The sequence below is a fragment of the Girardinichthys multiradiatus genome, chromosome X, assembly GCF_021462225.1.
Source record: "Girardinichthys multiradiatus isolate DD_20200921_A chromosome X, DD_fGirMul_XY1, whole genome shotgun sequence".
NCBI lineage: Eukaryota > Metazoa > Chordata > Actinopteri > Cyprinodontiformes > Goodeidae > Girardinichthys > Girardinichthys multiradiatus.
In genome coordinates, this window is record NC_061817.1 from 19,726,824 (window position 1) to 19,798,912 (window position 72,089).

At 40.4% G+C, this 72,089-nt stretch overlaps 4 protein-coding genes across 5 annotated transcripts in view; 1 reads left to right on the forward strand and 3 right to left on the reverse strand.

The window, feature by feature from the left end:
* The window catches only part of LOC124863179 (voltage-dependent calcium channel gamma-1 subunit-like), a 20,585-nt gene extending 9,350 nt beyond the window's left edge, over positions 1-11,235 (reverse strand). The window contains exon 1 of the mRNA XM_047357448.1: positions 10,525-11,235. Within this exon, the coding sequence (XP_047213404.1) occupies positions 10,525-10,765 (241 nt within the window). The 5' untranslated portion in view covers positions 10,766-11,235. The remainder of the gene's footprint in view (positions 1-10,524) is intronic.
* A 6,061-nt stretch (positions 11,236-17,296) lies between these two features.
* On the reverse strand, positions 17,297-54,573 carry LOC124863101 (voltage-dependent calcium channel gamma-4 subunit-like). The gene is made up of 4 exons (XM_047357348.1): positions 54,019-54,573; positions 33,271-33,354; positions 19,979-20,119; positions 17,297-19,676 (listed from the first exon to the last, which is right to left on the reverse strand). Exons 1-4 carry the CDS (start codon positions 54,239-54,241, stop codon positions 19,150-19,152), a joined length of 975 nt encoding a protein of 324 aa, XP_047213304.1. The 5' UTR covers positions 54,242-54,573; the 3' UTR covers positions 17,297-19,149.
* A 3,964-nt stretch (positions 54,574-58,537) lies between these two features.
* Positions 58,538-60,891, forward strand: LOC124863119. Its single transcript, XM_047357367.1, has 2 exons — positions 58,538-58,930; positions 59,179-60,891. Exons 1-2 carry the CDS (start codon positions 58,739-58,741, stop codon positions 60,889-60,891), a joined length of 1,905 nt encoding a protein of 634 aa, XP_047213323.1. The 5' UTR covers positions 58,538-58,738.
* Positions 60,892-63,049: 2,158 nt separating this feature from the next.
* The window catches only part of LOC124863521 (aminoacyl tRNA synthase complex-interacting multifunctional protein 2-like), a 9,487-nt gene continuing 447 nt past the window's right edge, over positions 63,050-72,089 (reverse strand). For both annotated transcript variants that reach the window (XM_047357929.1, XM_047357930.1), the window contains exons 2-4: positions 68,802-69,020; positions 68,287-68,521; positions 63,050-63,842 (exon numbers count right to left, since the gene is read on the reverse strand). In XM_047357929.1, coding sequence (XP_047213885.1) covers positions 63,454-63,842; positions 68,287-68,521; positions 68,802-69,020 — 843 coding nt within the window. In that variant the 3' untranslated portion in view covers positions 63,050-63,453. The remainder of the gene's footprint in view (positions 63,843-68,286; positions 68,522-68,801; positions 69,021-72,089) is intronic.

A 72,089-nucleotide genomic window follows, 5' to 3' on the forward strand; every position in this document is an offset into this window, starting at 1 on the left:
AAACTGGTTCAATGACCATGGTGTTACTGTCTTGATTGACCAGCAAACTGGCCTGACCTGAACCCCATAGAAAATCAGATGACCTGAAGCCCGCTATCAAAGCAACCTGGGCTTCCATTACACCTCAGCAGGACCATGGGTTAATCCGCTCCATACCACTACGCACTGATCCAGTAATTTATGCAAAACGAGGCCCACCAAGTACTGAGTACATAAAAATGAACAGACATTTCAGAAGCCTGATATTTTTGTTTAAAATATACTTTCTTATTGATCCTATCTAATATTAAAATTTTCTGAGACACTGAATTGTAGGTTTTCATAACCTGTCAGGCACTTATGGAGATTAAGAGCTCCATTTTACAGACTTCCTCAAAACCAGTAGACACAAAAGTGTCCCAACTCATATAATCATGCCAGTTTGACTATCTAATTTTTGGAAGAAATGTTTGAAATAACTCACATGGAATGTGCCTACAAGGAATTCTTGATTGATGCCCCAAACCAGGGAAAGGAGGTTACAATTCTCAAGGGTGTCGTGGATGATTTAAGTGTTTCCCCACTTGAACATGGCTGATTTCAATGAATGGGTCTTTAACAAGCTACTTAAGATATGGTGACAGTGCTGAGGGGATAATGAAGCAGGGATAAATCTAAAATATACAGGACACTGTTTTCCAAGGAATGGATTTTCCACAAAAGATCAGCAGTTACATCACTGTAATCTTCATCTTTTTAGACCATCACATGAGAAGCCCAATGGAAAAAACTGACATCCAGAGCTTGAACAAGTGGCTTATACTCAAAGATCAGAAGATCTTTCGAATGAAAAAAAAAATCCTTACTTTCTGGCCAGCCTGGCTTTTTCCTGCAAGTTACCTTTTTCTTTCTTTGAACAAGAACAAAATTCCCCAACTCCCTGTTTCATCTATCTGAGGAAGTCACTTACTCCTAACTTAAAGCTTTTAATCCAATCTCTATTGACTGACAAACCTTCAAACACTCAGCTCATAACCTCACGAGTTAAAAGACAAAAAGATGTCATCTGCAAAAAGAATCGATATATTTTCTTAGGTATTCCCACCTTGGTCAATCAATCCATCAATCAAACCAAGGTGGTGAACAGAATGAACGGCAAAATTTGATTTGGTGGTGTAGTCAAAAGACGGGGAAGGTTTATCAAACTGAACCTTTAAACAAATAGATGGTGTCCATTTTTACATGTATACTTTAAAAAGCGCCCTGCTAATACATAGGCAAACACCTCAATTTAACAACAAAAATAAAGCACATAAGCGGTACCCATCCAGCCCTCGTAATTACCGTAGATTTTTAAGTAACCAAGGTCACAGAATGTTTTTCCTGTTCTTAATACCCGAGAAAAATAGGCATGATCATGATTGTATATTTAAGTTACACTTTTTTTTTTCTTTTTGCTTTTCTGTGTATGTTTGAGAATCAAAACCACAGAAAGAAAAAGAGAGACGAAAGCCTCAAGCAGAGATAAATCACTGTAAAGAAGAGAAGGAAAGGAAGGAAAGAAATTTTTAGGACTCACAGTTTAACAATATTCAGACATTGTAGTTTATTTGGAAATATGGCTATTCTTTGTGCATTTTTAAGCCTTTTCTGGCCACTGGATCCTGTATTAAAAATTTGCTGCATGGTTAATTGTATAGGCAACAATAGTTTTTAAATAGCAAGGTCCTTACCATAAACTGTTACATTAGCCCATGCAAACAACTCCTAGGAATCCAAAACTTTAAGAATTCAAGTATTCTCAGTCAGTCTTTTTCTATTAAACCTCCTTTTCCACCAGTCAAGTAAAGGTACATTTCCCCGTCAGGTTGTTTGACATCAGTACTTTAGGGTATACAATTTTGGGGGAAATTTACTGCTTACAAATTATTTTGGCTCAAAATCACATACTGTGTCTTCCACACTTCTACATTTATAAAAGAAATAACTTGCACAACTACAGCAGATCCTTTTGGCTGTCTGATCACAGTATGTCCACCACCCCTTCCAAATCCCAGCAGTGTTTCTGTAACTTGCTATCATTTCAAAATAAATCATCAAATCATTTCTGACATCCATGTTGCCTGGATTCCAATTCACTCTGCACATATTTCTTCATGAAGAAGAATTAAGCATTCGCTGCATTTTGATTGCTGAGCCATCAGTATTTTGACCAGAGGGTTTCGATATCCTCCACAGCGGTGAAGAAATGATTCTGGAAAGGAGCAGGTTTTTTCTTCTCATCCATCTATGTGTCATCTTTAAAGGCATCTGGGAGAAGACGAATGTTGATGAAGACCTAAAGGCCAAGCAAGTGTTCCTTCTGTTCTACACTTGCCACCCTTCCTTGCTGAGATTAAACCCATAAAGCAGACAGGTGCTTTCTCTGCCTAGTGTTTGGTGTCTGCATATAGTGTGACTGTGTGTGTGTGTGTGTGTGTGTGTGTGTGTGTGTGTGTGTGTGTGTGTGTGTGTGTGCGTGTGTGTGTGTGTTCCTGTCTTGGCATCACAGTGAGAACCATTTTCCCAATTTCACCATCAAATTGAGGACCGTTTGTACCAAAGTGAGGACATTTTGCTGGTCCTCACGACCTATTTTGCTAATTGTTAGGTTTAGGACTAAGGTGTGAATTGACTTTAGGTTAAGGTTATGGTTAGGCATGCACTGGTAATGGTTAGGTTTAGGGTTATTGTCAGGGTTAGGGCATAGAAAGGGTTGAAAATGACTGAAAATCAATGGAAGTCAATGGGAGTCAACACATGGTCCTCACTACATATAGCAAAACAAGAGTGTGTGTGTGTGTGTGTGTGTGTGTGTGTGTGTGTGTGTGTGTATGTGTGTTTGTGTGTCCACGAGGCAACAGAGGAGCAGTTTAACCATGATGAGAAGGAATCACTAAAAGGGGTAACCTAGCAACAGGCTGCTGCCGGCTAGTTCTATCTGTTTACTCATGTAAAGGCATATATAAAGAGGACTGTGCATACATACGTCTGTGCATGTGCATGTAAGGTATGGATATGCTGGCACTCTAGAAAAGTGGAGGCAGGGTCACAGTGCAGCTGAGATGTACAGATATATTATTTTCATTAGTCTTTTCTAATTTGCTGTCTGCACCTTTGGGGCCAAGCTAATCTAAGCTAATATGTGTTTGGGTTCAGCTATATTGTTTTCTTTATTCTTTATGAAACCAATTTTCTGCCTAGCATACAAAAATAAGAAACAAATAGTTTGGATGTGCTTTAAATGACAAAAACACTTTATTTTATTGAGATTGATTAAGACTGAAAAATATCATAATTGCTAGCTGAGAGCAAAATGTTTTTTCCATAAACTGTGGCATAGTTAAAAATATCATTCCAGCTAGTACTTTTAAAAGGGATATCATTAGGGATATTATTTGAATAGGCACAACCATTGAGTCACAAAAGTACACTCTTGATCCTTGGGAGCAGCATTTCTTTTTTATGTTTTTTTTGTTTTGGAAACTGGGGGGGACATAAGGCTTGAAATGTTTTGCTCTGATGGCCGTGGAAGCATAGATTACAAAACTTTAAAGGCCAGTATACCTAACAAAAGATTATAGGGAGTTATTAACTATCCAATCTTAACAAATAAAATATGTTTTATTTGTGCGAATATTCAGTCTTACTCTTTTATAACCTTTTGTTGATGTTAAAACGACATGTTTACTGTGTCATACATGACATTTCGCTTTCTTTGGCTTTTTCTTGCCACTCGACTAAAAATCAAGAGATTTCTGGAGCTCCTCCAAAGTTACTATCGGCCTCTTGGCTGCTTCTCCAATTGGTGCTCTCCTTACAGTGTGTGTCAGTTTAGATGGTTGGGTTTGTGTTGGTAGCTTTATAGGTGTTCCATATTCTTTTTGTTTTCTAATGCTGGATTGAACAGTGTTCTTTGAGATGTTGACAGCTTGGAATATTGCTTTATAACATAAACCTGCTTTAAACTTCTCCACATCTACATCCCAGACCTAGCTTCTGTGTCCCTTGACCTTCATGATGTTGTTTTTTCATTGATGTTCTCTAACAAATGTCTGAGGCCTTCACAAAAGAAACTTTGGAAGTCAAATAGTTGCACAGATTTCCATGTAGGGGTATTAAAAAAAAGAGGACTAAATCTAAACCTACAGCATACCTACAGATTGTTATTTGTAAAATTAGAAGAAAACTATATATTATTTTCTGGCTACTTCACAATTTTGTCTTACTTTCTGTTGCCCTATCACATAAAATCTCAATCTAATATATTCCAATTTTTTGTTTTAATAAGATAAAACGCAAAAACATTCAAGGGGTTGTAGATGAATACCTTAGGAATTGAGCCCTCAAGCTAAGCCTGGAGCATATTACAACGCTGGGAGTGAAAAAACGCAAGGTACGCAGGTTTGGACCATGCTTAGTAACAGTCGAAAACTACAGACTAAGGGAGACCAAATATGGAGCGTGTGTGCTTGTAAAGAAAGACTGTCCTTAAAGTCAGAGCTATATGATGAAAAATGCCAGATATGTTATTGTATATGTGCTGACAGGAAGTCTATAAAAGAGGCTGTGTCTAAAGATCAACAGATTCCTTCATATTGGCGTACCAATCTGTAACTTTTGATGTGGGCCTGGTTGAAATAAAAATCCTCTTGTTCAACAAGTCTGTGTCAACAGAGTCCTTTCCTGAAGCTCTCATGCATTCGCAGTTGGCCTCATAGACAACAGGGTATAAATAATTTTACAAGGCAGTGTAATAATGTAATGTTTTTTTTTTTTTTCAGGACTTGCAGATAACAAATAAGTTAAAACAAAAAGAGTCAAGAGAAAAACTACATATTCGGTTACTAATTCATCTTCAACTGAAAAATGGCTGGAAGAAAAGATAAACAAAAGGCAAACATTCAGATTTGTTTTAGTAGTTTAATCGCTTACAGCATAAAAGTTAGAATACTTTCCATTAATTTCACTGTTTTTCTTTTCTTGGCTTCAGACTGACAATATCTCGTAAAACTTACTGGAAAAGGTTAAAAACAAATATGGTATGATTGCCCCTCCAAACAGTAAACATTTACTGAGAAGGAGAACATCTGGGTCCGTATCATCGACCTTGCAGTCTTGCTAATGGGGAGATTTAGTTCCAGAGGGAGGATGATTAAAGTAAAGTGTCGCCTGTCATTTTAGTTTCACCTCTTTCCATTAAACTCTCATCTTCTCTCTTTGATGTGGAGCTTCCGATTTACCATCTACCTTCTCCACATTTTCCACCAGCAACTCTGTTTCAGTTTGTTCCACATCATCTCACATTTGTTCTTTGTTATGTTTTTTATTTATCCTGTCCCTAAATTCTTGTAAGTTCTTGTATTTCTTTATTTTGCCTAAAGTCTGTGAGGTGGTTCTTACACAGAATGACTGACTGGTTCAGGGTCAGTGTGAAAAGCTTGCACAGTGGTGAATGAAGAGCTATTCCATCAGGAGCTCCGGTAAATGGGACACAACAACTCAACAGAAACCTCCCTTCCTGTGAAAGCCGACCTTTCATAATGACTGTCAAATGATGATGGTCTGGGTTATATATAGATACATATATATATATATATACATATATATTTAGAGAGTAATTCAAACTATAGCTGTAAGCATGTTGTGTTATTATAGGTGGAGTCCAGCCCCTCACCTGCTCTCTTGTTTGGTTTTCCACTCAAAGCACGCAGCCGACACACGAGAGAGGGAAATAAATGGGTGTAGAGAAGGTGAAAAGGCTCAAGGGCAAATTGGTGCTTCTGAGTGTAAGATCAAAGTGCTTTGGGTCGGAAAAAGAAAAGCAGAAACTAGAAATATTATATGTAAAGATGTATTCTAGGCACACTTTCTTTCCACTAAAGGAAAGAAAGAAGCTCTAAAACACATTTGATACTAAACCTGTCTCCGCTGCCTCTTCCAGCACGTATGCATATGAACATGCACATGCACCCAAAAGCTCCATTTATGCTCTTTATTTCCCAGCCGTGCTGCATGATGTGCTCCATAAAGGGTTTGTTTGATTTTTACAGCACTCAAGCTGTCATGCGTCACTTGCAGGAGGCTAATTTTGAAAGCCGTTTGGGTTCACAGTTTAGTTGCTGTTGTTACACAACCACTTATCAAAAGCAATGTAGATAGAGATGAGTGTTTGTGTACTGTCCTCTTCACGACTAACCCCCTCGTCTTTTAGGAAAATGTTAGTCCAATCACTATTGCGTGTGTGGGTATATGATTCATAAAGGATGTAATCTGTGAGAGCACACATCATTGGTCACAACACTGTGCTTTACTTGCAGTCAACACAGTAAACTGGGAAACATAAACTAAGCAACTGGCTTTAAACCAGTTTAACAAAATGTACATTAAAGTTCTGTGGGTCCGGAGAACAAAACAGACAAATGTACTGTATGATTTATAGATATAATGTGCTGTTGCTGTACTGTGTTACACATAATAGATATTGAATGTAACTAATAAGAACTGAACTAGTAGTTTTTGCAATTGCACAGTTTATTCCCACCATGACGTGATGATGTAATTTACATTTAATCTATTTCAGATCTTAATTTTTAACCAAAAAGGGAAAGTTAAGCCCAGAACTATTCACATCTATGGCAAATTTAGATTAAAAGTTCTTTTCATTCCAACAAGAGGTTAGTTTCTGATCCTAAATGGCAAACATTTGTCCAAAAGATAAAAAGACAAAGTTCAATCGATTTGACTTTGAAATGGAAAATCTTTTTTGATTTCAATTTCTAAAACATGGTATGTTAAAATCATTCATATATTTCATGTTTAAAAAAAATCTCTATTCAGTGTGAAATTATCAGTTCCAATTTTGATCATTTTAAGTATTTCAGATTTTGAGCTAGATATTATCAAATGTAGTCCAGACGCATTAATAACATTGTAATAGGCCTTCAGTTTGGTGTCGATTGAAAGCTCTGGACCAACTTTAGCATCACTAGCTACTAACGGTTAGTCAGTTGGGGTGTTCGTACCGTCAAAACGTTCGGATCCTGTCTATAACTTTATCACCAGATAGTCATTCTACCAAATACTTGAAATGTTTCCAACTCTGTCAACACGAACAGGCCAGTTTGATTTTTTTCGCATTTCATAATAAGAGTGTCAAACATGGAAACAGTATGTTAAGCTTAAAGCTATCACCTTCAGATCTGGGGATCATAATGATAGCTTGCATTTACTTCACTAGACAAAGTTACATGCTGACAACAACAGTATGGTTCTTCCTGAGACAGACTTTATTTTGATGATAAATATCGTGCCGTTTAAGTAAAATTAATGCAGTTTTTGTGTCCTTTTTTGTCCTTGAGAGATACATTCTCTAAATAGGGGAAACAGCAGACCTCCCCACTCTACATTTGTCAAAAACAAGTTTTATTTATTTTGTTGTTGTTGGTCTGAGCGCTAATTTTCTTTATCTCTTTGTTGCCACCATTCGAAATGGGAGTTTTATTGTTGCTAATGACACACACAGGCACAGTGGTCACAAAAATATTGCCAGCATGTGGGCGTCTGCAGAGAATTGTGGCAAAATTTGTGTGGCATAGACTTCTAAGCTGAGCAGACTGGAAAGTACGAAATCATCATTACCCTTCAGCTCAAATCCATGACTGTTCATGGATGGCAAAGAATAATTGTGGGCATTAGTTGCTCACAGTTTAACCACACTGTGAACATGCTTAATAATAATCAAGTACTGTGTATATACTCTGTATTGCAATGTATTTACCCACCAGCGTGATTCTTTCTTTAATGACAATGCCTTTAAAGTTCCTACTTGAAAGTAAATGAGCAAGTGAGCACTTTGTTCATTTACCTTTCCTTCCTACTCGATCCCTCTAAAACACGGCATAGAAAATGAGCAGCTTTTAAACCACACTCAAAGCATATTTGAGATTAAGGAAAGTGGAATAAAAGGTTAAACAAACATAAGGGAGACCACAGATTTTCTCATGGGAAAAAAATGGATTGCCAATCGATTCCGATAAGTAGACTGTATATATCAGATGAGATGTTTAAATGGATCCTCTAACAAAACTAAGTCCATAAAAGAAAACTCATAGAAATTTACTGAAGGTGAAGGCCCAGCTCTGACAGATCAACATGTAAAATGCATAATTCTTTTTCCATCACCACAATGATTTCTATAGTACTTTAAACTAAAATGATGAAGGATATAAAAATGCAACATAATCCAAAATGCATAGCACGCGCAAATCACAGCCCTGAAAATTTAGTATACAACCAAAAGTACAACCTTCCTATCAGGAAGATTTTCCACGTATTCCACGTAATCTGCTTTCATCCCAGTGGGAATTGAAAGGGGTAGCGAATAGCTCCAGAAAACAATTCACAATCCTGAAAAAGTTTTCCCGAAGTCAAAAGCAGCCATTTTGTTAGTTTCTGCTTCAAATTAGGAACTTCCCCAGTGTAAGGAAACCAATGACAATGATTTAACACTCTTGCCACTATAAAGAACTATCAACACTGGTAGCAAATGAGCTGTTTAGGTAAAATGAGCCTATAAATCCCTAAATAAAACCTTTAAGCTTGAAGCAATCTCAAAATTTTCATAGTTACTTGGAATAAAATTGACAGAAAGATAAGAAACTACTTTTACTCATCTACCACCCATGGGATAAACAATAGTTTACCTCCTTGTTCCAATCTGAATTTTGCAAATCCAAGTAGAGAATCTTTAAGAAATTATGTTGTTTCTTTAAAGAGCTTTCCTGTGTCTAAAACTCTGCATAACTGGTGCAGCCCACTGGAGTCATATAGGAACTAAATGAGCGTGAGCAAACCAGCAAACAACCTGATAAAATTTGAGCAGAGCACACAAACTACTTACCCAAGTTAAAAGTGAAAATACTCAAGGCAGAGAAAGCAATTATGAGTAATGGAAAGCTAAAATGAGAAGTATCAAGATCAGCGGTGCCATGTGAGGAAATTAACGTCCTAAAATGAAGCAGGAAACAAACTACAAGCAAAACCAAAGACCATGACATGTAAGTCTGCTTGGGGGTTTCTGTCTAATCACAAACCTGATGAGAAAAGCATATAAGAAAGGACTCGGGGCAATCTAGAAAGATTGTGCAAAAAATATTGGTCAAAGACTCTTTTCTGTATTCTCCAAAACTCTGAATTGTTAAAAGAGAAGGCAAGACAGAAAGTTTTTTAAGCTTATTGCACATGTTTACCAGGGAGTTCAGTGATATGCAGGGTGCTTTGTGATGACATCCTCGTAAACTGATTAATTTGTCAAACTGTGAGACTATCAGTTACAATTTCGGTCTTATATCCTATTTCTTATTTATTCCAAAATGCTCAGTATCTCTGTCTCAACAGAGGTATCCCTGCCTATGTACCACTTCTGCTCTCTTCTCTCAATTTCTTTCATTCCTCCTGAGTCTCTCAGGTGTACTCTAACTCATGAGCTGGGGCGGAAAGCCACACTTCATTAAGCCCTGTACTGATCCTGAGGTGCTGGAGAAGCCAGAGGCAAAGTCAAAGGGGCTTGTTCTGCCAGGAGAGAACCCTTGTAATTAAAGCTATGAAGCTAATTTAGATGAAAATATCTTTAAAGATACAAGTTGCAATAATTTCACTTTTTTTGTTACTTACTATATGCGATACCATCCAGTTATTCCAATCATCCAATAATTTAACCACAAAGTAATAAATGCTTTCCTTAAGAATTGCACTCTTGAAAGTTTCTCATATGATTTGAGCAAAGCTTGTAAAGAATCTGTTAAAAGGCAAGATAAGCAAGTTGAAATCTTACATTTTACCCTAAAGAGAGTCTGATTATGACATGACAAAAGATCCATGTAGTTTTATGCCAAACAGAAAGTCTTTGCGCTTCTTTAGCCGTAATGCGTCGAAGAGATGCTCATTCATTTCGGCTGCTCTACTGTGCTTAATTGGCAGATTCTTCAGCGAGTTCCTCTGTGGAAGATATAGATGGTTCATAGAGACGCTGGCCATAGTGACCTGTGAGGCGTTAAGTCCAACCACTTATTCATGTTTATGTTCTCGTGAACGTCTGCACACATGCCAGCAAATGTGCTGGCACATGGGAGGATAAAAGCAGAAGAAGGGGCAGATCCACAGATTAAAGAGGGTTTGCTGCTCCAAGGGTGAACTTGGCGTTGATACGACCCAAATAACTCTTTGATTTCCTCAGAAATTATCCTTTAATGTATTCTTAGCTGTTGAAGCAAATGTGGTTAGTAATATGAATCACTTTTGTTTATTAAAAATTAGTAACCGTAGATTATTAAAATGTACCCATTTAGTCATGTCTAGAAATGCAACACCACAGATTTTATGCCACAATAAATGATCATAATAACAATAAATACAACTTCATGATATGAACCTTAAGCACAAGGACTAAAAGATATTCACAGATGAAGTTTTAATTTAATGATTTCAGATCGGGATGCTCCATACCTCCAGGTAAGCTGATGGGGCCACATCCTTTGCCCTGAGGGTCTTCTTTCACCATGAAGATGCTCTTCTTGCAAAGCCTCCAGAGGCCAAAGTGGGCCGCCTCACATGTGGCGTTGAGCCTCTCCACCCGGGGGCTCAGGACAGCCCAGTGGTCGGTCACCACTGCAGCCAGCATCGCCGACATGCCCACCATGATCACCACAGATATGATCTTGACCTTTGTTGCCTGCTCTTCAAACATGTTGCTGCTCAAAGTTTGTGCGCACTAAGCCGTAGGGGTGTGCGGGTCCGTGCACGTGTTTGCCACCAGTTTGCGTCAGTTGTGCAAGTGATTGCGCAGACTGCAGTGGAAGGTGCTCCTGTTCTTCTTTGTCTTCAGTCCTTGACATCGAACATTGTCTCCGGATGTTTTGCTGCCTTCACCACACTGCTGATGTCTTCTTTTGTCTCTCCTGCTCTTCAAGGTTCTCTCTTTTTCATTCTCTGCCTTGTGCCTAGTGGTTGGTAAAAAGAGGCCAGATAACAGTGCCCTAGTTTCTGCCTCTCTTCCTCTCCCTCCCTGCTCGCCTTTGGTAAACTGAGGTAATTCACTTAAACGACAAAGATGTACCTGGATCTTTTTATGCCTAATACATCAATACTTTTTAACAACGCATTTGGGGACAGTGTTAGAGCAAGACTGGGCTCTTTGATTTAAAGTTTCAACATATTTTTTTAACTCTGAGTGTTTCCCTGCAGTTCTAACAACATCAAAGGCCATCTGATTAGGAACAACCCGCATTTTCTGACATCAATCTTCAATAAATCATCACTGTGCCAAACACTTATCAATCCATCTTGTATCTGGAACATTCTCTGTCACGTCTCTGTCGTACTCTTATTTAGTCCAATCTTGTTCAGTTGTCTCAAGCGCCATGTGCCATAGGACGTCTGGGGAGGAAGAGATTTCCTTTATTAGTTTCAGTCTGAAATGGCTGATCTACTTCACAGCCAATCAGTTGTCAAGATTTAAAATAATGGCCCCACCTGATGCCACCAGCTGATCCAGATTTTTATGACAGAAAAGGGGCTTTTACTTCACACCTGTAGAATCTGATATTTATTCAGTTTACATTGTTCAAAATTATGTGGAAAATTATATATGGGAAAATTATCTGCATATTTATACTCAACATTTATTAATTTAACTCGAGTATCATAAACGAAATGTCCTTTGAAAGTCTGAAATCATACAGGTAGCTGAGTTTTCAATTATTACCAGTCATCAGGGGTTTGTTACTAAGATTTTTTTAAACATGATAGATCTAAAGTGCACAATAAACATCTTTCCTGTAAATCTCCCTGCATAAATGGACAAGATTTTTATAGACCTCTGTGCCCCACTTTAGATGGGACTCTGGCCCATTTTCAGCTCTGTCACCGCTTACACAGCTCTGGGGGTTTTTTATACTTTAAACTTTGAGATATTTAAAGCAAAACATAAAGTCAAGAGGACACAAAATACAATCCTGGAATGCAGTGTCTTGCAAAAGCATTCATACCCCTTAAACTTCCCTGCAGTTTGGAATCTTACAGCCATAAACTGCAGTTTATTTTTATATGATCATATGTAATAGACCATTGTAAAGCGTGTATAAGAAAAGAAAAAGATAATTCATGGTTTTCAAGATTTATACACTAATATAAATCCGAAAAGTTTGGTGTGCATTTATATTAAGCCCCCTTTACTCTGACACTACTAAATAAAGCTCAATGCCTTCAAATTCACCCAATAAGCAAACAGTCCATTTGTGTGTAATTTACAGTCAGTATAAAAACATCTGTTCTGACAACGCCTCAAAGGCTTATTAGAGAACACTCATCCATTTTCCATCCCCGCTTCTTCAATATTGGGTCAAGGGGGAGCTGGTGCCTATCTCTAGTGGTCTACAGGTGAAAGATAGGGTACACCCTGGACGGGTCGCCAGTCCATCGCAGGGCAACACAGACACACACAGGACAAATAACCATGCACACACCCATTAACACACAATGGCAATTTTTAGAGAGTCCAATTAACCTAACAGTCAGGTTTTTGGAATGTGAGAGGAAGCCACAGTACCTGAAGAGAACGCATGCATGCATGGGGAGAACAAGCAAACTTCATGCAGAAAGACCCCAGACCTGGAGTCAAACCCAGGACCTTCTCACTGCAAGGCAACAGTGCTACCAACTGTGCTGCCTTGCAGCCTTATTAGAGAACATTAGTTAACAAACAGCATCATGAAAACGAAGGAACACAGCAGACAGGTCAATTAGTGGAGAGTTTTAAGCAGGGTGAGGTTATAAAATAATATTCGAAGCTTTGAACTATGAATATGAGACAGCTGCAAACATACAAAGGCATTGCCCTATGCATAAACTAAAACACTGGATAAGGAGAGCATTAATGCAAAGCACCCAAAATAATTTTGCAACTTCAGAGGAGCTGCACAGATCCTAAGCTCATGTAGAAGAATCTATTAATATAAGCTTTTAGTCATGGGTTATACAAATTTGGCCTTTGAATCCGCTTTCCTGTTTGCTGTGTGGTCTACATTTGTCCACGTAGGGAACACAACCATGCAAAAGACCAAGATTTAATGTTGCATGCAAAAATATTTTTTGTAGTACAAAATTAACCTTACACATCCCCCTGAACACACCATTCCTACAATGATGCATGGTGGGAGCATCTTCAGTCAGGACAGGGAAGCTGGTCAAAGCATTTCTTGGTTAGCTCTCTCAAGGCATCAACATTTAATCACCATATTTTAAGATAGATTGCTAAAGGTTATTATTTACATGAGTGACATGACATCCCCAACCATGAAACATGGTGGCATAAGCATCATGCTGTGGGGATATTTATATTTCAACAGGGAAGAAAATCCATCTGGCATGCACTTTATGAATATGGTATACGGGAGATTAGCAAGTAGTAAGCCATTTCTGAAAGCCAGCCAAATGAAGTCTTGTTTGCAATTTGCCACAAGCCATAGGGGACACTGCAAACGTGTGGAAAAAGGTGCTCTGGTCAGATGAAATTAGATTTAAAGCTGAATGCAGGGCAATGCATGAAGGGAAGGTATAAGACGCTGCAAAGGATTGAGACTGGAGTCAACAAGACAACCATAAGAAAACAGCCTGAGCTACAGTAGAATGGAATAATTTTGTGGTTTTATATTGACAAAATGTTTAAGACACATGTCTGCTTAGCAATCTGTAGTATGTGCCTTTTGTATGAGAAAAACACATTTTCTCGTATGTTCTTTAAACGGTGTGTCTGTGTAAAAGACTCCTAACAGTGTCAAAGTCTGAGAGATGATAAGAAATACCTGTGTTTATTATAACAACCTACCTGGTTTCATTTGCAGTAAAGCTGCTCTTCTTCCAAGGGCAGAGTCTTTTCCATGGCAGTATGAGTGAACACTTATCTCTAAGTGTGTAATAATAGTGTATTTTGGTGCTCTCCATCTTCCTAGATGACCTCCTAACCTATGTTATTTGTTGCTGGTCTCTCTGCGGCTGTCGAGAGACCAAACACCTCGCAGCTGTCTCCAAGCAACAAACGAGGTTGTGGATGGTGACACGCCACCCACAGCGCAGTGTATCATTCCAAAAGGGTCACCTAGTGTGAGCCGACTGGTAGGAGAAGCAGCTGTCTGCAACAATAGAAACACTTAATTTCTTCTGCAGGAATCGAGATGGGTCTAAACACAGATATACTTTAATTGTTGCTGCCAGCTTCCCTGTCACAATCTTTATCCCACCATAAAAAACAACCTTAATTGGTGGCTAAATTTACCCAAAGCTGACTAGATTGCATAGCCTTCAGAGGGACCCAACTGTGTTCATTCGCTAATGACAGGCAACATTGCTCTAGCTAAATTAGATTACCCGTGCCTAAAGGCCATTTCTATGAGGGTCGTGTCAGTCTCAAGTATAAAAAAACAGGATCAGTTACAGTGCATCTTCACCTCAGTGGGGCCATCCTCAACATTCCTTCTGTGCATGTAAGCGTTTCATCTATCCATCTAAATGAGGCTGAGGTGATGTGGGATGGTGAATTGTGAGTTAATGAGCAGACTGAAAAACAATTAAATTAGGTGAAAATTACAAGGGGATGATGTAGCCCCTTGATTGTGCTGCAACATCAGATGTTTATATCCGAGGATAATTTCCCAGGTTGGATTAACAGCTCGGATTTCTTTTTGATGAAAATGAAATCTCACCAGCGTGATCCCTCTTATTTTGTGGGGCGGTTTTTAATTTTGACATAAGGCACAATATTGAGTTATGTGGAAAATTTAGGACATAGTAAAACAGCCTGTATGTGTTTTTCTCTTATATTTGGACATGTTTAATATAAACTTTTACAGTACCAAGAAATTCAGATAATATACTCAATAAACAATACAAGTAGAATATAAAGTTGTTTTTTTTCTGTAAAATGTAATAAAAGGTTGATTTATTCCTACTTAAAACTGTTGAAATCACACAAATGTATCAAATCAACTGCACAATTAGAATGTTGTTAAATAGAATTTTGAGGGAGATCTGACTTGTTTAAAGTGCTAAACTGAATAATTTGGACGCCACAAAAGAGGACATGTTTGGCATAAAGCAAAGTCAGCATTCCAGGAAAATAACCGAATATCAGCTGTGAAGCACAAAGGTAGAAGTGTCCTGGTTTTGGGAGGCTTTGCTGCATTAGGACTTGCCATTTCACCATCATGGAATCCATCATGAATTCTAATGTGCTTCAGAGGATGTTTGCAACATGACAATGGCCCAAATCATCGCAGTAAATCCACTAAAGACTGGAAATAGAAAGTCCCAAGATGAGTTAATGCCAGAATCTTGAGTCCGCTGAGATTGTGCAGGGCGACTTAAAACTTATTCATCCAAGAAACACGTCAAATCTTTCCTAGATGAAATTGAGGAATGACGCAAACCTTCCTCAGACTGATGATAGAGACTGGAAGATGGCTACAAGAATCATCTCACTGAAGTTATTTTAGCCAATGTGGGAAGGGTGTCCTAACTTTTCCTCTGCTAGAAAACAGATTTTTGTGATTATGTTTTGTTTATTAAGTGTAACAATGTTTGTTTTTGTAAGTGTAAGTAAATAACGTTTTTTCCAAGGAGAAATAAAAAAATACAGTAAGAATAGACCTCAATATTTGAACTTTCTTAATAACGAACTGAATATTTAATGTTTTCACATGACTGTAGTTCTGTGCATGTGGTTCATTCTATGTTGTGCTGCTGTTGATTAGTTTTCTTTTCAGAGTTTATAGATTCTCTTTAAACGTACCAAGAAATAAGTTGTTTGGTCACCAAAATAATGGGTGGGATTGCCTCTGTGTGAAAGTAGGCAGCTATTCAGTTGAAAGAGGTCTGCCACTAGCGCCGACTGATTTCTTTCTTTGACAAACAATGCAAAGACTCCAATGTGGCAGAGGGTTGTAGCTTGTAAGGAGACAACAGCAATTTAATCTTGAGCAACAGAGAAGGCATTCAGAGTGGAGGAAAAGGTCAGCTGCAAACATCTGAACAAAGCACAGCAATCAGAAGTGTTCACTGACAAGACAAGCTTCACTTAGATGATTATTAACAGCTGCAACGTAAAAACACAAAATGTTGTTTTTATCAGAAGGCTGTTGTTCTCTGTTGGGTGCACTCATTCATTCATTTTTTTATACCTCGGGTGTGAGATCGGGGTGGTGAGAGGGTTCCCAGCCTGGTCAAGACATAGTGTAAAAAGCAGAGAGAAACAGACAACCTTGCGTGCAACCCCTCCCATCTAAGGTCCTATAATCCCATTGCTTAATGTTACCCATTTCCCCATGCCAAAGCCTATCTTCACCACTTGACGTCTTAATTTGAAGTCACTAAGGAACAGCTCGATTTTATCACTGAAAAAAATTTAAACCTTTTACCAGCAAATACATGATCAGTTGTCGATAATTACTTTTAGAATCAGAATGCCCATTTACTCCATATAAACTGTAATATGATTCTAACTGTCACTAGCATAATGTTATCTTCACGTTTTTCTTTTCTTTTAATATCAACTATGATAGTAAAAAATTATTATAATGTAGGAACTTCACATTTAAACCAGGTGCATGGCCAGCAGCTGCATAACCAACTGCTGAGGAAGCAGCCAGCTGACCAGGCTGACCAAGGGAGGACGCACAGAATGTGTTGTGCTTAAAAATGGAGGCTAGTGAGCAGAACTGTTAACAGAGTAAGACTGAGCATGAAACAAGCACACCACTGCTTTATCATGCAAATGTTTCTCCACTGGATAAAAGGATTATTTACAGCTGTAAGTAGACAAACTGCATTTATATGCATTGGGGGAGAGGTGGGTGGCACCCTGAACAGGTTGCCATTCCATCATAGTTTATCACGTAAAATCTCAATAAAATACACAGAAGTGGTTGTTATTTTAAAGTAACAAAATATGGAAAAGTTTAAAGGTTTGACAGGTGTGAACACCTTTGCAAGGCATATACCAAACCCAATTTCCTCTCCCTAAGTGGAAAAAGAAAAGTCACTGGCATGAATTAAGTAAACATAGGGTCAAGATAAACGGCAGGATATGTTAGGCTTTGTGGTACGAAACAGAGGATGCCAAAAAACTGCATACACCCGCTGCCTCCTGTATGAATTATGATGACTGTTGTTCACTCGAAACCTCTGCTTATTTTATGAAGAAATCACCACCAAAGAACAGCCACAATGACCCTGATTTTGTTTATTTATCCAGGTACAGTATGCTTGGGGTGATACAAGTTAAAAATATTATTTTTGTAAGAACATTGAATGTGGGAAATACAGTGGATCATAAAAGGCACTGATTTACCTTTAAAATAGAGATTAGTTTGGTGCTAAACATGGTACAACAGAACTCCTCAGTAAAAGAAGGGAGCCTCGGACTCTACTTTTTTATCATGTGCAGCCCAACCAATTATTTACCTTCTCTTCTAATCATCCAAATTTAAATGCTTATTGATGACAAAAGAGAAGGTGCTTTATTATATACTAAGCCATAAATAAATGTAAGCACACATAATAAAAGACAGCTGCCGCTCATACATTGAATAGAAAATATGGTTTCTTCTCCTAAACATACTCACTGTACTTCACCTTACAATCAAAATACTTCACTGACGCATAACAGAAATACTAGTTTTAGCTGACTATAAAAAGGTAAGTTGAATCACGCGATTATTGTCGGACTACTTGTCAAAGTATGATTACTGAGACAATCTTTCATCAAATAATGCTTTGAATTCTCTTTTCATATTGGTGTGTTTCTTTATTATATTTTTATTTACAGCTTTATATTACAAACAATGACTTTTTTAGACTGAAATATAAAAGTGAAAGACCTACACTGATGGCTTTTTTTTCATGTGCTCAGCTTGATAGTATGAAGTGTTGTCTCCACCAACACAATCTCTGGTCAACTGAGTCCAGCATGCTCAGACAACACGCACAGTATTTACCAAAAATAAATTAATGGCATTTTTACTTCTCTTCGGTTATTTTTCTCAAGGCTTGTCTTTGTCACTGGTCCAGTTTCTTATGACGACCACAAAGCAAGAAGCCTGCCGCAGCTTTGCTCTATTTCCTGAGAAAACTAACAGACCAGTCAGACACCCGCAGGACAGTACAGATCTTGTAAGTGGGGGCTAATCCTTGCCACTCCACATGTCTCCCTCTAGCCTCTCTCTTGTTTGAAAAGGAAGAAGCTAGCCTGCCAGATGGACACACTGACTTTGACAGACAGATATGAATTCTCTCCTTGGCTCTGATCCTTTTCTGTTAAAGACTTGATCCCAAGACTCTGTTCAGAACCAAAGGACATCCTGATTTATGTTGTATGTGTTTTTTTGAGTTCAGGCTCCCCTAAAACTTTTCTGTCTTTCTTCCAGGACAGGTATATCCATCTGAGAAGGTAGAGGAGGAATGGCAGGACCACTTGATCCATTGTCTGACTAACTTCAGAAAGGTCAGGGATTACAGAGCAGACAATACAGAGATAAATCGGCCTAAATACTAAACATTCAATACATCACAGTTTAGCAAGGATATAATTTTGTAAAGACACTGACTCTTTTTCAAGGCTGTGATTAGAGCATAACATGTAATTCAATAAGAAATTAGAGATACTGTCACATACAAATGGAACACTAAAGAGTATGTTTCATTTAGCACCATGTTGCTTGAACCATAATACATTTTAATTGCAAACCTCAAGTTTAGCCACAAAGTGTAGGAATAATTCCGTAAAACATTGAATGGGATTAACAGACTGCTCATATCTGAACAGTTAAAAAAAACTAGTTTTGAATTGGCTACAGCACAGACCTTGGTAACTCTGTTCTGCTTCAATGCATCTAAAAGCAAGTAATTTGCTCCCATTTTGTTAAGTGGCTCATCTTCTGTCCTTGTAACTGTCCTCTTGTGTCCGTTTGGTCTTTTCAAAACATCCAGAGACTCTCTTTTACATGGCAGGCTTCTTCAGTATACCAGACTTCTGATTATGCACCCTCATTAAGGTTAACCTTGAGCTTACAAGTCTCCCACTCACACAGGCGTGGTCCGGCGATTTACTCCATCCTTCAAATCGTTTGGGAAACAGTTATGAACCTGCAGGAATTCAGCACTGCTCTCGTGCTCAGGATTGTATGTGTTCTCAGTCACACTGTCCCTTGCCAAGGCATACATGGACAGCTCACTCAAGGGCCCGCTAGAAGACGGTGCACCCTTCATACCGCCTACAGGCGAATTCTCCCTAGAGGCCTCCGTGGAGTGCGAGCTGGCACGGGACGTCCGCCGGCGGTAGCGGAAACTGGGAATTCTTGAGTATGGCGAAGAAGAGGAGAGTGAGCGAATAAACTCGCGACGTGCCTTCCAGCGGACCTCCTTGTTCTTCTCGATGTAAATGTTGATGACAAGGACGGCAACAGTTTCAGCCACGATAAAGGAAAGGGCGCCGAAGTAGAAGGACCAACCGTAAGAGTAGGTGTACTTCTTGTCATCGTCTCGTTTGTCACTGGGGTCCCCAGCATTGCTTGAGATATAGACAATGATGCCGATGATGTTGCTCAGACCTGATAAAAGGGAAAGAAGAACAAATATTTCTCGCCATGACTTTTTTTTACCAGCAAGGATCAACTCATGGAGATGTTAAATGTGCTAATCAATCAATGATTGCAGGAGTCTCGACACCTCTGGTGGCCTTAATGACATTTATGATCACTGCCTATGACTAACCATTTTTATATGCAGTGTGGGTCTATGGGCACCACATCAAGCTACCTTCTTGGTTTAATATTCCAACCCAGATTATTGCAGCTTGCTGGGTGTGGCAGGCAGTGTTGTGTGTGTGTTATTCCTGTGTCATTCATCTTACCTGCGGCTACAAAAAGAATGCCTGCACTGAGGAGTACATTGTTTGTCTTGTTGTACACTCGGCCCATACCGACACACAACCCGCCAAGCATCAACAGGGTGGTGCTGAGGATGGGGAACACGCTGGAGGCCCGAACTATACCTGCAAAGACACAGAAGAGGTGGGAATTGCTCCAGATTGTTTAAATTTAGGCAGCAATTTTGCTATGTGTACATTACAGCGCCTTGCAAAAGGATTCAGACTCATACATTTTTTTTACATCTTGTCACGGTATAACCATAAGTTTTACAGTATTTAATTGTGTTTTTATGTGATAGAGCAACACAAAATAGTGCATAATTCTGAAACTTTACAGTGATACCACTAAATATATTTGCATCAGAAATTACCTAATTAGTAACTACACTCCATGAGTGTGTAATTTAGGTTCATTGTAAATCCAGCTGTGAAGGCTCTTGAGAGTTGTCAGGGAACATTAATGATGAAACAGCATCAGGAAGTCCACACACATCAGTCGGCCAGAGATAAATTTGCATAGAGGTTTAAAGCAGGGTGAAGTCATAAAAAGTACCCCAGGCTTTGAATATCTCACAGTGTGCTGTTCAATGCATCATCCAGAAATGGAAAGAGTATGGCACAACTGCAAACCTACCAAGACAAGGCCCTTCCCATAAACAAACAGGAAAATGGAGTAGTAATCAGAGAAGCAGCAAAGACACCAATGGCAACTCCAGAGGTGCTGCTGAGATCCACAATTCAGGTAGGAGAATCTGCCAGGACAACTTTTAGTTATACACTTCACAAATTCAATTCAATTCAGTTTTATTTATATAGCGCCAATTCACAACACATGTTGTCTCAAGGCACTTCACAACAATCAGGTACATACATTCCAATTAGTCCTAACCATTGAACAGTGCAGTCAGAGTTAATTATTTATTCAAATTGGATAAAAAGTTTTTCTGTCTAAGGAAACCCAGCAGATTCCATCCAGTCAGTGACTTGCAGCATTCTCTCCTCCCAGATGAGCATGAAGAGACAGTGGACAGTCAATGGCGTTGACTTTGCAGAAATCCCTCATACTGAGCATGCATGTAGCAACAGTGGAGAGGAAAAACTCCCTTTTAACAGGAAGAAACCTCCAGCAGAACCAGGCTCAGAGTGAGCGGCCATCTGCCACGACCGACTGGGGGTTTGAGAGAAAGAACAGAGCAGAGACACAAAGAAAACAAAGAAGCACTGATCCAGGAGTCCTTTCTATCGGAAGGAAAAGTAAATGTTAATGGATGTAACTCCTTTAGTCGTTTCACATAGAAAGAAAGAATAGATAAACTCTGAGCCAGTTTTCAAGGTTAGGGTCTGAAAAAGAGCACATATAATTAGTTACAGTAAAGCTCAGTCAATCGCCGTGTCTAGGAGAGAGAAAGGGTTAAACACTAAAAGACAGGGCCATGTGGATCATTGGTAGAGGCTGAGCATTAAGTTGTTGCCAGTAGAAGCTCGGACAATGCCCCTCACCAGAAAGGTGTCACAGGTAGACACAGAGCCAGGCCAGGTGTAGCTTCTAGGAAGAGAAAAGAGAGAACAAAGTTAAAAGCTGAAATAACAGCAAATAATGCAAAATTGGAGAGTAGTGTGAGAATGTAGCGAAGAGGGTGAAAGTGGTCATTATGTCCTCCAGCAGCTTAAGCCTATAGCAGCATAACTACACAGATAGTTTCAGTTCAGATTATTTAGTTAAACGGCGCTTATTTACAACAATGTCAACTCAAGGCACCCCACAAAGGGTCCCACTGATGGTCATTGTTATACTAAAAACCACAAGGATTGGGATACCTCCCTCTGTCAGACTGATTATAACCATTGGAAAAGAGAAGGGGTCATACAGGTAGCAGAAATGGAGAGTGTGTTTGCACCTCAACCATAACTGAGCCGGTTTAGGCTAAACCTGACTCCACCTTACTCCAACCAACAGGGAGGGAGGAAGGCTCCCTCCCTGATAAACTAAGCCACTCTAACTATAAGCTTTATCAAAAAGGAAAGTTTTAAGCCTAGCCTTAAAAGTAGACAGGGTATCTGCCTCACGGACTAAAACTGGGAGCTGGTTCCACAGGAGAGGAGCCTGATAACTAAAGGATCTGCCTCCCATTCTACTTCTAGAGACTCTAGGAACCACCAGTAAACCTGCAGTCTGAGAACGAAGTGCTCTGTTAGGAACATATCAAACAATCAAATCTCTGATGTATGATGGAGCTAGATCATTAAGGGCTTTATATGTGAGGAGGAGAATTTTAAATTCTATTCTGGATTTAACAGGGAGCCAGTGAAGGGAAGCTAAAATAGGAGAAATATGATCTCTCTTTTTAATTTTCATCAGAACTCTTGCTGCAGCATTTTGAATCAGCTGAAGGCTTTTAACTGCATTTTTTGGACATCCGGATAGTAAAGAATTACAATAGTTCAGCCTTGAAGTAACAAATGCATGGACTAGTTTTTCAGCGTCACTCCTGGATAGGATATTTCTAATTTTGGGCAATGTTCCGGAGATGAAAGAAGGAAACCCTAGAAACCTGTTTAATATGGGACATAAATGACATGTCCTGGTCAAAAATAACACCAAGGTTTTTTACTTTATTACCAGAGGTCAATTTAATGCCATCCAGATTAAGTGATTGACTAAGCAGTTTCTTTTTTAAAGACTCCGGTCCAAAGACAACAACTTCTGTCTTGTCTGAATTTAGAAGCAAAAAATCTAAAGTCATCAAGTTTTTATGTCTTCAAGACATGCTTGTAGTCTATCTAACTGGTTGGGCTCATCAGGATTTATGGATTAGTAAAGCTGAGTATCACCAGCGTAACAGTGATAATTTATCCTATGCTGCCTGATAATTTGACCTATTGGAAGCATATATATATAGTAAAGAGAATTGGCCCAAGTACTGAACTCTGTGGTACTCCACCATTAACCCTGAAGTTTAAAGATGATTTATCATTTACAGGTCCTTCTCAAAATATTAGCATATTGTGATAAAGTTCATTATTTTCCATAATGTAATGATGAAAATTTAACATTCATATATTTTAGATTCATTGCACACTAACGGAAATATTTCAGGTCTTTTATTGTCTTAATACGGATGATTTTGGCATACAGCTCATGAAAACCCAAAATTCCTATCTCACAAAATTAGCATATCATTAAAAGGGTCTCTAAACGAGTTATGATCCTAATCATCTGAATCAACGAGTTAACTCTAAACACCTGCAAAAGATTCCTGAGGCCTTTAAAACTCCCAGCCTGGTTCATCACTCAAAACCCCAATCATGGGTAAGACTGCCGACTTGACTGCTGTCTAGAAGGCCACTATTGACACCCTCAAGCAAGAGGGTAAGACACAGAAAGACATTTCTGAACGAATAGGCTGTTCCCAGAGTGCTGTATCAAGGCACCTCAGTGGGAAGTCTGTGGGAAGGAAAAGGTGTGGCAGAAAACGCTGCACAACGAGAAGAGGTGACCGGACCCTGAGGAAGATTGTGGAGAAGGGCCGATTCCAGACCTTGGGGGACCTGCGGAAGCAGTGGACTGAGTCTGGAGTAGAAACATCCAGAGCCACCATGCACAGGCGTGTGCAAGAAATGGGCTACAGGTGCCGCATTCCCCAGGTCAAGCCACTTTTGAACCAGAAACAGCGGCAGAAGCGCCTGACCTGGGCTACAGAGAAGCAGCATTGGACTGTTGCTCAGTGGTCCAAAGTACTTTTTTCAGATGAAAGCAAATTCTGCATGTCATTCGGAAATCAAGGTGCCAGAGTCTGGAGGAAGACTGGGGAGAAGGAAATGCCAAAATGCCAGAAGTCCAGTGTCAAGTACCCACAGTCAGTGATGGTCTGGGGTGCCGTGTCAGCTGCTGGTGTTGGTCCACTGTGTTTTATCAAGGGCAGGGTCAATGCAGCTAGCTATCAGGAGATTTTGGAGCACTTCATGCTTCCATCTGCTGAAAAGCTTTATGGAGATGAAGATTTCATTTTTCAGCACGACCTGGCACCTGCTCACAGTGCCAAAACCACTGGTAAATGGTTTACTGACCATGGTATCACTGTGCTCAATTGGCCTGCCAACTCTCCTGACCTGAACCCCATAGAGAATCTGTGGGATATTGTGAAGAGAACGTTGAGAGACTCAAGACCCAACACTCTGGATGAGCTAAAGGCCGCTATCGAAGCATCCTGGGCCTCCATAAGACCTCAGCAGTGCCACAGGCTGATTGACTCCATGCCACGCTGCATTGAAGCAGTCATTTCTGCCAAAGGATTCCTGACCAAGTATTGAGTGCATAACTGTACATGATTATTTGAAGGTCGATGTTTTTTGTATTAAAAACACTTTTCTTTTATTGGTCGGATGAAATATGCTAATTTTGTGAGATAGGAATTTTGGGTTTTCATGAGCTGTATGCCACAATCATCTGTATTAAGACAATAAAAGACCTGAAATATTTCAGTTAGTGTGCAATGAATCTAAAATATATGAATGTTAAATTTTCATCATTACATCATGGAAAATAATGAACTTTATCACAATATGCTGATATTTTGAGAAGGACCTGTACATGAACAAGCTGAAATCTGTCAGACAAATAAGATTTAAACCAGCCTAGCGCTTTTCCCCTGATCCCTACAGCATATTCCAGCCTTTCTAAGAGAGTATTGTGATCGACTGTATCAAATGCAACACTGAGATCTAAGAAGACAAGCACAGACACAAGTCCTTTATCTGAGGCCATAAGAATATCATTAGTGACTTTCAGCAGAGCTGTTTCAGTGCTATGATGAGCTCTGAAGCCTGACTGAAACTCTTCAAAAAGGTCATTGCTGTGTAAATGCTCACAAATTTGATTAGCAACTATTTTCTCAAGAATTTTAAATAAGAATGGAAGATTGGATATAGCTCTGTAATTTTTCAAGTCATCTCGATCAAGCGAAGGTTTCTTAAGTAAAGGTTTAATTACAGCTATCTTAAAAGCCTGTGGTACATATCGATTTACTAAAAATAGATTAATCATATCTAAAATGGGGCTGGTAATCAGAGGGAACACTTCCTTAAATAATTTGGTTGGGGTTGGGTCTAACATACAAGTTGAAGGTTTAGATGAAGCTAATATTTCTGATAACTCAGGAAGCTCCACAGGATCAAAACAGTCCAGTCTGCAGTTATTTCCAATGTTGTCTCACTTGCTGAGGATGAAGTAATCATCTCCGGGATTATGTCAAAGATTTTATTTTTAATAGAATCAATTTTATTTAAGAAGAATCCCATAAAGTCATGACTGCTAAGAGCTAAGGGAATGGATGGCTCAACAGAGCTATGACTCTGTGTAAGTTTAGCAACTGTACTAAAGAGAAACCTAGGATTATTCTTGTTCTATTCTATTAATGATGACAAATAAGCTGTTCTGGCTTGGCGAAATGTCTTTTATACAACAGTAGGCTATTTTTCCAGATTAAGTAGGAATCCTCTAGGTGTGTAGAGCGCCATTTTCTCTCCAATTTTCTAACATTGTGCTTTAAAGTACGCAGATCTAAATTAAACCAAGGAGCCTGCCTCCTATGAATGATTACCTTCTTTTTCAACAGGGCTGCATTGTCTAATGCATCACGCAATGATGAAGAAACACTATGAACAAAAGAATCAATTTGTGAAGGGGCAGAAACAGAAATATTGCCCTCCACTGTGCTTTTCAGTGATAATGAGGAAATTAAAAGTGGAACAGGTTCTTTAAAGGTTGTTGCAGGATCATCTGATAGTGATCTACTATAATGAAATTTTCTTTCAGGTGTGGAGTACTCGGTTAAATTAAACTCAAAGGTTATTAAGAAATGGTGAGACAGGACAGGGTTATGAGAAAATATTGTTATGTCTTTACACTCAATGCCATATGTCAGCACAAGGTCCAGAGAATGAAGACAAAGGTGGGTAGGTTTGTTAATGTTTTGAGCAAAGCCAATTGAGTCTAAGATAGCATTAAACGCTATATTTAGGCTCTCACTTTCAGTGTCAACACGAATGTTAAAATCCCCCACTATAATAACTTTATCTGTAGTCAGTCAGTCAGTCATTTTCTACCGCTTATTCCATAGTGGGTCGCGGGGGAGCTGGTGCCTATCTCCAGCAGTCTATGGGCGAGAGGCGGGGTACACCCTGGACAGGTCGCCAGTCCATCGCAGGGCAAACTTTATCTGTATTTAACACTAAATCAGATAAAAGGTTTGAAAACTGATCTAAAAATTAAGGGCCTGGTGGACAGTACAAAACAACAAACAGAAGTGGTTTTAGTGCTTTGCAATTTGGATGAGGAAAACTAAGGGTTAAATATTAAAAAGAGTTGTAGCTATTGATTAGTCTGGGACTAATCAATAAATCAGACTGAAAGATGGTTGCTACTCCTCCTCCTCGCCCGCTATTTCAAGGAATGTGAAAATTTAAATAATTAGTAGGAGTTGACTCATTTATAGTAACATAATCCTCTTGCTGCAGCCAGGTTTCCGTGAGGCAAAATAAATCAATCTGATTGTCACAATTCAGGTCACTAAGTAGCAATGTCTTTGAAGAGAGAAATCTTATGTTCAGTAGGCCACATTTAATTGTTTTATTTTTCTTTTCAGTCTGAGTTGTGTTTATTTTTATGAGATTTTCCTGATTTCCTCCTTTTAGATTATTTTTTAATCTATAAAATTTTGGCCGTGGGTGAGACACTGTCTTAATAGGGTAATGGGTGGGTAGCAGTACAGAAGCTGCAGAGAGGAGTATTAAACTACGACCCTGCTTCCTGGTCTGAACCCTGGGTTGTCAGAGTTTTGGAGAACTAATAAATTCGGCCAGATTCCTAGAAAGAATAGCAACTCCATCCAAAGTGGGATGGAAGCCGTCTCTCAAGATCAGACCAGGTTTTCCCCAAAATGTGCGCCAGTTATCAACGTAACCCACATCGTTTTCTGGACACCACCTAGACAGCCAGCGGTTGAATGACAGCATGCGGCTAAACATGTTGTCACTGGTTAAATCGGGGAGGGGACCAGAGAAAATTACAGAGTCCGACAATGTTTTGGCAAACTTACACACCGAAGCAGCACTAACTTTGGTGACCTCCGATTGACGTAACCGGGTGTCATTACCGCCAGCGTGAATAACAATCTTACTGTATTTACGCTTATCCAAAGCCAGCAGTTTCAGGTATGATTTGATGTTGCCTGTTCTGGCCCCTGGCAGACATTTGACTATGGTCGCTGGTGTCTCTAGTGCCACGTTTCTGACTATGGAGCTGCCAATTACCAGAGTTGGCTTCTCAGCGGGTGTGTTGCTGAGCGGGGAAAATCTGTTAGAGACGCAGATGGGTTGGTGGTGACCTGTGGGCTGGGATCTAGGACTATGCTTTCTACGTACTGTCACCCAACCGGCCTGAGGCCCTGGCTGCGCGGGCTCTGCTGAAGGACTGCTACGGGGAGCTACCCTCGGTGGCTCCGCGCTGGCTAAGCGGCCTCGGCTATCTGCTGGTTTTTCAACAGCGCGGAGCCGGGCCTCCAATTCCAACACCCTCGCCTCCAATGCCACAAAAATGCTACATTTATTACACGTACCATTATCACTAAAGGAGGCAAAGGAGTAACTGAACGTCTGACACAGAGAGCAGGAGAGAGGCAGGAGAGAGGAGAGTCGGAGAGAGAAACAGCAAAACGGGTAGTCATGGTGGAGCTAAAGCTAACGCTAAGCTAGCGACCCCTTACCACTACTAGAAAAACCGTGTAAACACGGAGAGCCCCCAAACGTTAAATGCAGCAACAGAAAGTACAGGGGTTGGACAATGAAACTGAAACACCTGGTTTTAGACCACAATAATTTATTAGTATGGTGTAGGGCCTCCTTTTGCGGCCAATACAGCGTCAATTTGTCTTGGGAATGACATATATAAGTTCTGCACAGTGGTCAGAGGGATTTTAAGCCACTCTTCTTGCAGGATAGGGGCCAGGTCACTACGTGATACTGTTGGAGGAAAACGTTTCCTGACTCGCTCCTCCAAAACACCCCAAAGTGGCTCAATAATATTTAGATCTGGTGACTGTGCAGGCCATGGGAGATGATCAACTTCACTTTCATGTTCATCAAACCAATCTTTCACCAGTCTTGCTGTGTGTATTGGTGCATTGTCGTCCTGAAACATAGCACCGCCTTCAGGGTACAATGTTTGAACCATTGGATGCACATGGTCCTCAAGAATGGTTCGGTAGTCCTTGGCAGTGACGCGCCCATCTAGCACAAGTATTGGGCCAAGGGAATGCCATGATATGGCAGCCCAAACCATCACTGATCCACCCCCATGCTTCACTCTGGGCATGCAACCGTCTGGGTGGTACGCTTCTTTGGGGCTTCTCCACACCGTAACTCTCCCGGATGTGGGGAAAACAGTAAAGGTGGACTCATCAGAGAACAATACATGTTTCACATTGTCCACAGCCCAAGATTTGCACTCCTTGCACCATTGAAACTGATATTTGGCATTGGCATGAGTGACCAAAGGTTTGGCTATAGCAGCCCGGTCGTGTATATTGACCCTGTGGAGCTCCCGACGGACAGTTCTGGTGGAAACAGGACAGTTGAGGTGCACATTTAATTCTGCCGTGATTTGGGCAGCCGTGGTTTTATGTTTTTTGGATACAATCCAGGTTACCACCCAAACATCCCTTTCAGACAGCTTCCTCTTGCGTCCACAATTAATCCTGTTGGATGTGGTTCGTCCTTCTTGGTGGTATGCTGACATTACCCTGGATACCGTGGCTCTTGATACATCACAAAAACTTGCTGTCTTGGTTACAGATGCGCCAGCAAGACGTGTACCAACAATTTGTCCTCTTTTGAACTCTGGTATGTCACCCATGATGTTGTGTGCATTTCAATATTTTGAGCAAAACTGTGCTCTTACCCTGCTAATTGAACCTTCACACTCTGCTCTTACTGGTACAATGTGCAATCAATGAAGATTGGCTACCAGGCTGGTCCAATTTAGTCATGAAACCTCCCACACTAAAATGACGGGTGTTTCAGTTTCATTGTCCAACCCCGGTATGTGTTTTAACGTGCTTATGTATTAGAACAAGTAAGAGGTATCACAGTAGAGAGAAATCAGATCAAACGAGAGGGCCTTCACACAACAAACAATTCACCAAGAGCAACAGCGAACAGAGGAAGTGACGTTACCCAGAGCTCCAGCCAATCAAAGGTAAATCTTTCCCTGATCTATCCCTGTGGGCTTTATGCTAGAGTGGCAAAAAGAAAGCCATTGTTAAAGGAAATCCATAGGAAATTCCTTAAAGTTTGCCACAGACCATGTAGGGGAAATGGCAACCACATGGAAGAAGGTGTTCCACTCAGACAAGACTAAAACTGAACTTCTTGGCTTACATAAAAAATACTAAGTGTGGCAGAAAATAATTACTGCACATGAGCCTGAACTCTTGAAAAATGGTGGAGGCAGCATCATGCTATGGGATGGTTTTAGGAAGAAAACCTGGGAATGCCACAGATCTACAATGAAATGGTTTAGATCAGAAGTATTTTTAAAGGTGTATGTTTTGATTCTGGTGCTAAGCTATCAGCTTCTTTGTTAGCTTTAATTGCTAACAGGTAAGGACACGTGCTTGCTGACAAATAATATTTACCCAGAAAGGTTTAGTTTTCAATCCAGTAAATGTGTTCCTAACATCATTTTACTAAATTTGATAACTAAGTCAACACCATTAAGCCTCATTTCTCCAGAAAGATTTGGCTCTTTTCCAAAACATTCCCTTAAATATTTGACCATTTCCTTTAATATTTCTTTAAATATTATTTTAATAAGTAAAGGCAGCTAATGAGACCCCGTTGAGAATTAGTCATCCAGAAGGTTGGTTTTATTCAGCAGATCATTCTTTAAAACATTATTTTATTAAAATAATATTTTATCTGATCTTGCATTGTGAAGGGTTGTCTAAAGGTTTGCTGATTATTGCCTAAGTTAGTTCCAAGACTAACTTAACTTCATTTCCAGATTCTTCAAGATAATCCTTGGTTCTCAAACATAAATAAAATTGCATGGTAATGTTGCATCACTCTTTTTGTCTCTTTTTGGTTTTCAATCATCTTTAATCAACTTGTTTATATTGTACATAGTCCATTAGTCTTCCCTATTCTTTAATTCTGCTTGGTAGTTTAGTTGGATTGTTTTAGCATAGCAAAGAGTTTGTTGATTGAAATATGTTTGACTTTGAGTTGACTTATTTTTGTTAATAAATTCTTGTCAGTCAGTCATTTTCTACCGCTTATTCCATAGTGGGTCACAGGGAAGCTGGTGCCTATCTCCAGCAGTCTATGGGCGAGAGGCAGGGTACATTCTTGTATTTTAAGAAATTGTGTGAATTCATTCCATGTGTGTGCAGAGTTTTTGCTGTTCAGTAATGTCAGAGCTCGTCTCACACCTTTCTATTTTGTCCTAATACGATCACCTTACTGGGCTGGTATTCACATTACAACCCTTAACAGACCGAAATATTCTTTGATAAAATATTAATATTAAATAATCTCAGATTCATAATCCTAACATAAATATAACACTACGATATACATTAACACACATACTCACATATTCCATATTAATCTTCTCAGTATTTGCAGTTTAAAATAAGTTTAAAAAAGGCTGCAATGCCTTACAAATCTATGAGTAGACCCATTAACAGAGGTTTTTTTTTATCTTTCCAAGTCTAATGAAACTTATAGTTGTGAGTCTTTTCATTTAAATAATATTCTTCTGGTGAACAAAGTACAAAATGTTATTACATTGCTTTGAATCTTAGTCAAGGAGATATTCTTTGGAGTCACTTCAAATAGTGCAATCAGTGGGCATGGTTTTAGTAAGATATTGCATATGTGTGACATTATTAAAACTTAATTCCCAAAGAAGACTCTAAAATTTAAAACAAGTGTACCAGAGTGGCAGGATTTTGCTGAAGAAGATCACATTTGGGGTCAATGTCTTTATTGATGCTACAGAGTCTTACCTTTGTCCAGTGGATACAATCAAATTGGAGTATAATTTTACTGCTGTAGATCAGTTAGAACTAACAAAATTATTGGTATTTGCTAATTGCCAGAATAATGACAGAGGGGAGTTTTATTTTTTCCTTCCTTAATTTAAACTTTCTTTAGATTCAAAAGATTAAATACTTTTCCTTACCATGTGGTGGGCTTGCCTATAAATTATGACTTGGATTGCATGTTTTCTATATCCTTCCACAAACATCTCACAATATATTCCTGGTTCCTCCTGTCATAACTGGTATAACTGGAGTCAAGCGTTCCTGCCTTTTCCTCCAAAGGTGATGTTGAACATTATGGGAAACACATCAACTTTGGTTACATCAGATGACAGATAATGTATCCAAAACTTTGTCAGAGGAATTTGAAAAACTATAATCTTGCTTTTTCCATGCTGCTTTTGGAATAACAGTTTCCTTCCCTCTGAGGGTCCTTTGGGCCCATGTTGGCACAGCACTTGTTTCACTGTGAGTAATGGGACTTTCCTTCCAGCTTCAGCTAGTTTCTTCACATGGTCTTGTCAGCATTTCAAGAAACACTGGAACAGTCTTCTTCCTAAAGGTATGATGGCTAGTCATTCCTTTACTGTTTTTTACTAGCATGTAATTATTTGAACAGATGGACCAGGCACCTGAAGAACTCTGGAAATTGTGCCAAAGGATGAACCAAAGTCCTGCGGGTTCTAAGTTCTCTTCTTGATATCTTTGCCTGATTTCTTTTGATTTTCCTATGATGTCACACCAGAAAACAGCATTTCTGATGTGTTGTCTTAAAATGCATCCAGAGTATGCCTCCATGTAACTCATCTGCTTAAAACTAAGGTCACAAAGAAGCTCAGCAAGCCATGACATTATCATCTGAGCTAAAATAAAAAATGAAGGCATTGTAATCTAATTTAAAGAAAGCTAAAACGTTTTTTAAACTGCTCTCTCTCTCTCTCTCGTTATGCTGGTATTTAGCAAATATAAATAATTTATAATACCAACTGACCTAAAACAAGAAAGGTTTACTCTGATTTAATGTCACACAGTGACAAAAAATGGTTATATGTGATTTTATATCTTGATTCTGTGCTGAATTTCAGAGCTATTCAGAGTAATAACTGGAGTGATAGGGACTACCCAAATAATGGCAACTACAGGAAGTGGTTAACACATTTACCACATCTTACTGTGCGGTAATGTAGAGGCAACATTAAGTGTCATGAAATAAATCAATATAAAAAATGCTGATAATATTCTGTTTTCTTGAGAAGACATAGTCTCCTTTACTGAACTATAATGTGCACACAGCCTTATCACAGGCATAGTGCTGCAGATACCTATCTGAGGAAGGCTAAAATCCCCCCTCCTCATCACCTCCAACCCGCTAGGAGGAGGTGATGTGCAGCGATCCCTGTGGATGGATAGCTGCCATTCAGGTGTAGAAATAAAGGTTGCTGCTGTCAAAATCTAAAGGCAAGGGGGATATTTTATGCTTGTCTTTTCCGTTTTATAGTGTCCAAATCTGGAATGGTTTGGGGACGTATGAACATAGAGCCACTTGTAGATTGGATTCATAGGCCAGTGCACTGGTACTGTTCAAACTAAATAAAGAGTGACAGCTTTTATTCATTGTTGATGACCAGAGGGTTTGTGTGTATTTGCGTGTGTGTGGATTAAGGTGAAGAATGGAAGGAGGGAAGACAGAAAAATGTATATTATTTGCAACATTTGGATAATGCCTTAAATAACATAATATAATAACGTATAAATAGAGCCCATCCAGAAGCAAAAAGATGCAAAAGCAAAATTTAAATAATTAATCTATCTTTAATTTTAGGTGTTTTTTTCATACATGTCTATTATAAAGTCTAAGAATAATGATTGCAATTCACTTCAGTGTAATTATTTTGTTAGGTCAATTTTAACATTGTTATTAGTGTTAATGACTTACAAACTTACATTTTCTTATCACATTATAAATTGTAAATAGGATGTGATGAGCTGTGAGCTTAGTTTCACTATGATCATTTTATAGAACATGCCAAAAACATGCCACATTCCCCTATATAAAGATTTCTCCAGTTTTGATCAAATGCTTAGATTATAAAGGTCTTTAGATAACAGATTTGCCTTTAGAGGACAAATACAACAATGGCAGATAAATAGGTTGAGTGGGAGAACACTTACGCAGCAGATATTCAGAGCTGTCTGTGTCGTAGTCGTTGTCATCAGGAAAGTGGTTGATCCTGTAACAGCTCCCTTGATTGATGCCTGCAGCACAAAAGAATCAGAAAGAATCTAAATAACAACCAAAACAGTTTCTAAAAAAGCGTTTTTTGGACAAAATACTGTATTTGATGTGGATGTATTGTTCATTTAACATTTATTTGCATCTCTTGTAAAGCTGTGTTTAAAGCTTTAAAATACATGTATGTGCTATTGCAGTGGCCAAATCTCAGCCTAATACTTGTAGAAAATTAGTACCCTTCATTTGTTTGTTTTTTCTCTGAGAAAAAAAAATCCCATTTTGAGAAATTACAATAATTAGCACCCCTAAAATTATTTGTAAACAAAATTATCTTAACTGTTTTTTATTAATACTTGACTTTTTAAGTTGATCAGAGCTTCTGGGAACTTCTACTTAATAGTTCATGTCTTTGTGTTTCCCTGGGGTATTAATATGGCTTGACTCAGATACCTTTTCTTGTAGCCACAGGACACTCTGGAGGAAAACCCATAATTATTAGTCAGCAGCATGCTAAGGATAGTAAACAAATCTCCAAAGCTCACTGGTTCAGAACTGTAGCAAAGAACGTCATCTTGGAGTCTCCAAGTCTCCAAAGCAACTATTAGATGTTATCTACAGACGACATGTTAAACATAAATTACGTAAGTTAGCTCTCGTCTTTCAGCTGATTCTTAAGCACACTTAAACCTATTTTATACATTAATTATTATTAGTGCACAAATAATGTTATTTAGCTCCTAGTGAACTGAAACAGGCCAAACAAAGGTGGCTCAATGGTGCATCAGTAATTAAAGCCTGTATAAAATCTTATCTTTCACACTTGTGTGCGCCTCCACCTTAATATATGATGACATTGTTGCTGTTCAGGAGGAAGGTTTGTTCAATAGTGAATCAGCTAAGCCTCCAGTAAGCTTTTCTTAACTTAATCTTTGTATCTAACAAAGACTTCAAAGAACCATTCCCTTTTCATCTTTTGTACTTTACCAGACACAGCGTATTAAAGCTGACCTACCATATAAATACCAGTCTTCAATTACTGCAGTTTCAACAGATATCCGTCAACTCAATTTTACAGGTGTCTAAAGGGGAGCTGCATAACCGTGATTGTCTGTGGCACTGCTTTTAAGGGCATAATAGCTTTCATTAACTAGGTCTGCTGCCTAATAAGGGACAGCAAATTAATTAGTGTCAAATCAGTCGGCGGAAATGGAGCACAAGTTTCTGTGTCGTCACTGGGGGAAAAAAGGGCTTTGTTCTAATTTTAAGACACAATGTGAGACTTTAGTCAAAAAAAACCATCTTGTTCATATGGTTAGCTAACAAAAACACAGACACCTCTTACCAGTTCTGATAATTGCTGTGCAAACACCAAATCATTCTGCAGGGTTTGTAGCAGATTTAATATGTGCATATGTGTTGCTTTGTCTTCTCAGCTGAATAGAACTTAAAAGTGATTTTACACATTGTTAACAGCAGAGAAAACAATTTGTCTGTAAAGACAAATTGTTACTATTAATTTTGTCACTTCTATTAACATGCTTTTTTTTCCGACCAGGTCCAGCAAGTGACTCTAAGCTATGATGTGTGTGTGTTTTTGTAGCCTCATCAGGACTGTTTTTTGTATTTATCCAGACCTTTTTAGAGTAAGTAGTCCTTATGGGGATCAAATGGCCGTTTCAACAGGTCAGAGCATAATTAAGTGCCACTAGGTTATACTAACCACAACACTATTAGCGTTGATGCAGTTACTGAAGGGAGAAGACTTGATGTTGTCATATCCACAGAGCAAGGGAGAGTCTAACACTCAACTACCAAGACAGATTTTGGTTATTTTGAGTATCAGTGAAGTGTTTGAAAACGTCGAGGAATCACAAAATGTATAGTGATCCCATCACGGCTGCTGATTATGGTCCATTCAGTAATTTCATCCGCCTTGATCTGAATGAAGGTTTCAGCCACTCTTTTGGAATTGACTTTTGTTCATATCTAGATTCAAAACTCAAAATAGCATGCTCTGTAGTCATGTTGTCCCATTTAATTCTGTGTATATTTTTATTCTGTTGTTGTTCTGTTGTCTAACTATTAATATTATTATAAGGTAATAAAAGCAAACTGTAAATTCTATTTGAAATGTTGGCTTTTTCTTTAGACTGCCACAAGAGGAAGTTAGACTTTAGCAGATAACAGGAAGGCTAAATGTTTTGCAACAAATTTGCTCCATGGTATTTTATCCTTTTGAAAAGTCCAGTTTTATCCATCTTGGAACATCCTGGATTTGGAAACAACAACCTTTGAAATCTTACTGTTAAAGTAAGGGTCCACATTCTCTATATGAATACTGCAGAAAACCTTGTTTTTAGTGATGCTAACCACGCTAGTCACCTATGAAAGACGCTAAAGAGATTCAAACATGTCAATAACAGTAAAATTATGTTTAACTTTAAAACTGTGTTACACCAACTGCTCTCTTTCACACACAGTGTGACATCTCTTTCACACACAGTGTGACATCATCTGTGGTCCTGATAATTAATAAGGATAATTAATGATCCCACATGACAGAGCAGCTCTTCTGGGCTCCTGCATAGCTACAGTTAAATTAATAAATTATTTAATAACCTATTACATAGCAGTAAGTCAGATCTTTTTCCTCTAAACTATTAAATTAGACCCATCTGATATAAAATAGAAATTGTATTGTAGAAAAGAACTGAATATTTTGTGATGTGGCATAGTTTAACAAGAAAAATCATTATTGAAATGCAGTCTGCCTTACAAAGGAGTAAACGAGATATACAAAATTTCTTTTTAACTGGGTTTTATTTGTGTCAATTGTTGTATAACGTGGAGGATTTGACTCAATTTGCAAACTTTTATTGCTGCAGAAAAAGACAGGTCTGTAATTTTGGGTTGTGTTGGATTGGAAATTTAACTCAAAATCTATGTTCTGTGCGTCTTTCAGTTTATGTTCAGTTTTTCTGTTTGTGCATGGCCTTGTGTGATGTGAAAAGGGGACTACAGTGGCTCTCAAAAGTGTCCTGTTAAAAGGTCAGGATTTTGTTATGTAAAACAATTAGTCATTGATAAATTATTCCAAAGTTTTTCGACACTCAATGTGACATTCATTCAATACAACTGAAATGAAAACAAACATTTTTATTCAAGAAAGAATACTATCAAAAATATAAAGGTACTTCGCACATTTTGAATCTTCTAATCTTCAGTTTTCTTTAGTATACACCCGCCATTATTTATAGAGAATCTATATAACCCTAAATATATTTGAACTGTCTCTTAATTTCTTGACATCTGCTCATTTACATCCTTTAGCTAAACCCACAGTTTTCAGATATGTTACAAATGGATGAAAGCAATGTGATTGTTTAAAAATATCAGTGTGGAGAAGGGAAAGTAAAAAGTAAAATCAACAGTATTATACATGAATATTTATGTGACAATGGCAATGCCATGGTTCTCTTTAGCAATAATTGGAGACAAAATGGGACAATGGGAACTGGACAAAAATTTAACATTTATCCAAAGCTGATGAGGAGATCGGGCCAAAACAGGTCAGGGAGGCCATCAGAAACACTAAAGGAGCTGCAGGAATTTCCAACACGTACTGGTTGTGTTCTTGTTCTGACAGCAATTTCATTTTTATTTTTATTTATCTTGTTGCAGCTTTTCGGGCATACCATATGGAGCAGATGGTAACCTACATGTGCCAAGGCAACTTTGTTCTACAAAATTTAATTTTAAGACAGTATCCTAATTATCTGATTAACTTCCATATTCAATCCAGCATAAAAGTAGGCAGGCCACATTGATGTTATAGTAACCTGCATTTGTATGACCTTTAACCATTTTCAGAAATTGTGTGTTGGAAGTAAGTGTGTTTGTGTTGAGTGGGTGTGTGTGAGTTTGTCACCTGGAAGTGTACATTTGTAAGTGTGGTGAGAACGCCCTGCAATCCACAGCACCTAAGAGCCACAAAAGGGCAGGTAGACCCGGCTCCAGAAGGCCGCAGCAGTCCCAGACAGCCATACAAAAAGCATCACTCCAGGGCAGCCATAGGCCACCAGACAGGGGCCCACCCATCTGGGATGTGGCCCGAGCAGCCACACAGACAACACAATTTCCTGTTATCTCCATATGTCCTGACTAATGAGTAAGACTGAGAGAGAACATTATTTACTTACAAAGAAAATATTCAGGTCTCTCCCATAGTCTGGTAAGATGTGCTATGGTCTGATTAAATTACATGTAAACTTTGGCACAATCAAAATTGTAGTAGGAAAGTTTTCTTCGCATTGATCTTAGACTTTTGTCAAGGTGGGAGAAATGGGATTAGTTTAAAATGTCTGCTTAGGCCCAAAACATTCAGTAGTCTGCTAGAATGCCTAAGATGAAGATGGATTTTATTTAAATTTTTATTAGTGTGAGTCTAAACAAATGTCAAAATCAACAAAAGAATGAATGGCTTCAGCAGAAGAAATTAAAATATTTAGAATAGCAGTCAGAGTCCACAACTAAAATGATCTGCAGATTGTGGACAAGAGATATCCTCACAATTTGACAGTTTTTTTTTACTTTTGCAAGGTGCAGTGAGCATATTTTGTCAAGTCTAGATATGGAATTGACTCCATGCAAAGAAGACTCAATGCTGAAACTGAATCAAAAAGTGCTAGTTTTAGCTTAAGGGTGTGCACACATATGCAACACATGTATCCACTTTGTGTACCTTCTAACATTTTTTCAGTTGTATGTATATGAGGAAAAGGTTCAGAAATTAGTGTGGTCTGGCATTTTAACTAATTGTGCATACAGTTTTGAGACATGGGAAAATGAATTAGCAAAAGCACAGAGAGCAAAACACTGAATATAAATAAAGATATATCTATTGCATGCCACATTAAAGTTTTCTGTCAGCAATTAAGGCAATGAAATTAGGGAGAAAGAAAATGCAATCATAGAAAAAGCTGTCAAGGCAAAATTGTCCAATCAGTTGAAGGGTGATTGTGGAAATATTTGGTTAAGGGACAAATAAAAAAAAGTGCCTATCAGTATTGAAAAAGTGCAAGAGTACCAAACTGGAAATTAATTATGCACATTAAGCACAGAAATAATGTTTTCCCTAGCTCTGACTAAAGTTTCAGAACCCATACTGAGCATCTCCTCCTCTCCTCCATGGCAACCACTGTGAGTCTTTAATAAGCTAATTTACATAAGCAGTCTCCAAGGATGCTTTCTGACATTTCAATTGTATTCTGATACCCATTAAATAGGAGATAGCACTTCCATGAAACACCCCCTTAAACAGTTCTGTCAATACAAATGTATAAGACCATAAACAAGAATATGCACCTATAATCAACGTGTAACTATAAATGCACAGTTGCTGTGGCAGCCCTGGAGTAGTTGACAACAGAAGGAAAGCCCAGAGCCATTTTTTTTGGATAAACAAAATTTAGCCATTAGCAAAGACATCCTTAAGGAAAGAGTACTATTGTTAGTAACCACATTGTTAGACACGGGTGTTTGAGGATACCCTTCTAAATTCATTCCATGTTAGTGACCTACTTTGCAATTTTCAGGGTCACAACAGCCAGCAGTTTGGACCTGGGGTACATCTACACACCATAGTAGCAACACAGTTGCTTACACACTTTAAATCCGTTGTTCCATTCAGATTCCCAATTACAATAAAAGTCATGCATACTGAAGGGGTACACAGCACCCAGAGGAAACCTACCATGCAAACTCTACACAGAAAGGTCTGCACAACCGACATTTAAACTGGAGACCTTCTTGATGTTAGGTAAGAGTGCTAACCACTACACTTTGGGGCACAGCAGCACCTCACAGTATTTTCTCCAATTTTAAAAACAGACTTATTAAAATATTACATAAATATATTTCACAATCAGAAATGTTATTTTCAGTGTTGTGCATTTATTGCCCAGAAATTATTGTGCATGGTAAACATGACTTTTACATTTTATGGACCTTCATTTTGGAACTTCTTCTTTCTCACATGACCACCTCTCAATTTCACCAGAGAAAACCTTAGATACAACACCTCAACAATGAACAATGACAGGGAACAATGGCTCGTTCCCTGTCATTTTTGACAAATGCTTGTCTCTAGCTGCCTTCAAGGTTCAGGCCAATTTCTGACTTTCAAGTCTTTAAAAAGCTTTCATTAACCAAAATTGTCCTGCAGCAGAACAGTTATATCTCTGATTCGATTAAATTAGAGGCACAAGCCTGGACAACATCCACTTAGTTCCCAGAATACTCCAACTTTGAGAGGACTTGGAAAACAAAGAGGGATCATACAAAGTTAATCCAGAAGTAAACTCTACAAGGACAAGAAGTTACCAGATTGTGTACACATACAACACGCAAAGAACATTATTTTTCTTGATCATGATATCCATTTTGATATTGTCATTTTTGAATTTATTTCAATGTTTGGGACGTATCGTCATGGATATTTTATTAAGTGGTATTATTTGTGCCTAAGAAACAATTTTCCAAGTAAAACCGTGCATGTAAGAGATACTGTACAGAGGACCACAAACTTGAGAAGTGGATGATAACTGAATGTCTCTCAAGGTCTCATCTTGGTTCGTGAGGAAGAGGTTAACTTGATTGATGCATGTGCCATATTAAACAGAGGAATACTAGTTGGTATGCAACACATGCAAGAACACATGGTTTGAGCATCCATTTAGATAATCTTAATGTCTTTGTTGTTTTAGACCACATTACACTCCATACACACTTATATCAAGACATACATTGCAATTGTAAGTATTGTATAAACAATGCTACTTTGCAGACAACCAGTCCTTATTACATTTAGCATAAATTATTTCATATTTGGTGGTTTACTGTAATAAATTCCATTGCAGATTTGAAAGTAGTGCTTTGTCAGTTTATGTGTCTGTGATGGCTATGAGGTATTTTTTGTGAGATGAGAGGCATTTTGTGATGCTTCTCATCACTGTCCAGGTTCTCATGTCTAATTAGTGTTTTAATCATTCTGTTATAATTAAAAATAAAAAAGCAAAAAAGAGAATCAGATTGTAGTCATTTCCTTTAGATGGCCCCATGTCTAGAGAGGCTTCGGCTCTTGACGTGGCTGTCCCCTGGTTCAAATCCCAGCCACAGTGACTTCTGCTACATGTCGTCCAGCCCTCTCCTACCCCATTTCCTGTCTGCCTACTTTCAAGAAATGACAAAATATAGGCCAATAGTGCCGCAAAACAAATCTTAAAAAAAGACAGTCTGGTTAAACATGTTTTATATTTGAAGTGCATTGCAAAAGTATTCACACCTCTTGATGTTTTGTGACATGACAGTCACACCTTTCAATGAATTTTATTAGGAGTATGAGTTTCTGCATTAGTAATTAGCCCCTTAGGTTGGAAACAATTGCAAATCAAAGAGCATACACCTATTTAATCATAGTTTCATTGAACTCACCCACATAATTTGATCAGCTGAGTGAAAGATGGTAAAAACTAGGTATTTCTATATGATTTGATTTTATTTATTTTCATTTTCTTTCGCATTTTAAATTGACAGCTCCACAACAGAGATTTATTGACTTGCTATATGCAACAAAACCTAGAATGTAGTTTATCTTACAAATAGTGTCCGCAAACGTTGTGTAATATCCTGTCATTTTAATGGCGTACTTACAAAAAATAAGCGTTAAACTGTTATATTTTAGATGAAACGGATGAGGACCTGTCTCTGTCTGAGAGTCTTCAGAGCCATATTAGTTCATCTAATTACAGAGCATTAAATTAAACCCGACTTTGTGCAGAACTGCACAGGCTAAAAATGGTGTCGAGCACTTCCTCGTGTATTCCTCCAACTGATTCAAGGCAGACCAATCTCTGCTTGTTACCTGATGCAACTCTTCACAGTGGCCATTTCCAAATATGCACTCTACCAGATCTCCCCCTGAAAGGTCCTGCAGTCCATAAAACCCACCTTGGAGTGCACTTGCTTTGGTTTCTGTTCTTTAAGTGTAATCAAATATTTTGCAAAACTCCATAACGATATGCCTTGAAAGAAAAAATGACTTATTAGCCACTGTTCCATCTAAAAAGTCGGTTATATTCACATTTAACAGTTATTAACAAGTGATCCACCGTGTAGATCTCCTTTCAAGCTGGTCATGATCTTGTGGTAGGCCTATTAAATGTTCTGGGCAAACAGCTGGCTATCACACACAGTCCAGAAGCAAAACAACTATTTTCCTGTGAAATTCTGAACTATGTCATCATCCCTTCCTTATTAAGAAGCTAAATGTTTAGTTTTTAACCAGTCAGTCATTTTCTACCGCTTATTCCATAGTGGGTCGTGGGGGAGCTGGTGCCTATCTCCAGCAGTCTATGGGCAAGAGGCAGGGTACACCCTGGACAGGTCACCAGTCCATCACAGGGCAACACACAAACAACCATGCACACACTCATTCATACACCTAAGGGCAATTTTGAGAGACCAATTAACCTAAGAGGTATGTCTTTGGACTGTGGGAGGAAGCCGGAGTACCCGGTGAGAACCGACGCACAGGGAGAACATGCGAACTCCATGAAGAAAGAGCCCCAGCCGGGAATTGAACCTAGGACCTTTTTGCTGCAAGGCAACAGTGCTACCAACTGCGCCACCGTGCAGCCCTGTTTAGTTTTTATTTTTATATAAATCTTTCCCTGCCAGTCATTGTAATCTTTAAAATAAAGTGATGAAGAAAGATCATTCGGTAAATATAACTTACAATAAATATATTGCCCAGTATGTTTGCAGCTGTCATACTATTTCCTTGATACACTAATGGATCTTTGTAAGATGTTCAAAGCTTGCGATTTTGTTTTATAACCTAATCCTGTAATAAACTTTATCCCTTACCCGTTTGCTGTGTTTCTTGGTCTTTATGATGCAGTTTTTTTTAAACCTCCGAAGCCCCCTCAGAACTGCTGTATTTATACTGTGAGCAAGACTATGGACTCTATTAACTAATTAGGTTACTTCTGAAGGCGGTTGGTTGCACCAGATTTTATTTAGTGGTATCAGAGTAAAGGGTACTGACTACACCTTAAAGTTTATTAGGAAAAAAATGTAGAATATGTTTTTTTTTTTCCTTTCAGCTATGTGCTACTTTGTCTATCCCATGAAATTGAATTGAAATACATTATTTTGTAGTGTTAGCATGGCAAAATATTAAAAATATGTTAATAAAACCAAAGGGTTTGTGTTCTGGGCTAAGCCCCCACTGTTTTAGGATCCTAAGAACACCTCTGGTGGTGTGTCATCATTTGCTCACTGAGGTTTCTCAGAGTTTTGTAATGGCATTAGGATCGGAGCCTTTACTTCCTCATTTTTACACTTCGGTCACTTTGCAGATATTGATTACCAAGCCAATTAAACTTGACGTGGATATTGTCTATTACTAGAAGTGCAAAACCTTTAGTGGGTGATGCGCATATATTATTATTATCCTACTTCTCATCAGCTTTTGATACTTCATAACAAACACAAGTAATGTTTCAGCTGTGGTTTTACTTTAGTCCCTTTTTTGCCAGGACCTCCAACAGAGGGTGTAAACAGTTTACAACAAGTTGGATGATTAAGTCTTTGCAAAGCTATAGTTGAGACATAATGTCACCGACTTACCAACACATGAATTTATTAGTGTGAAAGCAGGAAAAAGCGGGGCAGCAAACAAAGTGGTTTAATTTGTTTTTCCCTCTGTCTTGCAGTCCAAGTGAGAATGAGAGAAAAGCAATTTTGGCATCAGTGATGCAGTGTTGATATGACTGACAGTCGGTTAATTAAATTGTCACCATGCTGTAATTTCTTCAAACACAGCTTGAGTTCGACTGTGCACGCGTATCCAAGTTGTTGGAAGAAAGCTGAGAGCTTACGCCACATGTAAGCTGTTGGCTGTTATGCACAGTCAATTAAAAATGCTCAGAGACAATTGATTCTCAAAGTGATCTATACTTATGGCAGAATTGTTTGGAACTGTGTAAACATTTGAATGCATTTCAGCATTTTGCCACTCTTTTGGACGCTCTATATTGCATGATAAGTCATTTCCAGCTTGATTTATTTAATTTTATTCTTATTTTCTAGGAGCTTTGCACTTATATAAGATGTTTAATTGATGAAGAACCAAAAACAAAACAACCCGACAAGGGCGGGCGGAGGGGACCTTGGAGGACCTTGGAAGGAGGGCAAGAGTTCAGGCCGCCGGCCCGGAGGCCGTCTCCGGCAGACCAAGATTTTAGGCGGCCGTTCCGGAGGCCGTCGACCGACAGATCCAGAGTTCGGGGGGCTGGACCAGTGGCCTTCCCCGGCAGATCCAGAGTTCAGGCGGCCGGACCTGCAGATCCCCGGCAGATCCGGCGATCAGCGGGCTATCCCCGGCCGATCCAGCGATCAGGGGGCCAGCGACGTAGGGGCAGGCGATCAGCAGGCCGGCGACGTAGGAGCTGAGCAGGCAGGTGACGTAGGAGCCGATGATCTGACGGTCGCCAGCGGGACCAGGAGAACCCACGGTGGAGCTCAGAGGCGCGGTGCGAAGACCGCTGGGATTTTGAAGAGGCCATGGAGATCTGCGGCGGAGCCGCCGAGACACAGCAGGCAGAGAGGGTGTGTCCTCACACCCGTCAGGGACAGGAACAGGAAGTGGAGACAGGTCCTCCACAAACCTCTCCGGAACGGGAACCAGGGCTGGAGGCAGTTCGCCCTCAGAGCCCTCCAGGACAGGACCGGGAACAGGAGCAGGAAGTGGAGGCAGACCATCCACGAGCCCCTCATGGACAGGAACAGAGTGTGAGGGCGGCTCAGCTTGGGACCCCTCCAGAACAGAACTAGGAACAGGATCGGGGTGTGGAGGCAGTTCTTCCATGAACCCCTCCGGAACTGGACCAGGACCAGGATTTGGAGTCGGAAAACCATGTCGAGCTTCGGTGGAGAGGCAGGTGGAGGAGGGAGCAGGAGATCTCCTCATAGAAGAGGCGATTTCTCCCAGAGCCCTTTATCGCTCGGCCTTAATGGTGTGGTGGATCCGAGGATCAGGGAAAAAATCCCTCCTTGCCTCGAGGCAGTCTTGGAGGCTGCCAGCTATTTCCAGCCTTCTCCATGGTGAGCTGGGAGAGGTCACAAGGTGAAAACATTATTTGGCCAGAACCTCACCCCTCTGGAATTCCCTTACCATTCCTCCCGCTTGGTCCTGTTGGCTGGTTCTTTTTGTCATAATGTGGGTTTCTGTTGAACCAATATGCGGGGAAGAACTCCTGAAGCTCGAAGTTTGCAGGTAAGACGACACTTTATTGCTCATGGCTGGACACGGACAGGGTATGAGGTGAGCACACAAACACAAACAACACATAAGGAACCAGCGTGGAACAAAGTTTACAAATGGTCTTAAATACAAAACTGTTCACACACGTGAACAAAACAATCAAGGGAAAACACAGAACAGGTGTGCGCTTAGGGTGCAGAGAAACAGAAAACAAAGGACTAGACAAGGTAAAATAACAAAACACAAGCAGGTATGACAGTTTAAGGCAATCAAATGCCAGAATGAAATATGAGTGGCAGGATAATTGCCATTTTTAGGCAGAAACATGCATCCAAGAAATACTGCTGCTTTGACTCTGAGTCTTTTCTCCTTTGTGACATAAAAAACACTAGTACATTCACTCTAAATCATGCAGACAAAAGGTCATCCTCAGCATTTTATTTGTGTCTTGTGAGGAGAAAACCAGGATGAAAGAGCTACCCAAGTTGTGTTAACAAATAACAAAATAGATGTTCTAGTTTCTCTTGGGTTCCCTAATTAACATTATATTTCTTGTTGCTTAGTATAAACACAAGCAGCAGTTTATTTTTTTTTTCTCCAGCCTTGCGGCCGATGGTTACACATTCATATTGTACATTTATAGCATTATTTGTGAAAATATTGTCTTTTTTCAAACAGAAAACGTAGAACAGAAAATGTACTTGCATATTATTCAACAAGTGGCTGGATTTATGGAAAATATTTACCAATCAGAAAGAAAAAAAAACTCAGGGAACCCAGCAACAGTTTGATAGCCCATCTGATGGCATCATAGCTTTGTAAGCTTCCTGTAGGTTAATTCACAACAGTGAAGTTAAATGGAGACACACTTGTGAATGTATTTTACAGTTACTCCTCAAACATATTGCGTCTTAGTGTGACATGATTAAAAAATAAAAATAAAAGAAGAATTGTGTGTACAATTTCCAGATGTCTGAACATGTCACACTATATGCAAGTATAATCTATTTACCATCCAGCAGAGAGACAGGTTATGTGTCCCAGAGATGAAGCTGGTAACAGAGCATCATTATCTACAGTGAAATGACTCCTGTACGAGATGGGCAGAAAGGCCACTCAGTGAGGAACAAGCCATTATTCCAAAAGCAACATAAAAAGCCAAATTGGAGATGGCGAATGCACTGTGATTAAACTGAAATTAACATTTTTGGCTATAATGCTACTGTTGCATTTTGAGATGGAAGGCGGAGCTTGCACGCATGAGAACACAATAAGGGGTGGCAGTATCATGTGTGAGTATTTTACTGCAGGAGTGATAGTCCAATTTACAGAATAGATGGCATCACGATGAAATAGCTTTATGTTGAAATACTAAAATATCTCAAGACATCAGCCAGGAAAATGAAGTTTGGGTACAAATAGGTCTTTCAAATGGACAATAACCCTTATCATACAGACAAAATATGTTACAAAGTGGCTTAAGGACAACAAACTCAGGGCTTTAGCGTGGCCATCCCCAAGCCCTCATCTCAGTTCCACCAATTACTGAAAATATGTGGGTAGAGCTACAAACCTGACTCACTTACACCAGTTCTGCGAGGAGGAATGGGTAAAATACACTATATTGCTAAAAGTATGGGTCACGCCACCGAAGCAATGAATTCTGGTGTTACAATCACTTCCATGGCTGCAGGAATATAAAGTTTAATGTAGAGAGACTTGACTGGCCTGCACAGAGTCCTGACCTCAACCTTCTTGAACACCTTTGGGATGAATTAGAGGAGATGCTGCAATTCTGGTTTTCTCATTTAACTATAACCACACTTCTAAACCTTGTGGAAGATGTTTACAGAATAGTTAAAGTTGCGTTTGCTGGCGACGGTGGGTCCATCAACAATTGGGACCTTATAGATTAATAATAGAATGTCATCAAAGTTGATGCACATGTAAAAGTAGACAGACAAAATACTTTTGGCAATGTAGTGTACCTGCAAACTATTGCAAGGGGCTTGTGGAAAGACACCCAACATTTAACCTAAGTTATACAGTTCAAAAGGCAATTCCATCAAATAATAAAGAAATAAATGTGAACTGCTGGATTTAATGAAAGTTTAAAATAAATCTCCACAACAATCCAGCTCTAATTATTCTGTCATTTGGCAAATAGAATTAAATGTCGTATCTCAAAAACAGGTGAAGTTTAGTTTGGTTTTTGTCATTTATGTAAATGCCTCATTTCAAAAGTATAAAAACAAAAAAAAACGTTGTTCCTCTTTTAAATTCTTGGAGAAGATATATTTTGAAATATTTCCACTGGTCACTATTTAGCTCAATCTCTGAGACCGAAAACATGAAGCTATATTTACTTGTTCTCGTACTCATACTCGTCGTCTTCCGCTTCATCCGGGACCAGGTCACGGGGGCAGCAGACTTAGTAGAGACACCCAGACGTCCCTTTCCCCAGACATCTCCTCCAGCCCCTCCGGGGGGAGCCCATGGTGTTCCCAGGCCAGCCAAGAGACATAGTCCCTGGGCCTTGTCCTGGTCGGATGTGCCTGGAACACCGCCCGAGGAAGGCGTCCTGGAGGCATCCAGTATAGATGCCCGAGCGACCTCAACTGGCTCCTCTTTATGTGGAGGAGCAGCGGCTCTACTCCGAGCCCCTCCCCGATGGCCGAGCTCCTCACCCTATCTCTAAGGGAGTGCCCGGTCACCCTACGGAGGAAGCTCATTTCAGCCCCTTGTATCCAGGATCTCGTTCTTTCGGTCATGACCCAAAGTTCATGGCCATAGGTGAGGGTAGGAACGTAGATCGACCGGTAAATCGAGAGCTTCACTTTTCGGCTCAGCTCTCTCTTCACCACAACGGACCAGCACAGTGCCCCATTACAGCGGCAGCTATACCGATCCGTCTGTCGATCTCCCGCTCGATTCTTCCCTCCCTCATGAACAAGACCCCAAGATACTTGAACTCCTTCACTTAAGGCAGGAACTCCCCTCCAACCTGAGGACAAGCCACCCTTTTCCAGTCGAGAACCATGGCCTCGGACTTGGAGGAGCTGATCTTCATCCCAGCCGCTTCACAGTTGGCTGCAAACCGCCCCAGTGCATGCTGTAGGTCTTGGCTAGAGGGGGCCAGCAGGACTACTTCATCTGCAAAAAGAAGACACGAAATCCACTGGTCCCCAAACCAGACCCCCTCCGGCCCTTGGCTGCGCCTAGAAATTGGTTGACAAATGGCAGCCCTGCCGGAGTCCAAAATGCACCGGGAACAGGTTCAACTTAGTGCCGGCAATGCAGACCAAACTCCTGCTCCATTTGTACAGAGACCGAATGGCCCCAAATAAAAGGCCCCTGACTCTGTGCTCCTGGAGCAACCCCCACAGGGCACCACGAGGGACACAGGCGAAAGCCTTCTCCAGGTCCACAAAACACATATGAACCGGTTGGGCAAACTCCCATGAACCCTCAAGTACCCTGCACAGGGTGTAGAGCTGGTCCAGTGATGAAAACCACACTGCTCCTCCTGAAGCCGAGGTTCAACTATCGGCTAGATTCTCCTCTCCAATACCCTGGCATAGGCCTTACCAGGGAGGCTGAGGAGTGTGATCCCCCTATAGGTGGAACACACCCTCCGGTCACCCTTCTCATGAAGGGGGACCACCACCCCGGTCTGCCAGTCCAGAGGCACTGTCCCCGACCGCCACGCAATGTTGAAGAGGCGTGTCAACCATGACAGCCCCACAACATCCAGAGACTTGAGGTACTCAGGGTGGATCTCATCCACTCCCAAAGCCCTGCCACCATGGAGCTATTTAACCCCCTCAATAACTTCAGTCCAACCCCGAGTCCCCAGCCTCTGCTTCCACCAGGAAATGCGTGACAGCAGAATTGAGGAGATCCTCGAAGTACTCCTTCCACTGCCCAATAATGTCTCCAGTCGAGGTCAGCAGCTCCCCACCCCCACTGTAAACAGTGCTGGTGAAGCACTGCTTCCCCCTCCCAAGGCGCCGGACGGTTTGCCAGAATCGCTTCGAGGCCAACCGGTAGTCCCTCCCAGGCCCGAGTTTTTGCCTCTGCCACAGCCCGGGCCGTAGCACGCTTGACCTCACGGTACCCGTCAGCCGCCTTAGGAGTCCCACAAGCCAACCACAGCAGATAGGACTCCTTCTTCAGATTGACAGCATCCCTTACTGCTAATGTCCACCACAGAGTTCGGGGATTGCCTCCGCGACAGGCATCGCAGACCTTGCGGCCACAGCTTCGGGCAGCAGCATCGACAATAGAAGCTCTCCCGGAGGTGGGAGTTGAATACATGCCTGGCCGAGGGCTCCGCCAAACGTTCCCAGCAGACTCTCACTATACGCTTGGGCCTGCCAAGTCTGTGTGGCTTTCTCCTCTTCCAGCAGATCCAACTCACCACCAGGTGGTGATCAGTGGACAGCTCTGTCCCTCTCTTCACCCTAGGCAGAAGGTCGATAATCCACTTTGTTGTCGTGTCTTCAGACGTTTTGGAGTCATACTACCATACTAAGTCATACTACCTTTATTCTCAAATATATATATATATTTTTACAATTTATCAATATCACTCATTAATTCATATGTTAAAATGGCTAATAATTAAAGGTCTATTTTATCAGCAGTCACAAATCCTGGTGTAAAAATGGACCTAAAACTCACTTTCAAATCTCATATCAACTACCTCTGCAAGGCCTCCTTGTAAAATCTACCAGAACATTTCCAAACTTCGCCCCATTTGCTCCCTCTCAGACAGCGAAAAGCTGGTTTGTGCCTTTATCTCCTCCAGACTGGACTACTGTAATGCACTTCTCATTGAGATTCTTAAGCAAAAGCGTGCAGTGGCTACATATTCAAAACTCCCCAGCTAGGGTCTGGATGAGAGTACACAAACATGAGCACATTACCCCCATCCTCCACTCTCTCCACTGTCTTCCCATCTCCACCAGGACTGAGTATAAGCTTTTCCTCCTCATGCATCTACGGACATGCCCACTCCTACCTCAAGGAAGTCTTTCATTCATAAAACGCAACATGCTCCCTCCGTTCCACTCACTCAAACGTCCTCCATTTACCCAGGACTAAACCGAGGACTATGGGAGATAGGCCTTTCTGTGTTACTGCCCCGTGCCTGTGGAATACATTCCCTGGTTCCCTGAGAGCACCACAATCTACTGACTGTTTTAAAAAAGGTCTTAAGACGTTTCTTTTTAGAAAAATGTTTGGATCACTCACCTAGATATGTTTTTTTTTGTCCTGTTTTTATCCCTTTGTAGCCCTTTGAGATTGTGAGATGATAAAGGCTCTATAAATAAAATTATTATCATTATTTTAATAATAAAAAGTTTTCCTAACCTTAATTTAACAGACATATTTTGCAAAGCATTTTCAGATTTTTTTCTAGCGTGATTGCTTTTAAAAGCTGGAAAACAGAAAATAGCAGTGACGCAGGACATGATATTACGATGAAGAAGAAGAGCCTTTGCAGAAATGAAAAACAAAACATGTACGTCAGAGGACGGGAAGATGATGTGACCGAGTTGGAAGTTAAGGCCTGCTGGCTAATTAGACCCCCCTGCATTGCTTCTAGATAGCTACATTTAATTACAGATTGGTGTAGCATGGTGAAACAGCAAAGTGACCTCCAACCTCCTCCCGCCCCCAACACCATAAAATGTAATTCAACGCCTCCTCTCTAAAACACACGTATCCACCCAAAGCTCTGAAAGAAAAACAGGTGCCTCACATCTCACACCAATCCACCACCAGCTGAGACACTTGCTTTAAATATGATGCAGCGAATTAGATAGTCGAACTTACATATTTCACAATGGCTGACATTTGTGGGTGTTGGCCTCACCACATTAATGCTGTGAACTGCAAATGAAAAGACTGCTGACCTCATACTGAAGAAGCTTTGTTCTGATCTTTTTTGAAAAGGAGGCGAGGTACTATGTGAGCAGGGTGCCCCCTAAACATAGCCATTATTTGTTTATTGGACAGGAATAAGAGCTGAGGGGAGCTGAACAACTGATGTGTGTCTTCTAACAATGTGTTGTCCGCCAGAGATGTGGTTGTTCTAAAATGTTCTGCAAAACAGGCCGATGTTTTACCTGGTAGCTGTGAAACCTTCAATAACTGTGTGTTTGTCATTATGACCAGAGGGTTGTGTGTGGTGATGGTCGTGGCAGTGGTGGGGGAGTCCTCATCGCTTGTCTTTTCCTCTACACTTACGAGTCTCCATGACAACTGAGCCATCTCAAAGCAGCTCATAGTTTTTAGCAAAGACACAGCAGCAAAACTATCACAACACACCAGGATGTTCATCACATCTGTCCACCTTCGCCTCTGTGTCTCTGTGTGTGGGCTTGGATGAAACAAGAAATGTGAAATAACTGAAAGAATTACAAAAAAACTAAAGGTACAACAGGATCTGGTGCTAATCAAAAATATAATATTTGGGGCAAATGCCAAATATATGTCAGATTACTTTAAATAACAAAACAAAAATCCTAGTCCTTCACCTGTTCCTCAATTTTAACGGTATAGTAGTCATGTAGGGCTTGGAGGGCGTGTTTATGGGCCACGGTGTATTCCCGCAGTAGGGCAACTGGACCTGGACCTCCTCCCCCATTTTGATGCATTGTAGTCATCCAGACTTCACCTTCAACAAAATAACAACCACAAAGACATCTATGCACATAGACATACTTATGCCCTGTGTACACAACAACAATCCATTAAAACAGGATTGTTTTTCCACTTCTGTTACATAACATTTCAGTTGTGATCTCTGTGCACAACACACTAGCAGAAATGTTAAAATGTAATTTCCCTGCTACGCCACTAATAGGCAGTACATGCTTTGAAACTCAACCACATGCACCTGCGTACAAACACTCCCTGCTTAAAAAAAACAAAAAACAGGGTAGAAAAAAGCACTTTGCTTGAGAACCATTGTTGTATTCAAAAGAGTCAGCAACACAAAGAGTACTCTTCAATCTGCCATTCTTATTGTTAATATCTTCTTCTACTGTGGGTGTTATACTTGTCAGCATCCATTAAGTTGTGCGCTTGCACATGAATTTCCACTGATTGTAGCCATACTATGCATGTGCGGGGCTTCCCCATACGGGAAGATTGTGTTTTTCTTGTGTACATTACAACAGAGACCCGGATGTTTTTAAAACCTTATATTCAGGAACCCATTTTCAAACCAGAAAAAAACGTGCGAAACACAACAAAACCTTTCAATTTTCACCAAAAACATTGCCCAAGCACAGGGCCTAATAACTGTTATAGCTGCAGTTGTGGGTTTCCTGTCTGTTTCTGCCCCCGCTGGCAGTCTGGGAGGCCAGCATGTTGCTTGGTTGCTTTACTCATCTGGCCCACATTTAGGCCCAGGGAGGGTGTAATGGTCCGCCTGATGAAGTCACTCTGTTGTTGGGTAGACCCTCTGAGCTTCTTGGTAGGGTCACCCCACGTGTCACTTAGTTTGACTCTGTCTGCGATGCTTGGATGGCTGGAGTCTGCATCTTGCTTGGGGATGTTTAGTGGATTTCGTAGTTTGTCAGGACTGGGTCCCTTGTGATAGTGGTCTGTGGAAATCTAAGGGTATGGGTGTGAACTCTCGGTTGCACTGGTTTTTGTGCTGTGGCCTTACTTGGAAGCATGGACAGGGCCTTTCTTTGGCTGTGGGTGCTGGGAGCAGGTGATTGTAATGTGAGGAAGTTTTGGGTTAGTGCCCCCCCCCAAACACACACACACACACCATTGTGTGTCTCTTCCAAGAATTTCATTACAGACAAATCCTGTCTCAATTTCTGTATGAGCTTACATACAAACACATGACGACAAACAAATACCTGCTCACACAAGGAACATGCATTAACAGAAATGTTCTATTACTTTTGCTGTGTTGCTGTGGGTGCAGTAGACCCATTTAATTCTTCGTATCTGTCTTTTGTCTCGTTATATTCTTCACAGCCTGTCCGCTTCAGGTTTTCTTCCCAAACCAGATTCTTACATGTTGTGCCTTTAATTTAACAAACTGTGCAAAAAGCTAAATATCCCATTTTCCCCCTTTTTGTACAACAAATCTATCTGCTACACTACAACACCTGGAAAGAACAGGGCACGCACACACACACACACACACAAGAACAATGTCAGTAAAATACAAAAGAAAACTAACAAAAGAGAAAACATTTTATGCAGAATGGATTTCTTTAATTGTTACTGTCAAGGTTGCTCCGCCTTTGCCTGAAACATAATTTGTTGTGTTTGGAATTGACTCCACCTCCTGTACATACGCCTATTTCATTGGTGTACCTGCTGAGTTTATTAGCAAACAGTCTTTTAGTCTGAAATGTAGCTGCCTTCAAAAAGCATTTACTATAATAAGCTTAAAATTAACAACTAATTTCTGTCCATATTTTTCATTTTAAGCTAATTATATTGAATTTACTTGTACCTTGATTTTAATAGAATAAATAGGCGTAAAAACTGAAAACCCAATGAAAGAAAATCTCACTTCTTCTGCAGGTGTATTTTTTACACAATATCGGTCAATCTCTGCGTCATGACAGACGTCTATGCTACGAACGTCTAAGCAATTCCCTCACTGATAGCCGAGGCGAGAAGTCAAGGGGCAGTCGGAAGAAAGATTGGTCAATGAGCGTCTGTCTGCCTCTGGAGAAAGACGTCACTGCCAGCGCACCTCCGGAACACCAATCCATTATATTTCGCCACGAAAAAAACTCAAAAATGGGAGAATTGAGTGTTTATCAGATGTTCCATTTCAAATTTATAAATCTTTTTTTTAATTTTTTTATTTGCACGGACATGACGTGAACTCAGTCATCTATTTTAAGTCACCGGGCATGTTTCCATAGCAATTTCATGGATGTTGCCAAGCAACGCAGCATTGGATACAATAAAGACATGAATGAAAGTAGACTAATAGCGCGCACATTTCCTGGCAGAGAGAGTGAATGGACTCAGACGCGCCGGCTTGGCACGGCATTCTTTCGCAAGGATTTATGTGTGGGCTCATTAACGCGGTGTAACAGTTGGCATACAGTTTGTCTCAGCCTTTTTCAGCCAATTCTTGCCCCGAGCATCTTTGACATCTTATTTGTCCCCAAAAAGTTATTTCACCGTTATAATGTTGTTCAGCTGTAAACCTATCTCCATACAAAGGCTTTTGACGTGCGTAAAAGGAGTGCGTCCTTTGTGCGCACCGGAAAAGAACAAAAACGCAAACTATTTCTTATATGTTAAGAGATATCCTGTTAACTGGAGAGAAGTGCAGACATGTTAAAGTTTGAGGCAAGCTTACCTTCAATACAACAGATTCTCCACAATCCCGAGTGGGTGAGATCGCCTTTTTTAGTTTTGATCTGAGTCTGGGTCTCGTCGGTGGTGGTGTTGGTGCTATTACATATGTACGCCCGCGAATAGAGCCAGTAGTCCGTGCCAATGGCGATGGTCATCAGGCTGAAGGCGGCGAAAGCCCCCGCCGTGGCTAGCAGCGTTTGAACCCCGCGGTCGCACCAAGCCATGGCGCTTCATACTAGTCCGCACGCTCCCCGGTCCAGCAGAATGCGCGCACCACGGTGCGTCAGGGCACAGGTCTTCTGGTCATACTTGTGTTGAAAAGTGAAGGAGACCACAGACTGAAGAAGCCACTGTTCGTAACGTTCAGCTTGCGTTCAACTTGCAAAAAGGACACTGCTGGGGTCCACTACTGATGCTCCATTTGAAGCACACAGGGGTGGTTCACATCAACATCAAAACATTTCCAACCTCATCAGCATTTCATTATGTTGCTTTCTTCTCCTCAATCATTGTCTCAGTGCACTTTTTTCTGCTCTAACACAGACTACGTCTCTGTTTAAACCCATCTGAACGAGCGCTACGTCAAAAGACCCTTAAGTGAGACCCCACCCTCATCAAATCTAACCAATGAAAGAGATGTGCGTTTAAATGAGTGAAATGAGAACAATAAAATGTACTGTCACTTCAGCTGCCCAATTAAAATACATGAGATTCTATGAGGGAAATGTAAATAACCAAACAAAGCCAGTGGCATGTGAGACGTCTCCACGCTCCACGCTGAATTTACATGTCGTGAATATCACCAAACCCGGAGTCACCGCAGTCACAGGAGAGCAGAGAAATAATGGCATCCTTTGACCCAACACAACAGCACAACAACCGAACAGACTGTTAAAAGCAATTAGATGCTCACCCAGTGCGCATTCCTGTGCTGAAGAGGAGGCTTCAGGGTTCACCGGGTTCATTAGAGCAGCAAAAGTTGAGAGGTAGATATAGGCTGCCAAATTTTCGTTCCGTTCCATGTTAAAGTATTCATACTCCTTACACCTTTCTACAGTTTGTCGGGTTTGAACCAAAAACCTTAAAAGTAGTGGATTATTGTAAAGTGGAAGAAAAATTACACATGGCTTCCATTTTTTTTTCTCATATAGAAAAACTTCACGTCATTTTTGCCCATTCGTCTCTGCAAACTAGCTCAATCTCAGTCAGATTGAATGGATAGTGCTTTTAAATGTCCATTTTACAGTCTTGACATAGATTCTGACTTGGATTTAGGCCTGGACTTTGACTGAGCCATTCTAACACATGAAAATGATTTGATCTGCATTCAGTTGTTGCTCTAGCAGTATGTTTAGGGTTGCTGTCCTGCTAGAAGGAGAACCTTTGTCCCAGTCTCTTTTTGCAGCTTCTGACAGGTTGTCTTGCAGGATTGCCTTGTAGCTCCATCCATATAACTATCGAACAGATCAGTTTACCTGTCCATGCCAAAGAAAACAATCCCCACAGCATGATGCTGCTTGCCTTCACCATGTTTCACCCCTTTGACGGGTGGTTCAGGCTGATGTGTAGTGTTACGGTGTTTTGTATATGAACCCGAGTTCAACAATGGCTTTCTTCTCCTCACTTTCACAGAAGGAATAGATTTGTGTAGTGCGTGGCTATTAGTTGTCCTGTCAACAGATTCTCCCTCCTGAGATGTGAATCTCTGCAGCTCCCCAAGAGTTATCATGGTCTTCTTGGCTGCATTTCTAGGTAATGTTCTCCTTGCTTGGCCATCCAAATTAGCTCAACGGCCATGACTATATCTATATATCTATATCTACAAAGTATCTAAAAAATTATCTAAAAAGTTCAATATTTTTGTCACTCATTTCAGTAAGTTAAACTCAAATATTATATAGATTCATTACACACATAGTAAAATATTTCAAGCCTTTAGTTATTGTAATTTCAAAGATTATGGCTTACAGATAAGGAAAACTCAAAATTCAGTATCTCAGAAAATGTTATTATTGTGAAACAGCAGAATATTGGGAACTCATGGTGTCACATTTTAATCTGCTAATTACTGAAAACACATGCAAAGGTTTTCTGAGCCTCTACATGGTCTCTCTGTCGGGGTCAGTAAGCTACACAATCCTGGGGAAGACAATGAGAAGACAGAGGCTGCAGTCAGCACATCAAGAACCACTCCTGAACCAGAGATAACATTAAAAGCACCTAACCTGGGCTACTGAGAAAAGTAACTGGACTGTTGCTCAGTGGTCCTAAGTCCTCTTTTCATGTAAGTAAAGATATATATATATATGTATATATCTATATGTATGTATATATATATATATATATATATATATATATATATATATATATATATATATATATATATATATATATATACATATATATACAGTACAGACCAAAAGTTTGGACACACCTTCTCAATCAAAGAGGTTTCTTTATTTTCATGACTATGAATATTGTAGCTTCACACTGAAGGCATCAAAACTATGAATTAACACATGTGGAATTATATACTGAACAAAAAAGTGTGAAACAACTAAAAATATGTCTTATATTCTAGGTTCTTCAAAGTAGCCACCTTTTGCTTTGATTACTGCTCCGCACACTCTTGGCATTCTGTTGATGAGCTTCAAGAAGTAGTCACCTGAAATGGTTTTCACTTCACAGGTGTGCCCTGTCAGGTTTAATAAGTGGGATTTCAAGCCTTATAAATGGGGTTGGGACCATCAGTTGTGTTGTGCAGGAGGTGGATACAGTACACAGCTGATAGTCCTGCTGAATAGACTGTTAGAATTTGTATAATGGCAAGAAAAAAGCAGCTAAGTAAAGAAAAACGTGTGGCCATCATTACTTTAAGAAATGAAGGTCAGTCAGTCCGAACAATTGGGAAAACTTTGAAAGTGTCCCCAAGTGCAGTCGCAAAAACCATCAAGTGCTACAAAGAAACTGGCTCACATGAGGACCGCCCCAGGAAAGGAAGACCAAGAGTCACCTCTGCTGCGGACGATAAGTTCATCCGAGTCACCAGCCTCAGAAATCGCAGGTTAACAGCAGCTCAGATTAGAGAACAGGTCAATGCCACACAGAGTTCTAGCAGCAGACACATCTCTAGAACAACTGTTAAGAGGAGACTGTGTGAATCAGGCCTTCATGGTAAAATAGCTGCTAGGAAACCACTGCTGAGGACAGGCAACAAGCAGAAGAGACTTGTTTGGGCTAAAGAACACAAGGAATGGACATTAGACCAGTAGAAATCTGTGCTTTGGTCTGTTAAGTCCAAGTTTGAGATCTTTGGTTCCAACCAGTGTGTCTTTGTGCGGCACAGAACAGGTGAACGGATGAACTCTACATGCCTGGTTACCACCGTGAAGCATGGAGGAGGAGGTGTGATGGTGTGGGGGTGCTTTGCTGGTGACACTGTTGGGGATTTATTCAAAATTGAAGGCATACTGAACCAGCATGGCTACCACAGCATCTCGCAGCGGCATGCTATTCCATCCGGTTTGCGTGTAGTTGGACCATCATTTATTTTTCAACAGGACAATGACCCCAAACACACCTCCAGGCTGTGTAAGTGCTATTTGTCTAAGAAGGAGAGTGATGGGGTGCTGCGCAAGATGACCTGGTCTCCACAGTCACCGGACCTGAACCCAATTGAGATGGTTTGGGGTGAGCTGGACCGCAGAGTGAAGGCAAAAGGGCCAACAAGTGCTAAGCATCTCTGGGAAATCCTTCAAGACTGTTGGAAAACCATTTCAGGTGATTACCTCTTGAAGCCCATCAACAGAATGCCAAGAGTGTGCAGAGCAGTAATCAAAGCAAAAGGTGGCTACTTTGAAGAACCTAGAATATAAGACATATTTTCAGTTGTTTCACACTTTTTTGTTCAGTATATAATTCCACATGTGTTAATTCATAGTTTTGATGCCTTCAGTGTGAAGCTACAATATTCATAGTCATGAAAATAAAGAAAACTCTTTGAATGAGAAGGTGTGTCCAAACTTATATATATTTATATATATATATATATATATATATATAAGTTTTTTTTAGAACTAACTAGTTTTTAGAATAAGTTTTTTAGAACTTTTTTAGAACAGAACAGAGAAAACAACCTACACGGCCCATTTTTATGAGTTTATTGTTGTTAATCCCCCCACCCAAATGTTGTCTAAATTTGTTTATTTATTTATTGCGCTAAAGTTTTACTCCAATTACCAAACCTGCCTCAAACTATTTATCTCTTTATTTATTACAGTTCATTCATATTTTTGTATTCAGTCCGGTTACCAAACTGGCCTGAAATTATTTATTTAATCCAATCATTGTAAGGCTTTACTTTCTGCTACCTAATGGTGGCGCTAGGTAGCTCCAAAACGAATCAGTAAAAAAAAAAAAGGGGGGGCTCCTCTAAGTAAACGGTAGTGACTACGACGTCACGCGTTTCTTTTAGGCGCATGCGTACTGACTAACTTCGTCCGCATACTTCCAGTGGATGACACGCTCGTGAACAGGATGGTGACGTAGCCGTCCTCTCCTTCATGACTTGCCGGGCAACATGGAAACAAAGGCCTGCCCCTTTTTTCATGAGGATATCTGCACAGCCAGCGTTACTTTACGTGTAATCAAGATTACTAAATCGGATTACGATACTTTTATTGTAATTTAGCTCGTCGTTAGTGGCAGAAATAGCGTCCGAAATGGATGTGGAGCAGCATGAGACCTGCGGAGAGACTAAATCGGCCATTAACACTTGGCGTTATCGCCACCATTTCACGTACAAGGCTGATCAGGGGAAAAATATAATCGTCCAATGTAATCTGTGCCTGCCGAGGGTCAATCTGTTGTCCACGTCGAAAACGTCCACGTCAAACCTAAAGAAGCATTTAGACGTAAGTCAGAGAAAGGCAGCGTGAATATGAAGACCTCCAGCTCAGTATGTGTTAATATTTAAAAACCGAGTCAATGAATGAACAGCTTCCCTGATGAATAATTACATTATCCATGGTGCAATCATGGCGCTGCAGACTCATCCGAAAAAAGAAGGCTGCTGCTTATTTTTATTGCAGAAGTTTCTGAAGTTGCACAAAGTCATAACACCCAACCTGAAACATGAAATCTCTGCCTCTTTGTTTTTCAGAGAACACATCTGGGCTGTGAGGCCAGGCCGGATGCAAAGAGAGGGAGAAAGAAGGAGGAGTACAATGGAGAGGAAAGCAGACACTGTCAGCTGAAAAAACTGAAAGCAGAGATCATCTCCAAATGCCTGACGCAGTCCAAGATTGATGATCTCATATTCAGTTTCATTGTGGAGGATTGTCAGTCTTTCTACGTGCTGGAGCAGCCTGGTTTCAAGAAGCTGGTCACAGGTTTGACAGAGGGGCTAAAGATCATGGACAGGGTGACCCTGTTCACAAAAGTGGACCATGGCCTTTCCAGAATGCGGGAGGAGATGCTGGCGAAGCTCAGCTGCATCCAATACGTGTGCACCACAGCAGACATCTGGACGGCAAACGACAGAAGCTTCTTTGGCATGACGTGCCACTGGATCGACACGGAGTCTCTGGAGAGGAAGTCTGCTGCTCTGGGGTTCCCGCGGCTGCAGGGTAGGATCACGTATGACTCCATCGCTGGGCGGATACATGACACCCATGTAGCCTACAACATCGAAAGTAAAGTCCAGACCACGGTCACTGACAATGCCAGTCCTTTCGTCAGCGTCTTCAGAGAGTTTGCCCCGGACAGTCAGGAGAGGGATGATGACTTTGGGTTTTTTGAGAATGTGAGCACCATATTGGAGGGTGAGCCAGAGCAGGACATGCTCTTGTTCCTACCCCCTGTGCAGCACTGTGCATCACACACCCTTGAACAGATCGTCACTGAGGACTTTTGGCAGGCTATCTCGCAGGGGCCCATGTGTCAGCTGCATTACAGTTCCATGACCAAGGTGTTCTCCATATGGAGCAAATGCCATCATCTCCAGGTCGGGATGGGGGCAGCGGAGGAGATTGGAAAGATGGCGCTGGTTGTCCCAGCTGTTATCCGTTGGAACGTGGAGTACTGTGCTGTGCAGAGGATCGTCTCCCTTAGTGAGCGGGAGCTGACGGAGCTCTGTGCCCGTCTGGAGGTTGCACGCTTGCAGGCGGAGGAAATGGCCTTCCTGAAAGAATATGTGACTGTGTTCCACCCTCTTGCATTTGCACTCGAACTTTTTCAAGCGGAGCAGAAGTGTTACCTTGGTCTCGTCATCCCAACCGTCTTAAGCTTGAAGAACAAGCTAAATGAGCAGAAGGATGCAGCCAATTACTTTAGCGATGTCATCAACACCATTGTTGTGGCGATCGATGTTCGATTTCAGGAGTTTTTCTCCAGCACAGAGGCAAAGATCGCCACGGCAACGACCCCTCAGTTCCGCCTGTGGTGGATGGCGGCCTCCGAGAGGGAGGAGATGTGCTCTCTACTGGCCACCGAGGCTTCCCAGATGGTTCCCTGCGACGTAGCCGAGGCCAACACCAGCCACATCCTGTCCACAATAGAATCCGAGGACGACTTTTTCAGCTACGGGTCTGCAAAGACTTCCACTCAGATCCAGCAGCGAGGGGTGATGGAGGAGATCCGCAAGTACGTTGAGGGAACAGGGAAAAGCCTTGAGTGTCTGCAGGATTTCCCCAGAGTGAAGCAGCTTTTTCTCAAATACAACACCACCCTGCCTTCATCGGCCCCCGTCCAGCGGCTCTTCAGCCAGAAGGGCAACCTCATGACCTCACAGAGAAACTTTCTAACAGACGACTACTTTGAACGCATTCAGCTTTTAAGATACAACAGCAACGTATGTCCTTTGATAACAGAATGACTTTTTCGCCACAGCCTTTCAACTTATGTGGAATCAAACCATAATGTGCTCAATCATAACTAAAAATAACAACAAAAATATGTTGTTTCAGGCACATTAACCCAGCTGTTTTTTTTACATTTTCCTCCACTCCCTGGTTTATAAGGTGAAGTATACTTCTGCTCCTCCACAATGGCCTAATAAAAATATCTGATTGACAATCATGAACACTGACATTCAGAAGGAATGAGCTGACAAAAAGCTACTTTTAATTCATGCTGTTTTTTTATTTTATTTAGAATAACCAAAAAAGATAAACTGAAGGAATTTCATCTTTTGGGTGGGTTACTTTTTCTACAGATGTTCAGTAAGAATACATCTTCTCTGTATGTTTTATATGATATATATATATATAAAAGATAAAAAAAAATAATATTTGTGTCTTTGTTTTCTTCATTTGAACCAATGAGAAGGCACAACTTGAACAGTGATGTGACCTGCTACCTTACAGATCAGCTTTACATTTTCTCTGATTCACTCCAGGTCATAATTACACACAGACTCAAATATGTACATACACCCCCATTTATAGCTGGAGAAATTTCTTTTAAGTTGCAGAAAAAACACTTTAATGCCATCAACGAGTTTCTGCATGGATATGTGACCTCTATCCTTGGCACAGATGTCAAGGTTTCTGCACAGGCTGGAAACAGGTGGGATTTGATTTCAGTATTGTCAAAGTCTGTGTCAATATTGAAAAAGAAATTAGGAGTATGGGAACGTATTTGTATTTTTCAGACTTTATTCATTGTACCATTGTCTACGCATTGTTCATTCAGCCAGAATTATCCAAGGACCTTGTTGATAAAGATTGTGGTCAAGAGGCAACTTAATGAGGGACATCAAGTAGAAAATATGTAGGGGTGTATTCAACTTTGCATGTCTCATACAAAGTTAAAATTATTTGGAAAAATGTGTTAAAAAATAAAGCCCCAAATTAATGACATTTATGGCCATAATGCATGTATGTAGATTTCTGTCTGGAACTGTATTTGTATGCAGCTTTGGCTTTATCAGCATTTACTGACTGGTGTTCATCGGTGCCTGTGTGTATAAGCAAGATATTCAAACATGTAAGAACGAAACTCCAAAGCTGCAGAGTCTCAAGTGTATTCCATGACATGTGCCCAGATTTCAGCTGAGAGCTTTCGTCTTGTCAGACAGCTGCCTAGAGACCAACGGGAGACTGTCAGAGAATACAAACAGATTTCTATGCAGGCTCTGCACAGACCGAAGCTGTCAAAAACACAACTCTGGGGAGAATGCAAAACCATTCCACAGAGAGGAGGAGAAATCATAGGATTAGGCTGTTTCTTTCAGCATTATTGCATGTATAAATATTGAGGTATGCCAAGTTCTAGAGAGGTTCCTGCAGACTGTATTACAGCGGCCACAGAGGATTATACAGACATAGCTGTGGACTGCTGAGAAACTCCACTGCTAACAGGGAGTTGGAATTTAACAGCACACTTCAGATATAACCGTTTGAATAAATGACAAGATGTTAGGATGCAGAAAACCCCAAATTCTCACACTATACAGGTGCATCTTTATAAATCAGAATATCATAAATTAAATTTTCTTGAGTATTTTTATTCCTAAAGTCAAAATATACGTTTAGACTGCAGGATTGACAGCTGTCCAGAAGACAGTCATTGACATTCTCCAGGAGGATAAGCCAACAAAATAACTGTCTAAGATGCTGTCTTTTGTGCTGTATCTACACACAATAATGAAAAGTTGAGTGGAAAGAAAAACTGCAGTAGAAAAAGGTGGAGAACAAGGGTGATCTATGGCAAAGTCAGTGGTTCACCAGCCCCCACAGACATTTCCAGGAAATAGACTAATTACTTTCTGATGATATTCTTAATTTATTGAGATTCGCTTGTCACTGTTGAGAGATCCTAGAGGCTAGTGGAGCAAACATTGTTCAGTGTTTCCTTACCTTTTTATTTCATTTATGGTTGTCATGCAACTGGATGGAATCATAAAGGACAATATGTATTTGGAAGCATCCTTAAGCCAATCATTTATATTTCTACCCCTGTTGGGCACAGATATGAACTACCGAAACTCCCGTTTCCTAAATATTTTTAGGGAACAAAATACCAAAGTCTGATCCAACTTGAAGTTCTTTAATGTTTTAAGAAAAACAAACGGTATCACTTGTGAAAAGACCTAGTCACACCCCACAATAACACACATTTCGAACTGGATAATGTTAGGCACAAAGTTGGAGAAAGGTGTGCTGTCAGCATGTTCGTCTTATAACCTCCGTCGGTAATTTATCACCAAGCACTTGTCTACGTAGTCCTCTCATGCTCCCCCACCCGTTTTATAAAAGCAGCATGGCAGAAATAAATACTTTTACACGACGTTACCCACTGAGTCTGTCTGTGCAGAGTTACAATAATACAAGGTGGGAAAGGATTAGAAGGCGTTCGAGACAAAGCTGAAATAATTCTTTATTCTAATGCCCCTCTATCACGTTGCCTCTGGTTTCTGGCCCTAAGACAGTCCTGGTCACTTTAGGAGGAGCTTGGCAGGGCCAAAGTGGCCAAGGTTCTCGCAAGACTTCATCCAGCCTTGAACGTTAGCAGCAATGGAGGATGCTGAGCCGTTCTGCAACAAACAGCAGTAGCAGGCGATATCAGCAAGGGAGAACTCCGGTCCGGACACCCAGGGTCCGCGACCCAGAGCGGAGTTGAGGGCCCGAAGGACAGCAGCTCGCTCCTTGGTGCTGCCGTCTGCCAGCTGGTAGAATCCCGTGTCCACCCAGCTGTCTACCAGCGTGGCCAGAGCAGTGTCACTGGGATAGGGAGCAAGTAGCTTAAAGAGAAAGCGTGCCGCATTGGCCTCGCCTTCAATGGGACACATGTTGCAGATGCTGAACTTCATTTCCAGTTTGGGAACTGCGAACAAGCAAGAGAAAAATATACAAACCAGTCTCAATAAATCAGATTATCAACAAGAAGTTAATTATTTCAGTAATTCAATTAAAAAAGAAAGTAATACAGGTCCTTCTCAAAAAATTAGCATATTGTGATAAAGTTCATTATTTTCTATAATGTAATGATGAAAATTTAACATTCATATATTTTAGATTCATTGCACACTAACTGAAATATTTCAGGTCTTTTATTGTCTTAATACGGATGATTTTGGCATACAGCTCATGAAAACCCAAAATTCCTATCTCACAAAATTAGCATATTTCATCCGACCAATAAAAGAAAAGTGTTTTTAATACAAAAAACATCAACCTTCAAATAATCATGTACAGTTATGCACTCAATACTTGGTCGGGAATCCTTTGGCAGAAATGACTGCTTCAATGCGGCGTGGCATGGAGGCAATCAGCCTGTGGCACTGCTGAGGTCTTATGGAGGCCCAGGATGCTTCGATAGCGGCCTTTAGCTCATCCAGAGTGTTGGGTCTTGAGTCTCTCAACGTTCTCTTCACAATATCCCACAGATTCTCTATGGGGTTCAGGTCAGGAGAGTTGGCAGGCCAATTGAGCACAGTGATACCATGGTCAGTAAACCATTTACCAGTGGTTTTGGCACTGTGAGCAGGTGCCAGGTCGTGCTGAAAAATGAAATCTTCATCTCCATAAAGCTTTTCAGCAGATGGAAGCATGAAGTGCTCCAAAATCTCCTGATAGCTAGCTGCATTGACCCTGCCCTTGATAAAACACAGTGGACCAACACCAGCAGCTGACACGGCACCCCAGACCATCACTGACTGTGGGTACTTGACACTGGACGTCTGGCATTTTGGCATTTCCTTCTCCCCAGTCTTCCTCCAGACTCTGGCACCTTGATTTCCGAATGACATGCAGAATTTGCTTTCATCCGAAAAAAGTACTTTGGACCACTGAGCAACAGTCCAGTGCTGCTTCTCTGTAGCCCAGGTCTGGGGAATGCGGCACCTGTAGCCCATTTCCTGCACACGCCTGTGCACGGTGGCTCTGGATGTTTCTACTCCAGACTCAGTCCACTGCTTCCGCAGGTCCCCCAAGGTCTGGAATCGACCCTTCTCCACAATCTTCCTCAGGGTCCGGTCACCTCTTCTCGTTGTGCAGCGTTTTCTGCCACACTTTTTCCTTCCCACAGACTTCCCACTGAGGTGCCTTGATACAGCACTCTGGGAACAGCCTATTTGTTCAGAAATTTCTTTCTGTGTCTTACCCTCTTGCTTGAGGGTGTCAATAGTGACCTTCTGGACAGCAGTCAGGTCGGCAGTCTTACCCATGATTGGGGTTTTGAGTGATGAACCAGGCTGGGAGTTTTAAAGGCCTCAGGAATCTTTTGCAGGTGTTTAGAGTTAACTCGTTGATTCAGATGATTATGTTCATAGCTCGTTTAGAGACCCTTTTAATAATATGCTAATTTTGTGAGATAGGAATTTTGGGTTTTCATGAGCTGTATGCCAAAATCATCCGTATTAAGACAATAAAAGACCTGAAATATTTCAGTTAGTGTGCAATGAATCTAAAATATATGAATGTTCAATTTTCATCATGACATTATGGAAAATAATGAACTTTATCACAATATGCTAATTTTTTGAGAAGGACCTGTATAGACTCATTACAGAGTGATATATTACAAGAGTTTAATTGTTAATGTTGATAAGAGCTTACAGTTAATTAAAATTCACATATGAATTCAATATTTGTAGGGGCTCCTTTAGCATGAATTACAGCATAGGTGCAGCATGGCATAGAGATCAGTCTGTGGCTCTTCTGAGAGCATAATAAATCCCAGGTTACTCAAGCTGGTGCCTGTGCACATTTTTTTCCCCAACCACACTTTTTCCTTCAATTTAACTTTCCATTAATATGCCTGGACAAAGCCATCTGAATAGCCAGCTACCTTAGCAATGACTCCTGGTTGTTAATCAGTCTTACGGAGAGTGTCGATGACAGTCAGACAACTGAAGTCAACAGTCTTCTCCTGGTCTTATTTAATATTCTGTCTAAAAAACTGAATCCGGGTTTTTTATTACCAATCAGAATTAGCAGAAATACAACACCTGAAATGCATCAGTGAGTAATAAATGTATTCATGTTTTGGATAGATTAATAATTAAAAAGTGCTGTGTTCTGATCAACTTCTGTTAGCAAATCCCTTTCCAACAGCTGGAAAGAACAACCCTAACAACAGTATCATAAAGCTGAACATAACCAGACACTTGCGGGTAATAAACAGGCTGTAAAATAACATTGTATATTTTTTTTGTTTTTCATTCCACTGCTTTCAGGTAGCTTTGTTCCTATTAATTACAACCATTGATCAAATAAAGCCCCACCTCTTAATCACACCTCCAAGCAGCTAAACACCTACTTGAAAGCGCTCATCTTATTATTTCTTGTAATTACTTTGACCTGGTAAATAGTATGGTAATTAAGTTTTATAATATCAGACAAGCTGAGCAGCAATCTGCCCACATGTTTCTTATGAAATTACATCCAAATTAAACAGTATTGTTGTGCATTAAGCCTGTATGGTTCAGCAGAGACCTGTGGTATGAAACACTGTTTCACTCATTTATTTTACTTATGTTTTAGACATTTGTGCTCTAATGTTTGAACATAAATGCAGAAAAAGTTCAAATGTGATGGACTACACAGGTTGCTGCCAGCTGATTTACATGAACTCCATTTTAAGGAAATCCATTTTCCATCATAAGTGAACGTGCAAAAGGAAACCTGCAGATTTTATTCTTAAACGCTAAACTAACAAACTATAAAACCGAAAAGATGTCAACTAGGTCAGACCTACATTGATGGTTTATATGTTACAGTCATCCATTCTGTTGCTATTTTGGTGGGTAGTCACCAAAATGCAATCACTACAGCTGAAGTACCTTCCAGAAATATTCAGAGGCTTCAGAAATTTCCACAATGTCACCTTACAACCACAAACTTTAAGGGATCTTATTAGGATTTTATGTAATGGACCAATGCAGAAGCACATAATTGTGAGGATGAAGGAACATCTAGACTCTGAAACACTGAAACTAATTTTTTTTGGTAAATTAATTCTTGCTACTCAATTAGATTTAGATCTGGACTTTGACTTGGCCATTTTAACACATGAACATGCTTTGATGTAAACCTGCATTGTAGCTCTAGCTGTATTAGAGTGGTTGTCCTGCTGGAAGGTGAACCTTCATGCAGTCTTCAATAAAAGCCAGATTTGTGGAGTGTATGTGTAAAAGTTGTCCTGTTGACAGATTCTCCCATCTGACCTATAGATATCTGCAGCTCCTCCAGAGATACCATGGGCCTCTTGGCTGCAGGGCACTGTAAATACTCCAAGATCCTAAGTTTCACATTGCAGAGAAATGTTGACGGCTGCTGGGAAATTAGCATTTGCCATTCATCATATGTGAAAACCCTACAGACTTGATGTGACGCGTTGTAGTCTCTGACCCAATATCTGGCATGCTTAATATAATGAAGGTGTCGGTGCAGGTTATTGACTGAAATGGCAGGAGCAGTAGCAGCTAATAACAAGAAATGAAAAGAATACTACAGCAAACAAATATAAAGGAAGCATAGTGGAGAGTATATAAAGCATCTTCTGCTTGGACCCAGAAAACTGTTTCATATGTCCAATATTACAGCCTCAGGAGTGTAAACACATGTAAACAAAACAGATGAAATCATAAGGAGCTACTTGGATGAAAGTGTAACCACAAGAAAAATGTGTGTGTATGAAAACTGCTTATAAAAAAAAAAATCACAATCCAGGGGCCACAGCTGGTAAAAGTCTTCAACACAGACGATGTCCCACAAACAGCTTTTGAGCGATGCCAGGCGAGATAGCTCTGAATCATCTGGCTATTTGGACAAAATTCTAAAATATTTATCGTGATAATAATTTTCAATTTGAGCCAGAAAGTAGAAAAACAATATATCGCAACGCAAAGTAATGACAATCCAATTTAGATTAGAGCTTCACAAAATCTCTACAAAGTGCATTTCTGCAAGAGCTGCACAATATATCGCAGTCGTCATTGCAATATTAACGTGTGCAAAATGGCAATCCAAAAGGACTCTAAAATGTCTTCTTAGATGCAATATTTGTTAGGACATGCCAATAATATCTTTTGCAGGTTTGGAGGACTTTCACTGCCATCAATGCCAACACCTGATGCTTACCTTTAGTGGCTGAGAAGCTCACAAAACCATAGATTAATGTCAATAGTTATTGTAATCACAATATTTAGCAAGAGCATCCCAATTAATGTTGTGCAGTCCTCATCTCTACCCCAATAAAATAACAATCTTGTAGTCTGAACTTAGCTTAACATAACCATCATGCACGTGTGTCAGTGGCCCCTTACCATCCTTCCATATGAGTGTGAAGCCCAGCTGGAACATATGGCGAGCATAGCTGTCTGCGTGTTTGGGACCAAGGCAGGACAAGAGCTGTGGCGGCACACTGCTTACTGAAGAGTGGACGTGGACAGTAGAGAGCACCCTGTAGTGCTGACAGAGCAGGCCATGGAGAACCAGCAGGGTGAGGGGTGGCTGCGCAGGGTTTGCATTTATGACGATGTCACGGAGAGCCCCCAGGTCCTTATTGCACATGAAGAATAGTAAGTTAATTTCTCCATTACAGGTAAACCTTTACAGCTTCCACAAATGGGAAGAAGTCTGTCCCCACCGTCCAATATACCAAGACTACTTCCGATAAAGCTACAGTGAGCTTTCATCTCTCTACGAATAGGTAGTAGAGACTTTACAATTTCTCCAGAAAAAGCCACAATGGCACATATATTATTACATGGATTTCAAAGCTGATACAGTAATATGCTTTTGGTTAGCTAACATATACAAACATGCATTGCTTCCTTACCTCCCCCAGGAGTGCATCCAGGTTTGTGGTTCCTTTAAAGATGGCACAGCTGGAGCTTTGTGAGGAGAGGCTGCTGCTGACCGTCACATCCAGATCTGCATCTGGGGTCGTCACGGTCTTGGCGAGGCCTTCCACGGCTGCTTTCAGCTCGTACAGCTTTCTCAGGATTTCATCCTGACGGGCCTCCAGAGCCTTGACTGCTGGGTCCACGTCGCCATTCTGGAAAGGTGGAAAGACGTACTTTAGCTTTGCAAAGCTGAATCTGCTGCAAAAGACATTTAGACAATAAATCTCCATGCCAACTAACAGTAAGTGCAAAACCATAAATAGAATAATGTTCCATGCTCTTCTAAAACCTTTCTGATTTCAGAAGGGCTTAAATTTAGGAATATGTGAAGCAGATTAATAATAGCCATTAAGCACAGACAGGTAATTAAGATGGTTCCAGGGGAACACTCAGTAGCAAGGATTCTTAGCATGAGTCTCTGCATTGAAAAAAATGAATGGGGGTGAATGGTGACTTAAAAAAAATAATGCATTTCCATCTTGTAGTATCCATTATAGGAAGTATCATTAAGGGGGAATCTTTAGATGCTACACATTTGCTGGACAGAAAGAAAAGCCTCATCTCAAATCTAACCCTTACATCAGGCGTGTCGAAACAATTTTAGGACAAAAAGATTCTTAAGACCACTAAGCATCAGCTAACTATTAATAAGAAGTGGTTTTATCCTGTATTGGCATGTTAAATTTGACACTGTTTGTCCACTTATTCAGCGAAGATGAAACTAACTGCAAAAACATGACAGTTTAAAGAAAATTATAATAAAGTATCGTATTTAACACACTGTTACATCACTAAATGTTATTTTGTCCTTCAAAAGTAAGTGTGCAAAATGCATTCAGCCACGCAGCATTTACTTTAACAACATTGTCTACTGTCAGCTGCCTTATATAAGCTGCCTGGCCAAAAATATGCTTTTAGAACAAGCAGAATTTGGTGCAATGTTTCAAAAACAATTTAAAAACAATGCCAAAACATTTGAGGATTACAAAATCAAGAGGAAAAAAAAAACATTTTACTGTCAGAAGAACCTGTTCACTATATTCTGTAAGTTAGCTGCTCTCCCTTATTAAATGCCTTTTGTGGCCAAACCTGAACTAAACCAAGTGCAAATAAAATTGTTTGTTTTTAATGATGCAGGATTGATTTTAGGAAGGTATACTGCCAACGCTTCTCCGGACTGCCCCCCGATTAACCCCTATAAGCTAGCAGAGAAGACATGATGGGTGCTTTTAATCCTTTAATGGGTTTCAACATTGGAACTAGGAACAGGTATTTCTGTGCTCATGAAAGTACATGACTTTCTTTTTCTGCGTGTCTCTAGAACATGATGTGTATTATACATTGCTAAACAAGACATATTTTGTTAACAAAGCTAAATGTTACGTGATTTCTTGAAGGCTAACGAGTTGTTTTACACCTGGGGCATTCTAACTGTCACTATAAAACATTAGATTTAAACCAACCATTTAAGTAAACCCTGATCGCAATTATGACCATAGCACACATCCCTTCAGGGATTTACTTTTGAGAAGGACAAATCTAAACCAGCAGTTATATCTTTTTTGCTAGATGCAGAGAAAAATCTGATCTTTTCGACACAGCGATACGTTTTCACTGACCAAAGGATGTGTTTTTTAGCCATGACGGGATGCTCGCCTTATTGGATTTAATGAATTTTGCAAGATAGACTTTTGGCAGCCCTCCATGGTGATTATTTCTTAAAGTGTTTAGTTAAATCCAGGTAGTGACCTTTTTTATATATTATTTGAAAACCACTAATGAAGTTAACTTAAAAGACATGAAATCACAAGTAAGTGTTTGCATCACAACAATAGGACCTAAATAGACAATTTCTCCTGATTATTTCTGCAATTTTAGTCACAAAAAAGGCTGTCTGGTAATCATTTTGTTTAAAATGATAATATAATACTGCAAACTACAGGGATTGGACAATGAAACTAAAACACCTGGTTTTAGACCACAATAATTTATTAGTATGGTGTAGGGCCTCCTTTTGCAGCCAATGCAGCGTCAATTCGTCTTGGGAATGTCATATACAAGTCCTGCACAGTGGTCAGAGTGATTTTAAGCCATTCTTCTTGCAGGATAGTGACCAGGTCACTACGTGATACTGGTGGAGGAAAACGTTTCCTGACTCGCTCCTCCAAAACACCCCAAAGTGGCTCAATAATATTTAGATCTGGTGACTGTGCAGGCCATGGGAGATGTTCAACTTCACTTTCATGTTCATCAAACCAATCTTTCACCAGTCTTGCTGTGTGTATTGGTGCATTGTCATCCTGATACACGGCACCGCCTTCAGGATACATTGTTTGAACCATTGGATCCACATGTTCCTCAAGAATGGTTCGGTAGTCCTTGGCAGTGACGCGCCCATCTGGCACAAGTATTGTGCCGAGGGAATGCCATGATATGGCAGCCCAAACCATCACTGATCCACTCCCATGCTTCACTCTGGGCATGCAACAGTCTGGGTGGTACACTTCTTTGGGGCTTCTCCACACCGTAACTCTCCTGGATGTGGGGAAAACAGTAAAGGTGGACTCATCAGAGAACAATACATGTTTCACATTGTCCACAGCCCAAGATTTGCGCTCCTTGCACCATTGAAACCGACGTTTGGCATTGGCATGAGTGACCAAAGGTTTGGCTATAGCAGCCCGGCCGTGTATATTGACCCTGTGGAGCTCCCGACGGACAGTTCTGGTGGAAACAGGAGAGTTGAGGTGAACATTTAATTCTGCGGTGATTTGGGCAGCCGTGGTTTTATGTTTTTTGGATACAATCCGGGTTAGCACCTGAACATCCCTTTCAGACAGCTTCCTCTTGCGTCCACAGTTAATCCTGTTGGATGTGGTTCGTCCTTCTTCGTGGTATGCTGACATTACCCTGGATACCGTGGCTCTTGATACATCACAAAGACTTGCTGTCTTGGTCACAGATGCGCCAGCAAGACGTGCACCAACAATTTGTCCTCTATTGAACTCTGGTATGTCACCCATAATGTTGTGTGTATTTCAATATTCTGAACAAAACTGTGCTCTTACCCTGCTAATTGAACCTTCACACTCTGCTCTTACTGGTGCAATGTACAATCAATGAAGACTGGTTACCAGGCTGGTCCAATTTAGTCATGAAACCTCCCACACTAAAATGACAGGTGTTTCAGTTTCATTGTCCAACCCCTGTAGATCACAGTG

Coding starts and splice junctions, on each gene's coding strand:
- LOC124863101 (XM_047357348.1), bottom strand. CDS start 54,241: ATGGCTTGGTGCGACCGCGGGGTTCAAACGCTGCTAGCCACGGCGGGG. Junction 33,355..54,018: donor GAGAATCTGTTGTATTGAAG/GTAAGCTTGCCT, acceptor TTTGTGCTGCAG/GCATCAATCAAGGGAGCTGT. Junction 19,677..19,978: donor CATTCTTTTTGTAGCCGCAG/GTAAGATGAATG, acceptor CCCTTTTATCAG/GTCTGAGCAACATCATCGGC.
- LOC124863119 (XM_047357367.1), top strand. CDS start 58,739: ATGGATGTGGAGCAGCATGAGACCTGCGGAGAGACTAAATCGGCCATT. Junction 58,931..59,178: donor ACCTAAAGAAGCATTTAGAC/GTAAGTCAGAGA, acceptor TTTGTTTTTCAG/AGAACACATCTGGGCTGTGA.